The sequence below is a fragment of the Salmo salar genome, chromosome ssa09 (genome assembly GCF_905237065.1).
Source record: "Salmo salar chromosome ssa09, Ssal_v3.1, whole genome shotgun sequence".
Lineage (NCBI taxonomy): Eukaryota > Metazoa > Chordata > Actinopteri > Salmoniformes > Salmonidae > Salmo > Salmo salar.
Window position 1 is genome coordinate 11366615 of NC_059450.1, and position 60948 is coordinate 11427562.

The 60948-nt window shown below is 43.0% G+C and overlaps 1 protein-coding gene across 8 annotated transcripts; it reads left to right on the forward strand.

Annotated features, from left to right (window-relative positions):
* The first annotated feature begins 32397 nt into the window (after positions 1-32397).
* Positions 32398-58206, forward strand: grhl1 (grainyhead-like transcription factor 1). Of its 8 annotated transcripts, none has more exons than XM_045723384.1 (15): positions 32398-32755; positions 34813-34999; positions 35413-35492; positions 35729-36098; positions 36638-36720; positions 37096-37252; positions 37506-37617; positions 39112-39206; positions 43956-44166; positions 45854-45981; positions 51836-51864; positions 52076-52164; positions 54566-54651; positions 56172-56236; positions 56417-58206. In XM_045723384.1, exons 1-15 carry the CDS (start codon positions 32736-32738, stop codon positions 56529-56531), a joined length of 1827 nt encoding a protein of 608 aa, XP_045579340.1. In that variant the 5' UTR covers positions 32398-32735; the 3' UTR covers positions 56532-58206. The 8 variants fall into 8 exon arrangements, with proteins under 8 accessions (XP_045579340.1, XP_014065711.1, XP_014065709.1 ...); XM_014210236.2 differs by having other exon boundaries at positions 32401-32755; positions 35413-35486; XM_014210234.2 differs by having other exon boundaries at positions 32402-32755; positions 52073-52164.
* The last annotated feature ends 2742 nt before the right edge of the window (positions 58207-60948 follow it).

Below are 60948 nucleotides of genomic sequence, written 5' to 3' on the forward strand. Positions count from 1 at the left end.
AACCTGCCAACAATAGGTGTGGCTGAAATAGCCAAATCCACTAATTTGAAGGGGTGTCCACATACTTTGTATATATGGTGTATCTATCTCAGCTACCTCGTTCCCCTGCACATCGACTCGGTACTTGTACCCTGTGTATATAGCCAAACTAATGTTACTCATTGTGTAGTTATTCCTCGTGTCTTACTTTTCTAAACTGTTTCTATTTTACTGTCTGCATTGTTGGAAAAGGGCCCGTAAGTAAGCATTTCACTGTTAGTCTACACCTGTTGTTTACGAAGCATGTGACAAATCCAATTTTATTCTATTTTTAATTTTATATTAATGTGTGTGTGGGTGGGTGTATGTATTTTGTATGTGTGCGCATGTGAATGTCTGCATGTTTGTGTGTATTCACACATGCTTGACATTCGTAATGAGCCCTCCACACCATCCCTTAGACAAAAACACCAGGAAGTCTGTCTCAATGCAGCTGCCCAACCCTTACCAGCTGGGCTCAGGCACTGCTCCAGAGAGAGGGGAAAAAAAGAAAGAGAGAGCTGTGTCTCAGCAGCCCAATGTCTGACAGCTAGCCGCTGCCACCTCTCTCTCCCTGGCCACAAGCCACAGTATGGCGCTTCAGCTGCACCCTGCCACACCCTTTCTCTTCCCTTCTATTCTCTCCTCCTCTCACTTACAGGAATTTAGGATTGTAAAGGAGAGGATCCATTATAAATCAAGATAGAGCCCCATACTGGACCGCGGACTAGATCCGGGCCCATAACAGGGTCAATATGGACCGCGGGTCCTGAATAAAAGAAATAAATAGAAAATCATAATTTTACTCGGTCTGGCTTCGACCCCTGGTATCATATAAGCACACAGGAAATTTGCTTTAAAACCCCATGCAAAATGTGTGACCGGACCTTCTGAAATAGTACTTGAGTACCCCTGGGATAGAGGGTTGTTCTAACTAACCAAGCAGATGCAAATAAAAGAGGCTCATATGTAATGTAATAGCATATTTCTATATGGGTGAGCCATAATGTAACTTAGCTTTGCTATGTATGAGCACTTCCTCTGTAGTGCCCTTCTAACACCCAGATGAGTCATACTGCGCTGGGTGTTACCATTGCCAATTAGCATCCTAGCAGGGCCTCTGCTCTGTTTGTGGATCTAAGTGCGACGAATGCAGCTTTATCCTGTGATCCGACCTGTGGAGAGTAAATAGATCGATATCCTCCTCCTCTAAAAATATGAAAGAGTGTGGAAGAGGGGAATGAAGCTTGAAGAGCGGTAGCCCAGTCCGACTCAGCAGCACATTAGCATCGAGAAGGAGGCTGGCTGTAACGGGGGATGAAAATAACAAATCAATGTGTGTGTGATGAGTGAGGGTGTGTCTGTGTGTGCACCTGCGTGTGCGCCTGTGTGCCTTTGTATTTCTTTGTGAGCGTGTTCCTGTGCATGACATGCCAGTGTGTGTGCGTCGGTATCTATATGTGGCCCTTCCAGATAGATTTGAATGAATTGACAATACCAGAGAAGCCGGTGTTTGGAGGATAAATTGGCAACGGTGCTGTTAGCAAACCATGCATTTGTTTAATCTGTTTTCTAGTGATTTTCTGGGGGATACAGCCATAACAATGAGCTAATGATGCGCGATTTCGCCAGGACACTGTTCAGAGGAGCTAGCCAACTACACAGCTAACAGTCACTTCAAACTGAAGCTGGAATGACCAAAAACTAGCTGTGCTTTGTTTTTCTATTGGTATTTCTTTGTATATATCCATAAATATTATGCTGATTCATGATTTCGACTGGCTGAGAAAAGCTGCCTGTCTGTCTTGTCCAGACTCCAACACGTTCATTACTATGGGACAGCTGGAGATGGAATTTCATTTTTGAAACAATGTTACAAATGTCGGAGAGAAGGACATCAAGGTTTATACAAATCTCCGCCGTTGAAAACCAATTGCTAGTCTAAAAGAAATGTGAGATAATGTCTAGATGTTTTTTACAGTGGAGATTAAGTTTATAAATCGCTTCGCTGATGAGAAAGTGGATTGTGCAGTGCGATGGAATAGAGTAAGCGTCATAGATTTATCCGGTGTAATTTGTGGAATAGACACCGGCTGGAATGCGGTTTTAACCAATCAGCATCCAGGATTAGACCCATCCGTTGTATAAACTCATATTATAAACCGGGTGGTTCGAGCCCTGAATGCAGATTGTCTGAAAGATGTAGTATCAGACCATATACCATGGGTATGACAAAAATATATTGTTAACTTGTAGCCTCTTAAATGTGAAGTCCCCATATTTGGGGACCCTATTCAATTTTTTTTATTCAATTCAATCTGTTATGAGAACGGTAGCCCCTATCTGCAAAAGCAGGGTGTCTGCGGAAAGCTGAGTATCTTGGCTATTGATCGGTACCTTAAAATCTTCAGTGCGATTTACTACCATATATGGGCATACGGATTTATAAGGGCAGTCCGAGCTGAATACCTCATTTCAAGATGGCTGCTACCTACATTCCGGTTAGCGTTGTGAAGCATAGACAAAATATACACGAAATACACTGATATACACCGAAAGCCGGGACTCCACAGATCATGAGGACATATACCATTTTGGACGCTTGGAAACGTCCCGTAACCACACCTGACACCACTTACTAAAACATCTGCCCATTTCAGGTCTATCAATCCCATTTTTTTTCTGATACTGTTCAGATGTGTTTCCAGCTCTAGTCATCAATAATTCACTTATAGCTTGTCAATGAAAGATGACAACAACAAAACAAGTTATTTTGTTTGTGCTTGATCTTGTGTATTCTGAACTATGTAACTCCTATCTTCTGGTCACTTCCTCAAAATCTCCCAGATGTCTTCTTTCCAAATATACCAAGTTTTGGCATGTCTGAATCATGTAATAGTTTTGGGTAGGTCTATTTTGGTGGAAATCTACATTTTCGTCATTACATTTACAAATGACATTGGTAACCAGTAATAATAGCAATGGGGGGGGGGTTGTGGTATATGTCCAGTATACCACGGCTAAGGGCTGTATCCAAGCACACTGAGTTGCGTTATGCATACAAACAGCCCTTAGCCTTGGCATATTGGCCATATACCACACCCCCTCGAGCCTTATTGCTTAAATAACCCTCCTCTTCTTAACACCCCTGGTCCAACAAGGGACCTGATAATGGATCGTCAGTTACAGCATGACATTGATTTCCATTGACATGAGGTCTTACAGAACGACATTTGCATGACATTACTGTTAGCAAAGGGATGTCGCGTTATTATGTAGCTCCTTCTCCTGGTCATTCACGTGCACTGCCATCTTATATTTAAAGTAGTTATTTGAACAGGAGGGTGTGTTAGAAATTGTCTGTAGGCAGTGGCATTTTGGAAATAATATGCTGCTGAATGTACTGTTGTTGTTTAAAGTAAATTCAAACTAGCATCCTGAAAAGGCCTTCAGTCATAAGCATGCTCACTACTTCCTATTTCCTCCTGTTTTGTAGAGGCCCCAAATCTTTTTCATTAACGGGGTGGTGTACCTAATAAACAGGGTGTATATCGTAGTGAATTCGGGGGGTAGCCCCAACTGTGACTCAAACCTGGGTCCAGCGACTGTCAAGCCAACACCTTAACCGTTAAGCCTTGAGGCCTGAACCGCTTGACAGGCTTGCTTGGTGTTGGCTTAAGGTCGCCACACCTCACCCATCCTTCGGAAGAGTCTGTCCCCACGCTTTTCTATGTAACAGGGTTGGTTATGTTTCCACTTGCCACTTCGATGTTTATGTATTCCTATTGGTTAGTTGAATTTACATATCAATAAGGTGTTATGCCATTGGTTAAGCTTGCAGATAGGGGGAGATCGCGAATGTAAATTCTCCCTAATCTGATATTGACATCCAAGCGGTAGGTCACGTTCTGAAATACTGTATTCTATTTTCATATTTACAATGTGTACGAGTTCACTATGTACATGGCCTGCTATATTCTGAGTGTACAAAACATTAAGGACACCTGCTCTTTCCATGACAGACTGACCAGGTGAATCCAGGTGAAAACTATGATCCCTTATTGATGTCACTTGTTAAATCTACTTCAATCAGTGTAGATGAAGGGGAGGAGACAGGTTAAAGAAGGATTTTTAAGCCTTGAGACAATTGAGACATGGATTGTGTATGTGTGCCATTCAGAGGATGAATGGGCAAGACTAAATATTTAAGTGCCTTTGAACAGGGTATGGAAGTAGGTGTAAGAACTGCAACGCTGCTGGGTTTTTCACGCCCAACAGTTTCCCGTGTGTATCAAGAATTGTCCACCATCCAAAGAACATCCAGTCAACAATAACTGTGGTAAGCATTTCAGTCAACATGGCCCTGCGTCCCTGTGTAATGCAAATTGAGGCTGTTCTGAGGGCAACTCAGTATTAGGAAGGTGTCTTTAATGTTTTGTATACTCAGTGTATAAATCAAATCGTATCAAATTTTATTGGTCACATACATGTGTTTAGCAGATGTTATTGCGGGTGTAGCGAAATGCTTGTGTATGTGTACGGTACCTATTAGATATTGAGGGCATCCTGAGATGTGCTTATTGTTGTAAGAGTGAATTAGCTAGCATGCTCTTATACAATGGTTAGCATTAGCCCCTGCTAACTCAGTTATCTCCAATGCTAACAGACGTATCACAAATCTACAGCCATCAACATACTGTTGTCCTGCATCTAATGCACTTCCTTGTGTCTATCATCAGAATAAACACCAATCAATTGGGATCGCTGGCTGTACAGGCCTTTCTTTAAAAAAAACAACGAAGACCGTTACGAAGTACGATCACATCTGTTACACCGGGGCCGAGACCAGTCTTCTTGTCTTCGCTGGACAGCTGTTACATCTATGTTACATCTATTAGTCCCTAACGTGTACACACCTGTCAAATGGCCTCACTGGGGCTATTCCACTTCTGACTCCTATGTAGCGAATTCGGGGGTAGCCCTGACTGGGACTCAAACCTGGATCCAGTGACTGGCAAGCCAACCTCTTTATTGTTACTCCAGTAGGTTCGGACCTCTTGATGTAACGGTTAAGGTGTTGGATTGACAGTTGCTGAACCTGGGTTCCAGTTCCGGTCGGGGCTATCTCCTACAATATACTTTGTCCAATCGTTTTGTTCTGAACAGAACAACTTTTTTTTGCGTTCTGTTCCACTATTTTGACCAGAAACATAAAGTTCTGTACTGGTTTGAACACAAAAAAAGAACCAGTTTATATCGTTCCTTTCTGTTCCTTTTTTAACCTGTGAAATTTTTGCTCGTTAAATTACTTCACCAATCAGTGTGGATAGAGCCGGCAAGCTCGTTGTTTACATGTGTGATGGACAGACAAGTGCAGCCTGTGGCACAATATTTTGCTGGTGGGGAGCGGGCGAGAGAGGGTTGAGGAGGCTTGAAGCGCTGGGCATCTTGTTAAGAAAACAATGCCTGGAAAGTAAAAGATCGTTAGTAACCGGTTCCCATGCTTTTAGAATGCTTTTCTACATTTTACATTTTAGTCATTTAACAGACGCTCTTATCCAGAGCGACTTACAGTAGTGAATACATTTCATACATTTCATTTCATGCATTTTTTTTAATATATTTTTTTTGTACTGGCCCCCCGTGGGAATCGAACTGTTTCTGTTCCAGAACTGTATGGATCACTTTCGTTCCATTTCTGTTCCTTAAAAAAACATATATTTGTTTCTTTTTTTGGTTCTGAACCATGTATTGTACTTCTTTTAACTGCCCCTAATTGACCTATTTTTAGCCATAAAGTTAAATCAATCAAATTATAAAGCCCTTTTTACATCAGCCGATCTCACTAAGTGCTGTACAGAAACCCAGCCTAAAACCCCAAACAGCAAGCAATGCAGATGTAGAAGCACGGTGGCTAGGAAAAACTCCCTAGAAAGTCCAGAACCTAGGAAGAAACCTAGAGGAACCAGGCTGTGAAAGGTGGCCAGTCCTCTTCTGGCTGTGCCGGGTGGAGATTATAACAGAACATGGCCAAGATGTTCAAATGTTCATAGATGACCAGCAGGGTTAGATAATAATAATGTGCAACAGGTCAGCACCTCAGGAGTAAATGTCAGTTGGCTTTTCATAGCCGATCATTCAGAGTTAGAGACAGCAGGTGCGGTAGAGGGGGTCCAAAACAGCAGGTCCGGGACAAGGTAGCACATCCAGTGAACAGGTCAGGGTTCTATAGCCGCAGGCAGAACAGTTGAAACTGGAGTAGCAGCATGACCAAGTGGACTGGGGACAGCAAGGAGTCATCAGGCCAGGTAGTCCTGAGGCATGGTCCTAGGGCTTAGGTCCTCCGAGAGAAGAGAGAGAGAGAGAAAGAAAGAGAGAATTAGAGGGAGCATTCTTAAATTCACACAGGACACTGGATAAGACATGAGAAGTACTCCAGATATAACAGACTGACCCTAGCCCCCCGACACAAACTATTACAGCATAAATACTGGAGGCTGAGACAGGAGGGGTCGGGAGACACTGTGGCCCTGTCCGACGATACCCCCGGACAGGGCCAAACAGGTAGGATATAACCCCACCCACTTTGCCAAGGCATAGCCCCCACACCACTAGAGGGATATCTTCCACCACCAACCTACTACCCTGAGAGAAGGAAATAATAAATCAAACACCCTACTACAAAAATCACCACCCGAACCACATAAACAAAATACCCTCTGCCACGTCCTGACCAAACTACAATAACAAATAACCCTTATGCTGGTCAGGACGTGACAATAAGATCTAAACCAGGCCAGTACTTGTCCGTGTAGACCAATTTGGGTTTCCAATCTCTCCAAAAGAATGTGGTGACCGATGGTATCAAAAGCAGCACTAAGGTCTAGGAGCACGAGGACAGATGCAGAGCCTTGGTCTGACGCCATTAAAAGGTAATTTACCACCTTCACAAGTGCAGTCTCAGTGCTATGATGGGGTCTAAAACTAGACTGAAGCGTTTCGTATACATTGTTTGTCTTCAGGAAGGCAGTGAGATGCTGCGCAACAGCTTTTTCAAAACAAATTTGAGAGGAATGGGAGATCCGATATATATATATATATGGGTCAAGGTTTGGCTTTTTCAAGAAAGGTTTTATTACTGCCACTTTTAGTGAGTTTGGTACACATCCGGTGGATAGGGAGCTGTTTATTATGTTCAACATAGGAGGACCAAGCACAGGAAGCAGCTCTTTCAGTAGTTTAGTTGGAATAGGGTCCAGCATGCAGCTTGAAGGTTTAGAGGCCAAGATTATTTTCATCAATGTGTCAAGAGATATAGTATTAAAACACTTGAGTGTCTCCCTTGATCCTAGGTCCTGGCAGTGTTGTACAGACTCACTACAACTGAGCTTTGGAGAAATACGCAGATTTAAAGAGGAGTCCGTAATTTGCTTTCTTATGATCATGATCTTTTCCTCAACGAAGTTCATGAATTTATTACTGCTGAAGTGAGAGCCATCCTCTCTTGGGGAATGATGCTTTTTACTTAGCTTTGCGACAGTATCAAAAATACATTTTTGATTGATCCTATTCTCCTCAATTAAGTTGGAAAATAAGATGATCGCGCAGCAGTCAGGGCTCTTCGATACTGCACGGCACTGTCTTTCCAAGCTAGTCGGAAGACTTCCAGTTTGGTGTAGCGCCATTTCCGTTCCAATTTTCTGGAAGCTTGCTTCAGGGCTCGGGTATTTTCTGTATATTAGGGAGCTAGTTTCTTATGACAAATGTTTTTAGGGGTGCGACTGCATCTAGGGTATTACGCACGGTTAAATTTAGTTCCTCAGTTAGGTGGTTAACCTATTTTTGTACTTTGATGGAGTACTCAAATGGAAGTGATACTCAAATAGAGATGATCAGCTTGGGCAAATTGAGGTGTAGAATCACTGATCTACAAATAGTATTCCCTGCCAAATATGTTTTGTGCGATTTAAGATTCAGAGAGCTATGCCAAAAACACGCGCACAACCAGACATTGGCAGCTTGTGTCAATTACAGAACATTTCCTACCAGCAGCAACACTAGTGGATAATGCTAGAAATACTGGTAAAAGCCTAGTGCCTCAAAGTGCCCCAAAACTCCTTGCCTAGTCAGAGGAAGATACGATGAGAGAGGGTCCACTCCCGTGAAAATCTGTCCACACGGGAATACAGCGATAGGCAGACTGCCTGCCTACCCGCCTTTGGCATAACGACTCATATTGTTAGTGTGGAGACAAGACCATCACATCATTATATGCAGTATCTCTGCCCTTGTTATGAACGTCAGTGGGAAAAGCGAATGGATGTTGCGAGGATATACATTTTGATCATGTAGTGCCCTCCCCTGGTCATTCACATGCCCTGACATCTGATATTTCAAATTGCTCTCTGAAGACAGGAAGGTGTATTAGAAATTGCCTTTATCACACTATACTTGTTAAGGCAGTGGAATTTCTGAGATAATCCGCTGTTGAATGCATTATGAAGTGAAAGTAGAGGATGGATTCTAACCTGCGACCTTGTGTCCTTTTGATGGCCCTCGGGGTCTTCAAAAGGCCCTCTAAACCAAAGAGATATAAGAGAGACCATCCTACACAAACACGAAGGACGCACAAGCTATTGTTTTTTTTTCTCCGCTCTCAAATATTTGTAATAAACTTTGACATGGCTTAGGAGATAGCGACTGCAGGAAGGTAAAGGCCGATTTCACCAAATTAAAGTCTGATTGTATCAGCGATTACATGATGAGTCAGTCACTGGTTGTTTGCTTGAGTCGTTTGAGACTGGAGTTCCATGTAACCATGGCTCTATATACTGCTGTGCTGTGCATTTCCTTGAATTTGTTTTAGATTTGGGGACAAGGAGCACAATCAATGTTGACACATTGACGAGAAGTAGAGCATACCACAGTAAGCATTGTAGCTAAGCATGGACTAATTACTATTAATAAATAGCAGCATGAAAGTAAAATGCATCTCTCTCTGTTTTTTACTTAACTGTACATTTCTTCCCAACCTTAAACTTAGATGGAGATAGGTGACATGATTGAGATAAAGATGGATTCATACAAACACTGGGCCTTGTACATTGGAAATGGCCATGTCATCCAGTTTATTAAAAAAAATTATTTAACCTTTATTTAACTAGGTAGGCCAGTTGAGAACAAGTTCTCATTTACAACTGCGACCTGGCCAAGATAAAGCAAAGCAGTGTGACAAAAACAACAACACAGAGTTACACATGGAATAAACAAACGTACAGTCAATAACACAATAGAAAAATCTATATACAGTGTGTGCATATGTAGATAGGCAATAAATAGGCGAAATAATTACAATTTAGCATTAACACTGGAGTGACAGATGTGCAGATGATGATGTGCAAGTAGAGATACTGGGGTGCAAAAAAATAACAATATGGGGTACAGGTGCACAGGTGCAGTGATAGGTAAGCTGCTCTGACAGTTGATGCTTATAGTTAGTGGGAGATATATATACATATATATACACATATATACACACACATATATATATATATATATATATATATATATGTATATGTATATGTATATGTATATATATATATATATATATATATATATATATATATATATATATATATATATATACACATACATATACATATACACATATACACATATATATATATATGTGTGTGTGTGTGTGTGTGTGTGTGTGTGTGTGTATATATATATATATATATATATATATGTATGTATATGTGTTGGTGAGGGAGATATATGTTGGCTTTGGGGATGACCAGAGAAATATACCTGCGTGCTACGGGTGGGTGTTGCTATGTTGACCAGTGAACTGAGATTAGGCGGGGCTTTACCTAGCAAAGACTTATAGATGACCTGGAGCCAGTGGGTTTGGCGACGGATATATAGCGAGGGCCAGCCAACGAGAGCATACAGGTTGCAGTGGTGGGTAGTATATGGGGCTTTGGTGACAAAACGGATGGCACTGTGATAGACTACATCCAGTTTGCTGAGTAGAGTGTTGGAGGCTATTTTGTAAACTACATCGCCAAAGTCAAGGATCGGTAGCATAGTCAGTTTTACGAGGTTATGTTTGGCAGTGTGAGTGAAGGAGGCTTTGTTGCAAAATAGGAAGCCGATTCTAGATTTAATTTTGTATTGGAGATGCTTAATGTGAGTCTGGAAGGAGAGTTTACAGTCTAACCAGACACCTAGGTATTTGTAGTTGTCCACGTATTCTAAGTCAGAACTGTCCAGAGTAGTGATGCTAGACGAGCGGGCAGCGATCGGTTGAAGAGCATGCATTTAGTTTTACTAGCAGTTGGAGGCCACGGAAGGAGTGTTGTATGGTATTGAAGCTCGTCTGGAGGTTTGTTAACACAGTGTCCAAAGAAGGGCCAGAAGTATACAGAATGGTGCCGTCTGCGTAGAGGTGGATCAGAGAATCACCAGCAGCAAGAGCGACATCATAGATATATATATATATATATATACATACAGTGGGGGAAAAAAGTATTTAGTCAGCCACCAAATGTGCAAGTTGTCCCACTTAAAAAGATGAGAGAGGCCTGTAATTTTCATCATAGGTACACCTTCAACAATGACAGACAAAATGAGAAAAGAAATTCCAGAAAATCACATTGTAGGATTTTTAATGAATTTATTTGCAAATTATGGTGGAAAATAAGTATTTGGTCAATAACAAAAGTTTATCTCAATACTTTGTTATATACCCTTTGTTGGCAATGACACAGGTCAAAGGTTTTCTGTAAGTCTTCACAAGGTTTTCACACACTGTTGCTGGTATTTTGGCCCATTCCTCCATGCAGATCTCCTCTAGAGCAGTGATGTTTTGGGGCTGTCGCTGGACAACACGGACTTTCAACTCCCTCCAAAGATTTTCTATGGGGTTGAGATCTGGAGACTGGCTAGGCCACTCCAGGACCTTGAAATGCTTCTTACGAAGCCACTCCTTCGTTGCCCGGGCGGTGTGTTTGGGATCATTGTCATGCTGAAAGACCCAGCCACGTTTCATCTTCAATGCCCTTGCTGATGGAAGAAGGTTTTCACTCAAAATCTCACGATACATGGCCCCATTCATTCTTTCCTTTATACGGATCAGTCGTCCTGGTCCCTTTGCAGAAAAACAGCCCCAAAGCATGATGTTTCCACCCCCATGCTTCACAGTAGGTATGGTGTTCTTTGGATGCAACTCAGCATTCTTTGTCCTCCAAACACGACGAGTTGAGTTTTTACCAAAAAGTTCTATTTTGGTTTCATCTGACCATATGACATTCTCCCAATCCTCTTCTGGATCATCCAAATGCTCTCTAGCAAACTTCAGCCGGGCCTGGACATGTACTGGCTTAAGCAGGGGGACACGTCTGGCACTGCAGGATTTGAGTCCCTGGCGGCGTAGTGTGTTACTGATGGTAGGCTTTGTTACTTTGGTCCCAGCTCTCTGCAGGTCATTCACTAGGTCCCCCCGTGTGGTTCTGGGATTTTTGCTCACCGTTCTTGTGATCATTTTGACCCCACGGGGTGAGATCTTGCGTGGAGCCCCAGATCGAGGGAGATTATCAGTGGTCTTGTATGTCTTCCATTTCCTAATAATTGCTCCCACAGTTGATTTCTTCAAACCAAGCTGCTTACCTATTGCAGATTCAGTCTTCCCAGCCTGGTGCAGGTCTACAATTTTGTTTCTGGTGTCCTTTGACAGCTCTTTGGTCTTGGCCATAGGGGAGTTTGGAGTGTGACTGTTTGAGGTTGTGGACAGGTGTCTTTTATACTGATAACAAGTTCAAACAGGTGCCATTAATACAGGTAACGAGTGGAGGACAGAGGAGCCTCTTAAAGAAGAAGTTACAGGTCTGTGAGAGACAGAAATCTTGCTTGTTTGTAGGTGACCAAATACTTATTTTCCACCATAATTTGCAAATAAATTCATTACAAATCCTACAATGTGATTTTCTGGATTTTTTTTCTCATTTTTGTCTGTAATTGTTGACGTGTACCTATGATGAAAATTACAGGCCTCTCTCATCTTTTTAAGTGGGACAACTTGCACAATTGGTGGCTGACTAAATACTTTTTTCCCCCACTGTATATATATATATATATATATACAGAGAAAAGAGTCAGCCCGAGAATTGAACCCTGTGGCACCCACATAGAGACAGTCAGAGGTTCGGACAACAGGCCCGCCGATTTGACACACTGAACTCTGTCTGAGAAGTAGTTGGTGAACCAGGCGAGGCAGTCATTTGAGAAACCAAGGCTATTGAGTGCCGATAAGAATGCAGTGATTGACAGAGTCGAAAGCCTTGGCCAGGTCGAGGATCTGTACACAATTCCTGGAAGCTGAACATTTCCCAGTTCTTCCATGACCTGCATACTCACCAGACCAGATTGAGCATGTTTGGGATGCTCTGGATTGACACGTATGACAGCATGTTCCAGTTTCCACCAATATCCAGCAACTTCGCACAGCCATTGAAGAGGAGTGGGACAATATTCCACAGGCCACAATCAACAGCCTGATCAACTCTATGTGAAGGAGACTTGTCTATTTGGTCACACCAAATACTGACTGGTTTTCAGATCCATGCCCCTACCTTTTTTTAAGGTATCTGTGACCAACCGATGCATATCTGTTTTCACAATCATGTGAATTCCATAGAGTAGGGCCTAATGAATTTATTTAAATTGACTGATATCCTTATATGAACTGTAACTGAACTGTTGCATGTTGCATTTATATTTTTGTTCATTATACTTGCAACTTTTAAATGACTTAGCATGCTAGCTAACACTTCCCCAAACCCTAACCTTAACCCCTTTTTAGCTAACCCTTCAATATCATATGAAATCGAGTTTATTGGATTTACGTACAGAATAATATGAAATGCTTTGAGACCCGGTTGTTACCTCAGAATCCAACATGCGTCAGTGAATGATGAAGCCTTCAGGTGAGGAATTGAGTTCATCCAACTCTGGGTAAGTAGAAGGGCTGCCTTCCTTGCCAAAATCTTGTAATGTGGTTGTTTTCAGCTGGGGTGTGCTGTGCAGGGCAGGTAACTGTCTGGTGAATGCGAGCAGCAGCCAGATGGAGCAGTTGCTACAGATACTCACTTTCAGAGCTGATGTTTGCATCAAAAACGGTGATAGTTTGGTCAGTTTTCCCTCATAGTCTTTCAATTATAGAGTTTAATATGTTTTAATAATATAAAGTAATAAACTTTCTGCATACATTAGTCTAGATTAAAACATGTATTTTCCGACTGGGGACACACTGGTTGAATCAACATTGTTTCAACGTAATTTGTCAACGTATTGTGACGTGGAATCTAAGGGGAAACGCATTGGATTTGCAAAAACTCATCAACTTAAACTGTTGTGTTGAGGGTAACATTTTAACCACAGGATCATGTTTACCAATTTTCAACATATTTTATACAAGGTTTGTCTGTTGAATTTGTATATTTTAACAATAAGCTGGGCAGCACTTTCTACTGGAGATTTGCTCTGTCTACAGCTATCAATTTGGTCTCCTAACCAGGATTTTATCTAAGGCCATCCCTGCTTAGCTTTGATATTTGTCACTGACTACTATGAATGTACTATCATGAGAATGACTTTTGACACATCTCTTAAAATGATACTAGGCTTATATAATATTTGTAAAGTTATCAACAGCTATTGTTTCAATTCAACCCAGGGTTCAACTGAAAATAGACAATACAAATAGGCCTAGGGTTTCAAGCTTTGGTTGATTTCAAATGTAATCTTCAGGTGAATAATTAATTAATATGTTGATTTCATGTCTCCAGCTCAACCAAAAATCTAAGTTAAAGAGTAGGACTAAATCAAATCAAACTTTATTTAAAGTGCATTTAAAGTTTGATTTAGTTATATTCTTTAACTTAGCCTTTTTGGTTGAGATGGAGATGTGAATCCAACATATCAATTATTAATTTGTAGACAAACTGGATATTGAATTGTTTGGTTGTCAACAGAACCAAATATCCACATTTGAAGGAGATGTATCTTCTGCTTGGATAGTGCAATCTTTAATTCCAGTTTGTCTACAAATTAATAATTGATATGTTGGATTCACATCTCCATCTCAACCAAAGAGTTAAAGAATAGGACTAAATGAAATCAAACTTTAAAAGCACTTTCAATAAAGTTTGATTTGATTTAGACCTACTCTTTAAATGTTAATATTTGGTTGTGTTGTAATCCAAACACTATCCATTATTACTTTTGTAATACAGCAAATGGCCTAAATTGAGTAACATCCATGGCCACATTTTGAGGTTACTGTAACTATAAATGTCTTATGTAACCATAGAAAGCGTGTATGTTCAAGATGGCATGCAAAGGTTGCAGGTCTGTGGAGATCTTCACAATTGCTATAATAATCTGTGCAGAATCTCGAACAGCATTGATCACTTGCGCCATGTACTTTTAAGGTAATCTCAACTGTAATCCAGGTCATTTGGTTGTGCTATTCGATGAAGCACAGTGATAACACATTAAGTTGTTGTATACTGTTCATACCAAATACCTGCCATTGTATTCCCATTTTAACTTTGTTTTGCTTTTAAACAGTTAAAAGCGCAGTGATGACACGTTTAGATGTCAGATTTTTGGTTTAGTTGTCATTATTTTTCTATTGGAATTTGGTTGTGCTAACTTTGAGAATTAAACAAACTTCTGGATGTCTTTTTGAGTGGGTGAATAAAGGTTGAAATATCATTGATCACCGTCTCGACCAATGTTCCCTCTATGCCGTGAATGCACAGGCGCAGCTCCCTGGGACTGCTGTGCAGAAGAAATATCCGCCCACTGAGAGAATCACGAGATTGACCTTCACTCAACTTTCTAGTGTTAACAGGGAAAACTCTATCAACATTTCCCTTTACTGTGGCAATTGTGATCAAATATTAGCCACTTTCAATGCAACGTACCGAGAAAAAAAAGAATTTTGCAAGACTTTGTATGCAAAACTAACTATGCAAGAGATTTTGTTGTAGGAAGAACGCTTCGGAGTAGGATACTATTCTCATTGACATGCAAGCCTGTACTCTACAAAGACCGGTGTGGCATAACCAATTAGAGCTGCAGTAGGCCTATATACTGTACAAATAGACCATTGCCATATATGGATCTGTACAATTTACTTTGAACTGGACTGTGTTTACATCATGAGCGGTCATGAATACATGCGCCGGAGGTGATGGCTGCCGTTTTATGGGCTCTTAACCAACTGTGATATTTTGTTTGTTTTTTTGCATTGTTGGTAACTAATTTTGTACATCATTTTGCTGCTACTGTCTCTTATGACTGAAAAGAGCTTCTGGACATCAGAACAGCGAATACTCACCACAAAATGGACAAAGATTTTTCTTTAATGAGTCCGATGCGAAGGACATACCGCTTTGTCGAGACCAGGCCCAAATCCCCGTCATCCACGTGAAGAAAAGACGGAGAAAAAAGGGGAGGAGGGCGGGGTGCCTACCCTCCGTATTATTGGCCAACAATAATCATTGGGAAATAAACTAGACGATCTACGATTTAAGACAATCCTACCAACGGGACGTTAAAAACTGTAATATCTTATGTTTCACCGAGACGTGGCTGAACGACTACATGGATAATATAGAGCTGGCTGGGTTTTCCGTGCATCGGCAGGACAGAGCAGCTACTTCTGGTAAGATGAGGTGCGGGGTTGTGTGTCTATTTGTCACTAATTGCTGGTGCGCGATTTCTAATATTAAATAAGTCTCGAGGTATTGCTCGTGTCATGACGTTGGCCTCTTTTGGTACAGGGAGGACAGTTGACCCCCTCCCTTTTGCACCACCACCCAACCTACCACACCCAACCCAGGCCCTGTGTGTAAAGGGTTGTAAAAACTCCAAAATTCCAGGAGAGTCTCTGGCCACATGGCCCATAGAGAGACAAAGGAAATTCTTCCAACTCATAGAATTGGAGAACCGAGCGACATGTGTGTGCTGGAGAAGGTATGGAAGATTGGTGAAGAATCCAGCTACGAACTGATCCGCTTGGTACAATTTTGTGATACTCAGAAGAGACAATATAGCCATATTACCATAAAACTGTTTATATAATAGACTCAGCTTGAGACTTGCATCATAATGGGTGTATAGAATGTATTAATAAGGATGAAGCTGTTATAATACACATGAGATGCTATTGTACTGATGTTAATGTGATAGAATTGTATTTCTGTAACCAAGTCTAGCTCAGTCATAGGCACGCCCCAGGGACACATACAGGACCAGGCGTCATTTGACAAGCCTGTTCGATGGGCACTATAAAACACCCCCTGATTTACATTTCTTCAGACCAGGCCTCCACTCGATGGCCAATAGGTTTTACCATCCAATTCCTCTACTGAAAGTGAACCATACCACGTGGTTAACTTTTAGACTATTGATACCGACAGAATAAGAACAAGTCTTTGATATTAATTATTAGTCTGCAGCTAAGTAAATTATATCATCGAACGCGAAGACCAACGAAACAACCATTCTATAACGACATTAATGAATGTCGCTTTGAAAGATCCATTCTAACCAAGAGAGAGACTCTCCATCAGAACGACGCTCGAACAAGGATCTCGACGACGCATGAGCGTAAATATATATTGATTGCAATTGTTCCCGAATGAGCGAGCCTTCAATTGTCAATTGTTAATATTAATGAACTCTGTGTGCCACAGCTGACCTTTTATGATCCATTGTTCAACAGGCCGACCTGCCTGTTTAGCCCACAAGGGCACATTCCTCTACCAATCCTTTGTGACGATAATTACTGTTTGTATGTTTTCTGTTAATTACTTAGTGTAGTAAATAAATGATTTTAAGACAATTGATGTATGGATGATTTTAGTAAAGACTGGGTTCGTGCAGATACAACAATTTACGACGTTTGGAATGAGACTGGACTCGAGGTAAAATACACCATTTAAACCAGAAGATAATCGGCCTTTTCTATAATAGGATATAATATTATAGTACAGGAAAGTTATATTAGGAAAATTATAGCTTTGTAATCTGAATATTCTCCTTGGTGCCCCAATCTCCTAGTTAATTACAATTAAACGATTAATCAGTTTAATCGCGTGATAATAATTACAGGGAGCTAATTGATAAACATATCTTCAGTTTAATGGTACCACCCCCAAAGACACGACACTCGCCTGAGGTAGAATACCTCATGATAAGCTGTAGACCACACTATCTACCAAGAGAGTTCTCATCTATATTATTTGTAGCCATCTATTTACCACAAACCGATGCTGGCCGTAAGACCACACTCAACGAGCTGTATAAGGCCATAAGCAAACAAGAAAAATGTTCATTCAGAAGCGACACTCCTCGTGGCTGGGGACTTTAATGCAGGCAAACTTAAATCTGTTTTACCTAATTTCTACCAGAATGTCACATGTGCAACCAGAGGAAAAAAACTCTAGAACATCTTTACTCCACACACAGAGACACATACAAAGCTCTCCCTCGCCCTCCATTTGGCAAATCTGACCATAATTCTATCCTCCTGATTCCTGCTTACAAGCAAAAACTAAAGCAGGAAGTAGCAGTAACTCGCTCAATACAGAAGTGGTTAGATGACGTGGATGCTACGCTACAGGACTGTTTTGCTAGCACAGACTGGAATATGTTCCGGGATTCATCCAATGGCATTGAAGAGTATACCACCTCAGTCACCGGCTTCATCAACAAGTGCATCAACGTTGTCGTCCCCACAATGACCGTACGTACATATCCCAACCAGAAGCCTTGGATTTACATGCAACATCTGCACCGAGCTAAAGGATAGAGCTGCCACTTTCAATGAGCGGGAAACTAATCCGGACGATTATAAGAAATCCTGCTACGCCCTCAGACAAACCATCAAACATGCAAAGCATCAATGCAGGACTAAGATTGAATCTTACTACACCGGCTCTGAGGCTCGTCAGATGTGGCAGGGCTTGCAAACTATTAGGGACTACAAAGGGAAACCCAGCCGAGAGCTGCCCAGTGAGGTGAGCCTACCAGATGAGCTAAATGCCTTTTATGCTCGCTTCGAGGCAAGCAACACTGAAGCATACGAGAGCACCAACTGTTCTGAACGGCTGTGTGATTAGGCTCTCCGTAGCCAATGTGAGCAAAACCTTTAAACAGGTCAACATTCACAAAGCCCCCGGGCCAGACGGATTACCAGGACGTGTACTCAAAGCATGCGCGGACCAACTGGTAAGTGTCTTCACTGACATTTTCATTCTCTCCCTGACCGCGTCTGTAATACAAACATGTTTCAAACAGACCACCATAGTCTCTGTGCCCAAGAAAGCGAAGGTAACCTGCGTAAATGATTACCACCCCGTAGCACTCACGTCGGTAGCCATGAAGTGCTTTGAAAGGCTGGTCATGGCTCACATCAACACCATCATGCTGTAAATCCTAGACCCACTCCAATTCGCATACCGCCCCAACAGATCCACAGATGACGCAATCTCAATCGCACTCCACACTGCCCTTTCCCACCTGGACAAAAGGAACACCTATGTGAGAATGCTGTTCATTGACTACAGCTCAGCGTTAGACACCATAGTGCCCACAAAGCTCATCACTAAGCTTACCCAGGTGGTAAGGGTAAGCAACAACACATCTGCCACGTTGATCCTCAACACAGGGGCCCCTCAGGGGTACATGCTTAGTCCCCTCCTGTATTCCCTGTTCACCCACAACTGCGTGGCCAAGCAATGACTCCAACACCATCATTAACTGTGCTGACGACACAACAGTGGTAGGCCTGATCACCGACACCGTTGAGACAGCCTATAAGGAGGAGGTCAGAGACTGCCAGGACAACAACCTCTCCCTCAACGTGAGCAAGACAAAGGAGCTGATCGTAGATAATAGGAAAAAGAGGGCCGAACAGGCCCCCATTAACCTCAACGGTTAATGGCATGGGTCCCCAAATCCTCAAAAAGTTCTACAGATGCATCCTGAGCGGTTGCATCACTGCCTGGTATGGCAACTGCTCAGCATCTGACCGTAAGGCGCTACAAAGGGTAGTGCGTAGGCGGTGTCAGAGGAAGGCCCAAAAAATTGTAAAAAATTCCAGTAACCCAAGTCATAGACTGTTTTCTCTGCTACCGCATGGCAAGCGGTACCAGAGTGCCAAGTCTAGGTCCAAAAGGCTGCTTAACAGCTTCTACCCCCAAGCCATAAGACTGATGAACAATTAATGAAATGGCCACCCGGACTATTTACATTGACCCCCCCCCCCCCCTTTTTGTTTTAACACTGCTGCTACTCGCTGTTTATTATCTATGCATAGTCACTTTACCCCTACCTACACGTAGAAATTACTAGGGATGCACGATATATCGGTGAACATATCGGAATCTGACTATATTAGCTAAAAATGCCAACATCGGTATCGGCCCGATGTCTAGTTTAACGCCGATGTCAAAGCTGACATGCATACCTATATAACGTGGGTAATTGACGCAAAAAAGTCTGCAAACAAGCAAACGCCAGCCACGAATGATGTGTTTACAATACCACGTTGGTAATAAAGCATTATTTGTTTGACCGAAACTTCTGGGGTAGCTAGCTAGCTTTAGCTTTAGCACCAATACAACCAGCCTGAAAACAATGACCAGTAGAAACTGCAGTCATTTTCACTATTCTTAGCAATGATTTAGGAATCCTTGTGAGTAAATATTAGCTAGGTAGCCACTTGTTGTTCGCCTATTGAAATTGAACTTCAATTCATAAAAATAAATAGCTAGCCAGCAACTTAACCCTATTGCCCAAATCTAACGTTAAAAGCAGCCAGCTAGCTTCATCTGGCTAGTGAAGCTCGACCTGACCGGGTTATGTGTTGTGAAGCTAGCCACAATAAGGATTAGGCACAATAGTGGAATTTGCGGTTTGCCTTCAAATAAAAGCACCTCTTTGAAAGTGATGCAGAAGGTTACAATTGGTGGAATCATGCCATATTTAAACTTGATAAAGTTAAACAAGGTTGGAATGTGAAGTAATGAAATGGGGTATCATTCTACTCGGTGACACCCACAGAACACAACTGTGAAGAGTTTACGCAAATGTTAGCGTTGTAGCTCTTATGACTGTGACTATGTGAAATCACCTCCCCAGTCAGCCTATTGTGTGTATTGACATTCATATTGCACTTTACAGCTTCACCTAAGGATTGGGGATCAATGAAATGGGGTATCAGTCTACTCAATACCCAAGTCCAAAACATCCACGCAGTATGTTTTTCCTCGGTCACAGTGTTCAATACATTTAGGTTGACAATACATGTGGCTCAATTCATAGTTGTTTCAGAGTCCCACAATAAGAGCTATGGCTTTAATGTTCTCTGGGTGTCACTGAGTAGACTGATAACCCATGTCATTGATCCACAATCCACAGGTAAGGCTGTACAGTGAAATAAGTATGTAAATGACTATTGTGGCTGGAAACGGCAGATTTTTGTATATTTTTTTTTAATGGAATATCTACGTAGGCGTACAGAGGCCCATTATCAGCTACCATCACTCCTGTGTTCCAATGGCACGTTGTATTAGCTTATCGAAGTTTATAATTTTAAAAGGCTAATTGATCATTAGAAAACCCTCTTGCAATTATGTTAGCACAGCTGAAAACTGTTGTACTGATTTTAAAGAAGCAATAAAATTGGCCTTCTTTAGACTAGTTGAGTTCCTGGAGCATCAGCATTTGTGGGTTTGATTACAGGCTCAAAATGGCCAGAAACAAAGCACTTTCTTCTGAAACTCATCAGTATATTCTTGTTCTGAGAAATTAAGGCTATTCCATGTGAGAAATTTGCAAGAAACTGAAGATCTCGTACAACTCTGTGTACTACTTCCTTCACAGAACAGCGCAAACTGTCTCTAACCAGAATAGAAAGAGGAGTGGGAGGCCCCGGTGCACAACTGAGCAAGAGGACAAGTACATTAGAGTGTCTAGTTTGAGAAACAGACGCCTCACAAGGCCTCAACTGGCAGCTTCAACAGGGAAGAGGCGACTCCGGGATGCTGGCCTTCTAAATTGGCATACACTAACCATCTGACCATTGGTCCCTAGTGACCCAGGGACCAATACCAGGGGGATTGAGCACAACTAAATAAAGTAATCATATGGATACTATTGCTCCTGTCCTCTCTGATGTGACTTCCTTAGTAGCAGTTGGACTAACCTCTGCCTTTTGTGAAGTGCAGTGATTTCTATCCGCTCCACCCAGGGATGGGCCTACTTGTCTGTCAGGGTTGAACTACTACAGGTCTGACAGGTGTAGCTCTGTTAACAATAGACTAACCCAAAGATGTTTCAGATTTAATATAGACACTCCTTAAAGACAGTACTTTGATTTATGGGAATGCCATAGTTTAATGAAATAATTACAGCATTCTAACAATGACAGGTTTGTTTAGACCATTAGTTAAGTGTTTACTCACACACACAGAAACACACACAGACACCAGTTCATTGGAAACATCAATAACACACACACACACACACACACACACACACACACACACACACACACACACACACACACACACACACACCAATCCACTGCCCTGCAGGGTTAGAGGCTTGGCTTAGGTTCAAGTGAAACTCTGTTTTTCCCCTGGCTGTTGTCTCGCCTTAAGTGTATGGGTTGTCCTGACATTTTCCTCCGAACTTTTTCACTTCAAATTAGCACAGACATGGCAGTGGCATTAGATCTAATCCCTTATGAAGATCCTTCCTACCAGAGGGATTTTAGACAAGTTTAACAAGGGGTTAATTAGATGACATTGCAGTAAAATGGTGTCTCACACAGGAAGACTATAAGTATCTTGAGAGGGGAGGAGAAAGAAAGAAGTTGAACTGGATGGGTCATCGAAAGGTCTCATACGGTTTTTTTTCTTTCACAATCAACATGAAAGGTCAATGGTCATCCACCTGGCTCATTATTATGGCCTGTAGTTTTTTTTTTACTAATGAGGACACAAGGTCAAGAATGTATTTTTTTTAAATAATTTTATTTTACCCTTATTTTACCAGGTACGTTTACTTCAAAAATATTTTCAATTACAGCAACAACCTGTGGAATAGTTACATGGGAGAGGAGTGGGATGAATGAGCCAATTGGAAGCTGGGGATGATTAGGTGGACATGATGGTATGCGGGCCAGATTGGGAGATTAGCCAGGACACCAGGGGTTAACATCCCTACTCTTACGATAAGTGCCATGGGATCTTTAGTGACCACAGAGAGCCTGGACTCAAGTGCTTAGCTTTTCCCAGAATAGGATTAATGATGATGCAATATAGACAGGGCTCTCTCTCATCATGGGTATTTTTCCTATAGAGAATTCCACCTCATTCAAGAATTCCCAGGGATCGTGGGAAAAATTCCCAAGCTCACATAATGGCATGAGACATGGGCTGTTGATAACTACAGTATGTATGGAATAACACTTGAGTTCACTGAAATGTTTAGTCTGTTGAGAAACAAGTGACACCTCTGTTTAAACCACACTATTATGTTAAGGAATGAGTAGTAAAGGCCTCTATAAAAGCCCTTTATGAGTATGTGGTTTAGCTGTCTGCCCTTTTGACAGTTGCTTTCTTCACTGTGCTACACCCACATGGGAAGCAATAGACTGAGAGTAAAGGATAAATGGCTTTCGGAGCACCGTTGTGGTTCCTTTCTCTCCACGTGAAGATGACAGTAATCAACAACCTGCTGAGTTTGGCTGTGGTACAACAGAAACTCAGCTCGGCTTGTTCCTACCTGCCCTGAGATCCTTTACGAACTGGATCCAGTCTGTTCTCTCTCTCTCACCTGCCTCCCAAACCCTGTCCTGACACACACACACACACACACACACACACACACACACACACACACACACACACACGCAAACGAACAAGCAAGCACAAACACATGTTGCGCACACACGTCACGCAAACACACACACATACAGTGTGTGTGTGTCTGTGGTTAATGGGATTAGGGGGGATATTGTGGGACAGGGAACAACCAAAGCGCCCCTCTTTCACACCCTCTCAGTGAAATGAATATAAGGACTGCTGGTAGCGAAACTGATATTTTTGTTGTTGGCTTCTGCTGTTACCTTTCATTCACCTTAGCCTAGAATCTGGTGTTGACTGACTGACCAAAGTGTGACTCCCTTTTGAGACTCGTGGAATGGTTATTTTCTTGATTTTTGATTGGCACGTGAGAGTCCCTCAATGAAAGTGGATGTAAAGCAGAGATGAAGTCTGTAAAGCTGCTTTGTAAGCAGGAAACGTGTTGATTTGTAGACCAATTCAACGTCATCCGTTAGTTCAGTCTTGTTCAACCATCATTTGTTTCAGCAGTAAAGTAAAACGGTAAAGGGTTCTTAAAATGGATTCTGAAAAAAACGAATAAAAGTGGGCCTGTATGGGAACTCTCTCAAAGCAACAGAGAAATGTTGCAACATCTCCACCAACAGGTAGAGTGTGGGATCTTAGGCCAAGGCACAATGGAACCGAGTGTTTTTGCCATACAACAAAAATGAGTTCCAACTTCCTCTAAGATTATTTCAGGTTTGATAACAAATCTGTGTACTACACACACACACACACACACACACACACACACACACACACACACACACACACACACACACACACACACACACACACACACACACACACACAAATGTATTTCATAAATCTAATCGGACGAGACAAGGTGAGCGTGTTTGGTGGCCTCCCACGCACACCTAACACAAACCTACTCTGACACAAACCTGATTGTGACCCAGCCTGATGAAATGATAAATTCTCCAATAGTTATGAATATTCATTGTCTGTAGGATGTCATGTTTTGCTCTCCTAAGTAGCCTGTGAGATAAAACAGTTTTGTAGTACATACTGTATGCTATGGCACACACATGCACACAGATGGAGTGTGTCAGTATTCCACACAGAGAAAATAAAGAAAGGGTTAAAAAATGGCCTTGAGTGTCTTTCCGCCTCTTTTCTGCCGTCGAAGCTGGTGTTTGGAGGACATATTGGCATGGGTGTTGTTAGGCCCGAGACAAAGTCGAGGGTCGGCAAACATATTCAAATAATGATTGACATGTTTTCATTAAAAACATTATTGTTATGAATTTACAGTGCATTTGGAAAGCATTCAGACCTCTTGACTTTTTCCACATTTAGTTATTTTACAGCCGAATTCTAAAATGGATTAAATAAAGCATTTTCCTCCTCAATCTACACACAATACCCCATGATGACAAAGCGAAAACAGATTTTTTTGCAAAGTTATATATATATAAAAATGTACCTTATGTACCGTAAGTATTCAGACCCTTTGCTATGAGACTCGAAATTGGATAATCCGGTTTCAATCGATCATCCTTGATGTTTCTACAACTTGATTGGAGTCCACCTGTGGTAAATGCAATTGATTGGACATGATTTGGAAAGGCACACACCTGTCTATATAAGATCCCACAGTTGACAGTGCATGTCAGAGCAAAAACCAAGCCATGAGGACGAAGGAATTGTCCGTAGAGCTCTGAGACAGGATTGTGTCGAGGCACAGGTCTGAGGAAGGGTGACAAAACATTTCTGCAGCATTGAAGGTCCCCAAGAACACAGTGGCCTCCATCATTCTTAAATGGAAGAAGTTTGGAACCACCAAGACTCTTCCTAGAGCTGGCCACCCGGCCAAACTGAGCAATTGGGGGAGAAGGGCCTTGGTCAGGGAGGTGACCAAGGAAGCGATGGTCACTCTGACAGAGCTCCAGAGTTCCTCTGTGGAGATGGAAGAACCTTCCAGAAGGACAACCATCTCTGCAGCACTCCACCAATCAGGCTTTTATGGTAGAGTGGCCAGACGGAAGCCACATTATACCTTTTCATCTTCCAATGAACATAATACAAAATGTACCAAACCTAAATGGGTGTGAGTTTTCAAAAGAACATGTTAAAATCCTGTGATCAAACTGGAATGGACTAAGTTCTGTTTGCTGGCTTTCCGAAAGAAGGCATCCGTCTCTAAACATTAGCGAACCAGTTCCCTTACAAATGACATGACTGTCACCTCATCTACAGGACATTGTCACTGGTAGTGTCACCATTGGTCCTAAACTATGATCACAGATAGTGTGTCAACAATTCCTGGTCATATTTTCGGATAAGTTCCTCACAAAGGTAGCCTAGTTAACACCGCAGAGCGACAGAGAGAGAAATACCATTTGCGTAGCAAGACATCCCAAACCGTGTAAATGTTATAACCTGAATGAGATCTGATAGAATGTTCCACCATGATGACGTTTCAGTAATAGGCCAGAGGGTGCAGTGTTGGTCACGGCGATAATGATAGGTCAGTTGCAGTGGTTAGTACAGACACATACAGTTTGTAAGGACACTGGTGTTTACAAGGACCAAGACAATCTCAAGTATCTTCCTAGTATTTTGACCTGAACTATTTGCCTTAGCAGCTGGGCCCATCAAACCGAAACTGATAACAATGGATTGCTTCTTATAGAGGTCTTTTCAGGTCTCCTTACACCGTAAGAAAGCTTCAATGTATAGCAACCTGTCTAAAGTCCTAAACACTTGACATGACTTATGAACTAGTTTTATTTTCTGTCAGTGTTCGAGTGAGATCAGGGGGCAGAGGCTGATTTGGATAAGTATGTCAGTTGCAGCAGCGCCACATTTATCCACGGAAATGTCTGGGCCTGTAGCACTCCACTGCTCAGGTTACTCTGCTGTTGTCATGTTATGTCCTATCTCACCCTCTGACGGTTGGGGTGCTTGCCTTTTGTCTTTCAAAGTTCGTCTCACATGCTGAAAGTTGTATATATTTTGGGCCGCCATGTTTTTTTAATAGGGCCATGAACAGACAAAAACAAGAAAAAACTAAAACAAGAACTCCTGAAATAGTATAGCAAACATACTTGTGTATATACTGTACCGACAATAGTTACCTGTAGCTAACTTAAATGAGCTACTGTTGTACCTTAAGGTTCTGTATATAACTGACTTTCACAGACACTCTGTTTTGATTATACTGTGTAAAATACATGCATGCGTCAATATTAGAGAAATACATGCATTCATAGTACAGCAAAACCTAGGGCCTGAACAAACAATGTAATCCAAGTGTGGCATGGACCAGCACTCTTTGAATGATAATGTGTAATAACGTTATAAAGTTGTTTACTTGGTAAACTCCCTTTCCTACAGGATTCTGATTAACATAACCACTACAATAGCATCCTGGTCCTATGGGATCTGTGCCAGGTTTAAGATACAGTGCTTTCGGAAAGTATTCAGACCCCTTGACTTTTTCCACATTTTGTTACGTTACAGCGTTATTCTAAAATTGATTAAATAAACAAAAATCCTCATCAATCTACACACAATACCCCATTATGAAAAAGCAAAAACAGGTTTTTAGAAATGTTTGCGAATTTATTACAAATAAAAAACTGAAATACCTTATTTTGTCACACCTGCTCCCCCTCTCTGGCGCTCAAGGGCGCCAGGCTGCCCATCATTACGCACACCTGTCACCATCATTACGCGCATCATCGCTCATTGGACTCACCTGGACTCCTTCACTTAGTTGATTGCCCCTTCTATCTGTCTGTTCCTTAGTTTGTTCCCGTGTCAGCATTATTGTCGTTTATGTTTCCCCTCTTTAGACGCTGTCCTTGTTTGTTCCTTGTCAGTTATTTATTAAATGTTCACTCCCTGTACTTGCTTCTCAACTCCCAGCGTCTGTCCTTACAGAATGCTGACACCAATATTTGAAGCATCAGGGATTCTTTTGTTTTGTTGGTGACGTCGGGACCGGGTGCCACTGCTGAAGGAACCGGGGGTGCCTCAGCTGGCTCGTCGGGCTTCCACGCCTTAGCTGGCGCGAGAGGTTTCTTTGCCTCGGTTGGCTCGGCAGGCTCCCATCCCACATCATGCCTCAGCCGGCTCGTCAGCCTCCCACGCCTCAGCCGGCTTATCAGGCTCACATCCCACGTCATGCCTCAGCCGGCTTGTCAGGCTCCCGCATCTCAGCCGACTCGTCAGGCTCCCACGCCTCAGCGGGATTGTCAGGCTTTCACGCCTCAGCCGGCTCGTCAGCCTCCCACACCTCAGCCGGTTCGTCAGCCTCCCACACCTCAGCCGGTTCGTCAGCCTCCCACACCTCAGCCGGCTCGTCAGCCTCCCACACCGCAGCCGGCTCGTCGGGCTCCCACACCTCAGCCGGCTCCTCGGGCTTCCATGCCTTAGCCGGCACGTCCGACTCCCATGTCTCGGCTGGCCTGTCAGGCTCGCCCAGGTGGCGCTCCTGGGGGGGTGGTACTGTCACGCCTGCTCCCACTCCCCCTCTCTGGCGCTCGAGGACGCCAGGCTGCCCATCATTATGCACACCTGCTCTTCCTAGAGCTGGCCACCCAGACATACTGAGCAATCGTGTGAGAAGGGTCAGGGAGGTGACCAAGAAGCCGATGGTCACTCTGACAGAGCTCTAGATGGAGATGGTTGTCCTTCTGGAAGGTTCTCCCATCTCTGCAGCACTCCACCAATCAGGCCTTTATGGTAGAGTGGCCAGACGGAAGTCACTCCTCGGTAAAAGGCACATGACAGCCCGCTTGGAGATGGCAAAAAAGGCACCTAAAGGACTCTCAAACCATGAGAAACAAGATTCTCTGGTCTGATGAAACCAAGATTGAACTCTTTGGCCTGAATGCCAAGCCTCACATCTGGAGGAAACCTGGCACCATCCCTACGGTGAAGTATGGTGGTGGCAGCATCATGCTGTGGGGTTGTTTTTCAGCGGCAGGGACTGGGAGACCTGACAGAGCTTGAGAGGATCTGTAGAGAAGAATGGGTGAAACTCCCCATATACATCTGTGCCAATCTTGTAGCGTCATACCCAAGAAGACTCGAAGTTGAAATCGCTGCCAAAGGTGATTCAACAAAGTACTGAGTAAAGGGTCTGAATACTTATGTAAATGTAATATGTCTGTTTATTTTTTTCTAATACATTAGCAAAAATGCAAACACATTTTTGCTGCGTCATTATGGGGTATTGTCTGTAGATTGATGAAGGGGGAAAACAATTTAATCCATTTTACAATACGGCTGTAACGTAACAAAATGTGGAAAAAGTCAAGCGGTCTGAATACTTTCCGAATGCACTGTAGCTTCGTTTTGGTTGGTAACGGTCCTTTCTTTTAGTCCGTTAAGAGCCCCATTAACTTCCACACAGCTGAGGGTAATAACATCTCTGTTGTGTGAAGCAACAACACACTCCATTAAGGATCTCAGGGTCTCTGACACACACACACACACACACACACACACACACACACACACACACACACACACACACACACACACACACACACACACAGGTTATTGTGAAGAGGGCTAGGGTGGAGGAGGGTGGTGGTGGGGTTAGTATACAGGTCTATGGTACCCTCACTGTCTCCGTGTTTGCACTGTAAGCATAGAGAGCAGTGTGATAACATCTAAGCTGAGCCTCAGCAAAATACCTCTTCAACTCATCATATCCGTATGCTCTGCCTTAGTCATCATGTTTGTGTGTACCAACTCTCTGTGTTATTTCTCCTTGGCCAAACGTGGAATATTGTGCATAGATGATTGCTATGGTTTACTTCTACAGCTTTTCCTACTTGTGTTTTCCATAGGTGATTGTGTCTGTTGTGACTATATGGGTTTAATTCCTATTACCTGCTCCCCTCTTGAGGCTATTGGATGTGTGCCATGTGCCATTCAGGCATATTTGGAAAAGGTGTATTAATTTGTCATTTGGCTTGTTTGAGGGCAGAGCATTTGGCTTGTTTGGGGGCAGAGCTCATTAAAATAAAAGCCATATTTCTACATTTGTGTACCTATTTAGGATACATCACCATGAAGAGAATAACATTCATATGCATAATTATGCATTACCGTATAGTACAGATCAGGGACCCATGATGAAATTCCGTTACTGGGTGTTAATCCACTTCACTTACTGTAGTTCAATAACCACTATCATTTTTCAATGTGTCATGTCGAATCGTAATTCGGAACAGATATTTAACAGAGTTTTGGGAAAATGTGGACATTAAAAACGGAGGGAGGTTTTACAGGAATTCTATTACCGATATTTGTGTCTGTTCTAAATGTGCTTTTGTAAAATATTCAGTGTAAATTGTTCAGTGTAAATTGTTCAGTGTAAATTGTTAAAAGGGTTTAGAGTTGTACGGTTTGTTCAACTTTTGAAATCAATGGTTTTTGTTTGGCACACCATTTTAAGTGAAGAATCTGAGTCTCGGTGTAATTCTGTTACCGTGGAATTAGCCTAAGAGGAATACTGTCTGATGGAGCTCTTCAAATAAGCATACCGTTGCTTTGTTCAAATAGGAAACTCTATTAAATAAATATTCATACTCGGGTTTACTTAGTTTCAGCGATAATACAGGAGAAGTGACATCAACCCTCATGTGCCAGGGACAACGTAACATAATTCACTCACCACGGTATAAGGCTCAGCTAAGACAAGCGCTAACAAACCTGGATAAGAGGATTCATTTGCATGTCATTTCCATGAGATCCTGGTTAGTTGTCGAGTGCCAGGAGTGTAGAGCAGGCTGTTAGTGCCAACGGTCAGGGATTCCAGGATGAACCAATGGGAAAGGGGGTGTGAGAATGAACGGGATATGAGGCTTTTCCCGAACAAAACAGATATATCATCCCAAACTCACTCAATAAATAGACAGTTTAACAGATAAGGATCAGGCAACCACGGTGAGCTGTTAACTGTTGGAAACCTCAGACAAACTCATGGTGAGATGATGTTATTTCTGATTTCACAAAGATAACATGATGACACTATTCACTGATTGTGCTTTGTTCCTTAGATAGATAGACTCAAGCCCAGACAATTCCCAATAAGACACTGAAAGCTTATAATCTATGTCAATACTTGGTGAGGAAAACGAAACTATCAGATGTTGTTAGTTAGCTTTAAATGGGCTCCCCAGGATTCAGAGCTGTCTTTTAGTAGGTTTTGGTATTGTACTAGCAAAATAACTATATGATAATAATTCATATCAGAGATGCTGGTTTGGTGATTGATATAATGCAAGCGATCTGCCTCAGATCACTTGATCTGCTGTAGTACTGTATTTGGTCCGTATTTTCCACATACAGTATGTACGGTCCCGTGTGGCTCAGTTGGTAGAGCATGGTGTTTGCAACGCCAGGGTTGTGGGTTCGATTCCCACAGGGGACCAGTACGGGAAAAAAATAAAAATAAATGTATGAAATGTATGTCGCTCTGGATAAGAGCGTCTGCTAAATGACTAAAATGTAAATGTAAAAATGTACAGTAGTCATATGAAACAGCAAAAAGCATTTTGTAGCGCATCACTCGTCTCTCTCCACCAATCAAGATGACATCACTCATCCCATTGTTGGGTCAGTTGTTTAGCTCAGAGCATTCTCTATGAAAGCTTGCCAAGACTTATTCCTTGGAACAATTTGAAAGTCTTCAAAAGGAAGAAACAGTTAGCTTCTCTCTCTGTCAATTCCTGGTTATACTCTAGTGGCTAGTCGTAGTCAGGGGGCCTTGAGTTTCTCCTCACCGCAGTCATATCATATGCTAAGGAAAAACCCAGGGCCTAAGTTCTAATGAAAGCAATGTGTCTGTTACTCAACTGAATTTAGACGTTGATGTTTCATATAAATTGTTCTACATTCGCGTTGGAAACGGCAATAGTTTGATTCTATTTTTCTGAAAACAATGTCTCAAGGTAGGATCACCTTATCTGTAACCTATGCTCTCCTCATGAGTCCTATAGGTTGATCCCATGGGTTTTTCCTGCCTATTTCCGCCCATGCTTTCACTCTAGTCTACATGCTCTGCTACTTAGTGTATTACCCAGTGTATCTACGGCCAATCTCCAGACCTGGCTGGATATTCCTAGCTCTCTCCCTGCCTGTATCCCTACCCTCTGGTTCTATCCCATGCTCCGAGTGCAAACAAAAACAAACACGGCTGTCGGGAAAAGCAGGTGTCTTTCCAACGGGATAGATAAACAATTAAACAGGACGTGGGTGTGTGCGTTTGGGGGGGGGGGGTGTGTGTTGATTCCAACAGTGCGTTGGAATCAATTTTGCTATGCTGATAGCATCTCTAAATCCCCCTCCGACTAAGAAGAACTGCTGTTTATTTTCTCTCTGTGTGTTTCTTTTTAACTCTGATCTGCGTAAAAGCTGTGTATTGAAGATTAGGGGAGAAATATGTTCTCAGTGTGGAATTCCATGAGAATGACGTACTGTATGGAGCCAACAGTGTAAATAGTTGTCACGTTATAAAGGCAAACTACAATTCATTCATTTATTATTCACAAATGGATTGGTGGCAACATGTTACATTTCATTGCTCTGTGTAATAATAATATAATAACGACCAAAGTAACGTCCTTTTATTATTATGACAGTGGTAAATGCAAGAGTTGTTTTGTTGTTTTATAAATTACAATTTTGGCCTTTTCTCTCAAACAAATTCCATTTCCAATTGGGTGTCATGTAATTGCTAATATCCAGTGCTTGGGCAAGAGCTCACTGGAACTGAGTATCCGACCACACCTCTACTACCTGAGTTCCTGCACCTCCAATAGAATATTAGCTCAAAAGTATTGTGGAATTCCTGCACCTAAATATAAACAATACCAGCACCCAAAATGAGTACTTACACCTATTTCAGTCCAAGTCAAGCGTTACTAATATCCCATCAGGTAGCCTTGAGGTTAGAGCGTTGGGCCAGTAACCTGAAAGGTTGCAGGTTTGTATACCAGAGCCGACAAGGTAAAAAAAAAAAAAAAATCTGTCTCTGTGCACCTTGAGCAAGGCATTTAACCGTAACCCCATTGGTGTCTCTGGGAGAGTTGGGATATGTAAAAAAAAACGTGTGTGTAACAGGACAAATATAAGCACCCCCAAAATTATTATAGTATTATCACCCTAGAAGCCTTTGGTGAGCTTGACCACAGGCACTCTGATATGCCTTTTAAGTTGCCTGCTGTTAGCTAAAGCAATCAACCACTTTACACAAGTGAGATCTAATTAAGTGCTGACACTGGTTGCGTCGTGTCGTTGTTCTATAGCTTGATGGTTATCTAAAGTCAACATGTATGCAAACTAGAATTGAGCATTTTCTTATCCTAAAATAGTACAAATTGTGATAGATAGTATAGGCTACAATAAAAGCACTGCATTGTGGGTCACCTTTAATTCTGTCACTTTCTGTGTCCCTCTCCTCCTCATGGTCTTCCTCTCTTAATGAACCAAGCCCACAGGTAGAGCAACACAAAGTACCAACACGTTATTGAGTATTGGGCTCCACCCCTTACCGCGTTGTAATCCAATCCGATGCCCTGTCACAGGTAAAACCGGGCTCATATTCTCACACTATACCCCAAAAGCGAGAAAAGCCGACAAAACCCGTTCGAGACACTTTTACTGTGGCCCTCATCCCAAGTCGCAATTTAGTTTTTCCTGCGGAAAGAAGACGGATCGGATTTACAGTACTAACTAGAAAGTCCAGTTCTACCAACCGAGATGTCACAGGAGCATGACAAGTAAGTGTTTTTCAATCACGACTGGAAGTCCGGCAGAACCAACGTGTTGAACTCATACAGCGTTCTCTGCTTTGGTGCAATAATGACCCGTCGATATTTGACTGGTTTTTTTTAGGGGGTTTTACCTGGTGCAGGTGGATTCTAATAGAGTTCCCTGGAGTGTGGGAAAGTTAACTTTTTGCCTGTCTGCCAAAACGAGTATGATTCAGTATCTGTATTTATCGTGCTTGGGATCCGTGAGAGCGCCATTGAGAGCTTACAAGCAGTTTCACTTGTCGTGTTCCAGCCTGTACGGCACAGGTGTACTGTATCTCTCCACCTGTCGTGCTCGTTCAGGCGCCTGTTCCCGAGCAACCTTCTGCGGTTCCGTGTGTGTTATTGATGTGCGGTTCATTATTTGATTATGTGGTTCGACTTTAAATGTTAAGAAATGTGTCTTAATAATACCCCTGGAGGTGTTTGATTTGGCTTTACCATAGCGAGCCATACGTTTTACCTATTGTTTTAGGCTACTTTGTTGAAGTTGAGGCATTATGCATATGTTTTCCTATTTTATTTTAGGTTTGAAATGCATTGTGATTCCTAATCCATGCTTGTAATGGCATTTCTAATCGGAAATGACATTTGAATTTAAAAAAAAAATATGAATAATTATTTGTATAATATATATTTTTTAAAATCTTTGCTCAAATGTGGATGTATTTTGTCTGAGGGCAATGACAATGAGACTGTTGACTCCAGTGAAATCGTACACCTATTAGGCGTTGGCCACTATAGTCAAAGGAACAATGTAAGCAAGCTTTCTCCCCGCTGTATTGCAGACAGACATACAGTCACTGGACGAATCATTTATTTTGACAATTATTTAGTTGATTGAGATAGTGAATGTGTGTGTGTATATATATACACACACACACACACACATTCACTATCTCAATCAACTAAATAATTGTCAAAATAAATGATTCGTCCAGTGACTGTATATATATATATATATATATATATATATATATATAAAAAAGAAGGGATTTTGATATTCACAAACAGGCCATTGTTGAAAAGTAGAAGGGGAGGGGGGGTAGGCCTATAAATATGTTTATAATGTAATTCGAAATTTAAAATGTGTAATTTAGGCCAGTTTATTTCATGGGACATCCAAATGCAGTGTGTGAGGCAATTGGGGTTCCTCTTCAACCTTTCTGGAAAAGCAATGTAGACAACGCTATTTATCCAGTGTCCAATTCAATTATTTTTTCCCAAGTATAAAAACGCTCATGCTGCTTTGTTTTAACAATGTAACGTTATTGCGTATCCTATCAATTATATTGCAAGTTAATAGCGAATCTATCGGGTTGCATATCACTAACGCCTCAATTTTACCAGGGAAACAGTTCGTGAATGAAGCAATTAGATATTGGATTATTAATAATACATTGACCTTGACCAGCCAGAATAAAATGATGATGATGATGATGGCGGCGATAAATGTTCTCAAACAGGTTCTCTAAAAAATGAAACAACAACTCAGTCTGGTAAACCCTGGAATGTTGCACTGGATCCTTCTGTGTAGATAACAGACAGGTAACCAATAGGAAACACTTAACGGCAGACGGATAACGAACAGGAAACTGTTGATCATCATGAGCTGTCACACTGGAAGAGCCAGTAGAGAGGCTTTTCTCCGAGACGCCATCATCTCACAAGTTGCTGAGATTTGTTGCACAATCGTCTTGCTTGTACAACAGGTCTGGAAGATAAAGTGTGACATTGTTGATCTCTCCAACCAGTTAGTCGGTTGTGAACAAGGCATTGATTGTTGCTCTGACTGCCTGTTGATTTACGTGCCGTCAGTCTGGCGTATGTCTGATATCTGAAAGGACCAGGTGGAGAAACGGGGCCCTGTTAACTACACATTTCTAACTCAGTCCATCTTTAATGTGCAGCTTGTTATTCTGATTATCATGCAGCTCCTGGTTTTGACATGTACTGTATGTAGCACGTGAGTTGCTTTCTCCCGTTTACATTGTGACGGCACTCCTCCTAACCTCCCCCTCCAGTAAGAGGGCAGTCCTGGTGCTGCAGAATGAGCCCAGCTACAGTCAGCGGCGGCCATTCACCAACGAGGACGAGGCGTGGAAGTCGTTCCTGGAGAACCCCCTGACGGCCGCCACCAAGGCCATGATGAGCATCAACGGGGACGAAGACAGCGCCGCAGCCCTGGGCCTGCTCTACGACTACTACAAGGTAACATAGAAGTGACAGAACCAATGCTGGTTATTACCGGTACAGGTACTGTGTTCCCTCACAGGTGTCGTGACACTCCGGTAAGGTTTATGGCTGCACTGTAATTGATTATTATCAATTGATTATTAAAAGCAGCACAGCCACAAATAAGCCCCCTACTTGGCAAGCATCAAAATGACGATCACACAATTCGAACCAATGTGTTTTTATTAATGATTTATAAATCCACATCCACTAGTACGGTCTATAAACTAAACCACTGAAGTAGCTTCACTTAAGACCTGTGTCTTCCAGACTTCATTTGTGAAGCGGCCACAGCACAGACTGGTTGTCGTTTAGTTTTCCATGTAGACAGAGTTGGTTCTTTTGGATGTGGTCAAACTCACAGTGGCTGTGTTTACCTTCCCATGCAGGTTCCCCGGGATAAGAGAACAATATCTCAGACCAAGACAGACTCACTGGGCTCTGATGTAGATCCCAACAAAAGGTACATGTAGGTATAACATCCTTTTTACAAACCAGAATTTGCCATGGTGATGCATTGTTTTGATTCTGTGTGTGTGTGTGTGTGTGTGTGTGTGGGGGGGGTGTATTTGGATGGATGGAAGTGAGCGCGTTACCTACACCCCACCTTGCCACCACACTGTCTATGGTCCTTATTTCATATTAAACCACTGACATTTTACCTGCCCTGTTTTTTAATTGTTATTATTAATTGTTCTTGCTCAGGCACTTGATGGCCCCCCTGCAAGAGGCTTCAATGGCATCAGCGGAGAGCAGGATCCAGGTTTTGAAAGGGCCCTTTAATATTCTCCTGCCCAACCAGCTGCATGGCCAGGACAACAAGAGGGGAGTCCCTTTCCCCTCCCCGGACACCACTGTCACCGTCTCCATCGCCACCGTCCCCAACTACCCCAACATCAAGATGGAGGGGTCCTCCAATGGCTTCTCTGTCACAGTCCCCAACCACTGCTCCGAGTCCGACAGCCACACGGTGGAGTTCGCCCGGCAGCTCACCCACAGCCAGTTCAGCCCCAGCACCCAGACACGCACCCCCGACTCCACCTTCCCAGAGAACTATAAGGACAGTTCCCAAGAGGTGTGTGTACACATACACAACAACAAGAAACCAATAGGCTCTTCTCTAATCTAAAACTCCCCCACCCCTCCCCCACTTTCAGATCTCTCTCTCTCTCTCTCTCCCCCTTTTACCTGAGCCTCTAGAGCCTACAACGGTGGGTCTCAGCCCTCCCTGTTTTATTTGAACATGCCAAAATAGCGAACCAGCGTGTTATTATGCCATTGTCTCGCCCACACAATAAAGTGCTGTACTATTTCCCCCCTACAATAGCCCAAGCCCTTTCTGTCTCCTCTCCTCTCTCTCTTTCTCTATTTAACCTGGAGGGGGATTACCTTGGAAAGGGATAACCCAACACAAACCCCTTCACACAGGGGAGGGAGGGATTGGAAGGGAAGTGGTTTGTTTCCCCTTCACTAAAAAAGAGAGAAAGAGGGCAAGAGAGAGAGAGCGAGAGCTCCCTAGACTCCCTTTAACCCCTGAAAGCACTAGCTACAGCCTCGTCATGGATGCTTGTCTAAATCCAGCCCCTCTCCTTCTCTCCTCTTTGTGTTCTGCAGGTGTTCTCCTTCCCAGGGGATCTCCAGTTACGCCTGGCCTCCATCGCGCCGGAGGAATACAGCACTTTTGACACCGTGCCGGGGTAAGCCCGCTGGCCGCCCGCCGTCGCCATTTAGGCCCTGATAGAAGACTCCCGGGAATAGCCTCATTCACTACAGTTACCTGGGAGTCACCAGATTCCCTCAGTGTAAAAGGCACAATGCCAAACCCAATGTTAACAGGGCCTCTGTGACACTATGAGGATTTGGTCAACGGGAAGGGCTTGATGAGTGTGGCCTTAATGTGTAGGCCTACCCTTTCCCTAGCCTGAAATCCAGACCTGTTTTGTGCCAAACATATGACACAGAGTACAAGTAGTGGAATGTCGGCAAAAAAAACGTGTCTGGATTTCAGGCTACTCTTTCCCTCAAGGAAAATACAAATGTACTATTGGAACCAATACTGATTTTTCTATTAGGAATAATTTTGAGTACACCGTGGATGCTTCCAAGTCGCTGCGTCAGAAGACGGGTGACGGCACCATGACGTACCTGAACAAGGGTCAGTTCTACCCCATCAGCCTCAGGGAGATGGACAACAGCAAGGTGCTCCACCACCCCATCAGCAAAGTCAGGGTAAGACCACACCACCAAGCTAGCTAGTCTAGCCTCATTGTTCAAGTACCAATACACGACACGAGTAGGTCTCTCATGTAAAAGATACCTCTGGCGAAAAGTTAGACAGAATAAACAGAGAAATCTTGGGCTTAGTCGGGAGCTCTTATGCTAATAGTAGCGTTTGGCTACTAACCGGTCTGATCTCGTTAAATTGAACGTGTCAGTTGGGCGAAGATGTTTGATGGCTCTGCGATTGTGTGCTCCGTTTTAGAGTGTGGTGATGGTGGTGTTCGGGGAAGAGAAGTGCAGAGACGACCAGCTGAAGCACTGGAAGTACTGGCACTCCAGACAGCACACGGCCAAGCAGAGGTGTCTTGATATTGGTAAGAGCCCATGCTACTGTAGTCTACATCACACAAATCTCCACAAGAACTCTTAAAGGGAAGTTTAAAGGCCTAGCGAATACATTAAAGGCCAGATTTACGGTGCGAAGCACAAGTTGCTACAAGTTTTCAAAGAAAAGCAAAAAAAACTGGCTAAACCATGAATTGCTTTACCCTTAAAGATTGTTCATGAACCTGTTTTTATTACCACTGGGAAATAACAGATGCAAAATTCGCATTACAAATGCTTATTAAATCAGGCCGTAGTTTCTTATGTTACATAAAGTCTCCAGAAGTACTGCCTGAATGGTAATGTAGGCATTCGATCATATCTACCTGACACTCTTACCATACCAACCTGCACTGCCACTGGTGTGATTCACTGTTGTTCCCTGACTTGTTGTGCAACCATCACCCTCCATTTCCTCCCTCCTGTCACATGCTGTCTCTGTCTCAGCTCAAGGAGAGGCAGCCAGCTCGCCAAGGAGCGAGACAGACAGATCCACCCAATGTGGATAAACTGGGCCTGTATTGAAAGTGTCTCAGAGTAGGAGTTCTCCCTAGTCCATATAATCGTAATCTTATTCATGAATACGATTCTGAGACTCTTTATGAATACAGGCCATGTTCTCATTGGTTGAATCTTAACAAACCTCTTTAGAACAATACACCTGATTGGATGAGGGCGGGTGAGAGTGTGGGTGGAAATGGGACAAGGCAAGTTGCCCTGGGACCCATGGTAGCTCCCTGTCAGGACAATACAGCAACTTAATTCTCTGGAGGTAGACTGATCAATCTTACTCTGCACGCACACACTGTGAAAAGAAAGGTTTGTTCTGCTTGACAGAGGAAAGTGCATTGTCTCACATGCAGTCTGACTTTGATGGAAGGACTATGGGCGAAAGGTTACTGTTGATACTCTGCTTGCTTTGGATTAAAGTAGTCAGTCAGTCAGAAATGTAGAGGCGCCCTACTTAAACAGTGTGGTTTGTACTATAGGCCAAGGTGTGAGTGTATTGGTGATTCCTATTAAGGAAGTTGGTTGGGATTTGTCAGAACGTAATGTTGGAGAACCAAGCACCTTGATTTCCTGTTTTCTTGTGTTATTTTGAAAACAATTCCGAATGACTTAGAAGTACGATATTTTTTTTTTATCCACACCTTTGAGGACAAAAAGCTTGTTTGTTTATCAAACAGCTAAGTTGTGGGTTGGGACTTCACCAGGCTGGGAGCACATTTTTACTAGTTGTATCTGAAACAAGCTACTGACCTGTGCTTCATTCTTATGCAATGCTCCTAAGACAATGAAATCAACCATATCCTTAAAATACTGCCATCCTTCCTCCAATAAAATATCAAAGTCTCCTTCCACCTCTCCATACATCAACTTAGCCAACTTAGTTTCATAACTTAGCCACAACTGCAGCCCTTTTTCATTAAAAGTCTAATGTCAATGCTAACAGTACAGTCCATGATGTGTCCTGTGCTTCCTAGCTGACTACAAGGAGAGCTTCAACACCATCAGCAACATTGAGGAGATCTCATACAATGCCATATCCTTCACCTGGGACATCAACGAGGAGGCTAAGGTGAGATACAGGAAATGCGAGGAAAAAGGGTAAAGGGAGTTGGAGAGAAAGTTGTAGGTCAACTTGTTTTACCTTAGAAACACATCAAATCAAATGAAATTAGTATTGGTTGCATACACATATTTAGCAGATGTTATTGCGGGTGTAGCAAAATGCTTCTGTCCCTAGCTCCAACAGTGCAGTAATATCTAATAATACACACATCTAAAAGTAAAATAATCGAATTGAGAAATATAGAAATATTAGGACGATCAATGTCGGAGTCCGGATTATAAATATATATATACACACACACACACACACACACACACACACACACACACACACACACACACACACACACACACACACACACACACACACACACACGTGTGTGTGTACAGTTGTAGTCGGTAGTTTACATACACCTTAGCCAAATACATTTAAACTCAGTTTTTCACAATTCCTACATTTAATCCTAGTAAAAATTCCCTGTTTTAGGTCGGTTAGGATCACCACTTTATTTTAAGAATGATTAAATGTCAGAATAATAGTAGAGCATTATTTCAGCTTTAATTTCTTTCATGACATTCCCAGTGGGTCAGAAGTTTACATACACTCAATTAGTATTTGGTAGCATTGCCTTTAAATTGTTTAACTTGGGTCAAACATTTTGGGTAGCCTTCCACAAGCTTCCCACAATAAGTTGGGTAAATATTGGCCCATTCCTCATGACAGAGCTGGTGTAACTGAGTCAGGTTTGTAGGCCTCCTTGCTCGCACACGCTTTTTCAGTTTTGCCCACACATTTTTTATGGGATTGAGGTCAGGGCTTTATGATGGGCACTCCAATACCTTGACTTTGTTGTCCTTAAGCCATTTTTCCACAACTTTGGAAGTATGCTTGGGGTCATTGTTCATTTGGAAGACCCATTTGCGACCAAGCTTTAACTTCCTGACTGATGTCTTGAGATGTTGCTTCAATATATCCACATAGTTTTCCTCCCTCATGATGCCATCTATTTTGTGAAGTGCACCAGTCCCTCCTGCAGCAAAGCACCCCCACAATATGATGCTGCCACCCCTGTGCTTCACGGTTGGGATGGTGTTCTTCGGCTTGCAAGCCTCCCCCTTTTTCCTCCAAACATAACAATGGTCATTATGGCCAAACAGTTCTATTTTTGTTTCATCAGACCAGAGGACATTTCTCCAAAAAGTACGATCTTTGTCCCCATGTGCAGTTGCAAACCGTAGTCTGGCTTTTTTATGGCGGTTTTTGAGCAGTGGCTTCTTCCTTGCTGAGTGGCCTTTCAGGTTATGTTGATATAGGACTTGTTTTACTGTGGCTATAGATACTTTTGTACCTGTTTCCTCCAGCATCTTCACAAGGTCCTTTGCTGTTGTTCTGGGATTGATTTGCACTTTTTGCACCAAAGTACGTTCACCTGTACTGACCTCACCTTCTGGATGATAGCAGGGTGAACAGGCTGTGGCTCGGGTGGTTGAGGTCCTTAATGATCTTCTTGGCCTTCCTGTACCACCGGGTGCTATAGATGTCCTGGAGGGCAGGCAGTGTGCCCCCGGTGATGTGCTGGGCAGACCGCACCACCCTCTGGAGAGCCCTGCGGACGGTGCAGTTGCCTTACCGTTGCGGTGATACAGCCCAACAGGATGCTCTCAATGGTGTATCTGTAAATGTTTGTGAGGGTCTTAGGGGCCAAGCCTAATTTTTTCAGCCTCCTGAGGTTGAAGACGCGCTGTTGCGCCTTCTTCACCACACTGTGTGGGTGGACCATTTCAGATTGTCAGTGATGTGTACGCTGAGGAACCTGAAGCGTTCCATCTTCTCCACGGCGGCCCTGTCAATGTGGGGCGTGCTCCCTTTGCAGTCTCCTGAAGTCCACGAACAGATCCTTCATTTTGTTGACATTGAGGGAGAGGTTATTTATCTGGCACCACTCCACCAGGGCGCTCTTCTCCCTGTAGGCTATATCGTCATCGTAGGTAATCAGGCCTACCACTGTTGTGTAGTCTGCAAACTTGATGATCGAGTTGGAGGTGTGTCATAGGTGAAGAGGGAGTGCAGGAGGGAGTTGCGCACGCACCCTTGTGGGACCCCTGTAGTGGAGGTGTTGTTGCCTACCTTCACCACCTGGGCTCGGCCCGTCAGGAAGTCCAGAACCCAGTTGCACAGGGTGAGGTTCAAATCCAGGGCCTCGAGTTTAATGATGAGCTTGGTGGGTACTATGGTGTTGAAGGCTGAGCTGTAGTCAATGAACAGCATTCTTACATAGGTATTCCCCTTGTCCAGATGGGATAGGGCAGTGCGATGGAAATTGCATAATCTGTGGATCTATTGGGGCATTATGACAAATTGCAGTGGGTCTAAGGTGTCGGGTAATGTGAAGGTGATATGATCCTTAACTTGCCTCTCAAAGCACTTCATGATGACGGAAGTGAGTGCTACAGGGCGATAGTCATTTAGTTCAGTTACCTTTGCTTTCTTGGGTACAGGAGCAATGGTGGACATCTTGAAGTAAGTAGGGACAGCAGACTGGGATAGGGAGAGATTGAATATGTTCGTAAACACTCCAGCCAGCTGTTCTACGCATGCTCTGAGGACGCGGCTAGGGATTATGGGGAATGTGAGGACAGATCTTTGTCCTAGACAATGATGAGAAGTGTTTTTAAAGGATTAGGTGTAAACCTGATCACTACTTCCTTAATAAACCATAAACATTCTTTGTGACAGCGGCAGAAGACTCTTCCAAAAATAGACTGCATTTCCTTGATCTAAAGGTTAGGATGTGTCTTGGCCATCAAAGGTGTCAGGTGATTCGGACCAATTTGTCAAAAAGATATCGTCACATGCTTTGTCCTTTATTTTCTTCTAAATGCCCATTATGGAAGTGGTCCCTCGAGTTTTGATAGAAGAAAAAATATGTTTATTGTTCCTAAGGGAGTTGAGGGAGTTTTTCCTGTATGCTGGGTGCTTCAGTTGCATAGAGACCGTAGACACAGGTCGGAGGTAGTCTACAGCTACATCGGTAGGTGTTTGTCTGCCGTTGAGGCCACATTCTTGACTCGTTTTACCTGTCATCCCCATTGTTGAGCTGATGTGATGCGCATACAAGGGAGGCCTTAGGGGCTAAGCCGAGCCTAACAATGGGAGTTGGAATGAGGAAACACGGCAGGGGGGCAGAAAACTGGATTTGACAGCTAGCGATGGAATCCTGTCCGACCGGGTTCGAGGCAAGAGCAGTATTTCACTGTTCCTGACCAGTTTGTTTGGTTGTGAGGGATGGTGTCAACTGCCAACCTCCCGGAGGTTTTAGCTGGTGCTTTGTCTTCGTGTAGTGCTCGGACACTGCTACTGTTGATCGTTCGACCGTTAGACTGGGATGCTAACAGAATTAGGCCAACAAATAGACGGGCAGACACGACAGTTCATCTATCCCTTCGATCCCCTGACGGAGACACACAGACAAACACACGCATAACCAGGATGTGGGTCTTCTCGTCTCGTGACCCGAGGCCTGTGTCCATAGGATAGAGGATGTTCATCCTTGTGTGTGTACTGTGTATAATCACCTGTTTGTACTGTGTACAATCACCTTTGTGTATGCACCACACTGCCTGTTGGTAAGAGCCACAGATGAGCCAGGTGTAAGGTTTCGCACTAAGGATGATGTGTAAGACTGATAGGACACGTTTGATAGGATGCATGTGTGTGTGTGTGCACGTGCGCGAAAGACGCTTTACCTTCTCTCGCTGTGCCCTCTGGTGATTTGAAACGTAGGCACACACAGTTTACTTGGGGAGACGGAAGTGAAACAGAAGTAGGAGCAGCCTTTCCCAAATGTTCACACCCTTTGAGTTTCTTGATAGAACATACTCCTAGGATCGTGAGAATGGCTCATTATACGATGAGATCATCTTTACTGAAGATGTGTAATAGCAAAAACGTTGAAATGGAACATGTAGCTCATGAGACTATGTTGCGACAGACATGACTTTACATGAAGTCAAATAATGACTTACTACTTTGGTTAACCAGTCGGCTATTTGATTAAAGCAAGCATCATATATAGAAAACAAGTCAAAATCAGCTTTAGATGAACTACAAAATGTAGTTAATATATAGTTACTATGTGATTATAGAAATTAACAGTTGTAACTACATGATATCTGTGCAAACTTGAAGTTAAAATCTCTCAGTATAGTGGTTAGAATATTAAGTAAGCATATTGAAATAGTACTTTCTAAAGAAAGCGATGTATTGAAATTGCTTTCAGCAAACCTTGTTTTAGTAGTTGTCAGTAGAACTGAGTCAACGTGTAATTACCACGGTCTGCCAACAGAGGGAGACACACACTAGTTCAGTGAAGACTGCACGTACATAAACAACGAACCAGACAAAGAGATACTATGCTCCTTAGAATTCAACGGGAGTGGAACCAGTGGGAATGCTCTCGAATAAATATGACCTAATTTACTGTGCATGGAACATCAATCATTAACAAAGAATACAATCCAATTTTCCCATTTGCGTTTTATCGATTATTTTTTTCTTCCGAAAACAATAAAAATCTGATTTTACACAGAATGAGCAGGGTCTAAAAGTGTAAGATACTGTACCATGCATTGTGCACAATCACTATGGTGTTTAAAATAGTGAGGCAATGGTAACCCCCCCTGAATTACCTGAATTACCCAACAACTAAAATGACCACTTAAAAACAACATCCTAAATCCTCCTCCTCTTCCTCAGATCTTCATCTCGGTCAACTGCCTCAGCACAGACTTCTCCTCCCAGAAGGGGGTGAAGGGCCTTCCCCTGAACCTGCAGATAGACACCTATAGCTACAACAACCGCAGTAACAAGCCCATCCACCGAGCCTTCTGCCAGATCAAGGTGTTCTGTGACAAGGGAGCTGAGAGGAAGATCAGAGACGAGGAGAGGAAGCAGTCTCGTAGGAAGGGCAAGTGCACTGACCTCAGCGCCAGTATGGGAGCATGTGAGTGCCCACTGAGCATAGACTCACGTAGGCGCAAGCACACACACACACACACACACACACACACACACACACACACACACACACACACACACACACACACACACACACACATCAGCTTTTTGTGCATATGGAAAATTATACATGTGACCAACACTTTACATGTTACATTTATATTTTTGTTCAGTGTTATAAACTCAGCAAAAAAAGAAATGTCCCTTTTTCAGGACCCTGTCTTTCAAAGATAATTTGTAAAAATCCCCAAAACTTCACAGATCTTCATTGTAAAGGGTTTAAACACTGTTTCCCATGCTTGTTCAATGAACCATAAACAATGAATGAAAATGCACCTGTGGAACAGTCGTTAAGACACTAACAGCTTACAGACGGTAGGCAATTAAGGTCACAGTTATGAAAACTTAGGACACTAAAGAGGCCTTTCTACTGACTCTGAAAAACACCAAAAGAAAGATGCCCAGGATCCCTGCTCATCTGCGTGAAAGTGCCTTAGGCATGCTGCAAGGAGGCATGAGGACTGCAGATGTGGCCAGGGCAATAAATTGCAATGTCCGTACTGAGACGCCTAAGACAGCGCTACAGGGAGACAGGATGGACAGACCACGTGTAGCAACACCTGCACAGGATCGGTACATCCGAACATCACACCTGCGGGACAGGTACAGGACGGCAACAACAACTGCCCGAGTTACACCAGGACCGCACAATCCCTCCATCAGTGCTCAGACTGTCCGCAATCGGCTGAGAGAACCTGGACTGAGGGCTTGTAGGCCTGTTGTAAGGACTGGCAAAAAGTGCTCTTCACTGACGAGTCGCGGTTTTGTCTCACCAGGGGTGATGGTCGGATTCGCGTTTATCGTCGAAGGAATGAGCGTTACACCAAGGCCTGTACTCTGGAGCGGGATCGATTTGGAGGTGGAGGATCCGTCATGGTCTGGGGTGGTGTGTCACAGCATCAACGGACTGAGCTTGTTGCCATTGCAGGCAATCTCAGCGCTGTGCGTTACAGGGAAGACATCCTCCTCCCTCATGTGGTACCCTTCCTGCAGGCTCATCCTGACATGACCCTCCAGCATGACAATGCCACCAGCCATACTGCAAGTTCTGTGCGTGATTTCGTGCAAGACAGGAATGTCAGTGTTCTGCCCTGGCCAGCGAAGACCCCGGATCTTAATCCTATTGAGCACGTCTGGGACCTGTTGGATCGGAGGGTGAGGGATAGGGCCATTCCCCCCCAGAAATGTCCAGGAACTTGCAGGTGCCTTGGTGGAAGAGTGGGGTAACATCTCACAGCAAGAACTGGCAAATCTGGTGCAGTCCATGGGGAGGAGATGCACTGAAGTACTTAATGCAGCTGGTGGCCACACCAGATACTGACTGTTATTTTTGATTTAGACCCCCCCTTTGTTCAGGGAAAACAATATTCCATTTCTGTTAGTCACATGTCTGTGGAACTTGTTCAGATATTGTCTCAGTTGTTGAATCTTGTTATGTTCATACGAATATTTACACATGTTAAGTTTGCTGAAAATAAACGCAGTTGACAGTGAGAGGACGTTTCTTTTTTTGTTTATGACCTATTCTTGCAACAAGTCTCAACATTTGTCATTTTCGATTCCCCCCCCACCCACAGATGGTGATGTCAAAGTCCCTATCCTTCAGAAGCGTAATGATGTCACATCTTTCAAGATGATGACTGACTTTGAGACTCAGCCGGTTCTCTTCATCCCTGACATCCACTTCTCCAATGTTCAGCGCCATGTGAGTACCCCTATACACTGATCTATGGTCCGTCTTGCATTTGACCTTCTGTTGGTTAAGGTTAGGATTTGGGCAGGGTAAGCTGACCCTAGATATGTATCAAAAGGCAGCATCCTGGGCCAGGTCACGAATTGAAGGGGTTATGCAAAGTATGCATACCACATAAATCATATTATGTAGGCTGCATAAGTGGACCACACCAGCCATGCAATTAGAATACATCGTAGTTATAGAGTTGAAGTCAGAAGTTTACATACACTAAGGTTGGAGTCATTAAAACTTGTTTTTCAACCACTCCACAAATTTCTTGTTAACAAACTATAGTTTTGGCAAGTCGGTTAGGACATCTACTTTGTGCTTGACACAAGTCATTTTTCTAACAATTGTTTACAGACAGATTATTTCACTTATAGTTCACTATCACAATTCCAGTGGGTCAGAAGTTTACATACACTAAGTTGACTCTGCCATTAAACAGCTTGGAAAATTCCAGAAAATTATGTCATGGCTTTAGAAGCTTCTGATAGGCTAGTTGACATCATTTGAGTCAATTGGAGGTGGACCTGTGGATGTATTTCAAGGCCTACCTTCAAACTCAGTGCCTCTTTTGCTTGACATCATGGGAAAATCAAAAGAAATCAGCCACTACAAAAATATTGTAGAACTCCACAAGTCTGATTCATCCTTGGGAGCAATTTCCAAATGCCTGAAGGTACCACGTTCATCTGTACAGCCAATAGTACACATGTATAAACACCATGGGACCACGCAACTGTCATACCGCTCAGGAAGGAGACGCATTCTGTCTCCTAGAGATGAACATACTTTGGTGCGAAAAGTGCAAATCAATCCCAGAACAACAGCAAAGGACCTTGTGAAGATGCTGGAGGAAACGGGTACAAAAGTATCTATATCCACAGTAAAACGAGTCCTATATCAACATAACCTGAAAAGCCGCTCAGCAAGGAAGAAGCCACTGCTCCAAAACCGCCATAAAAAGCAAGACTAAGGTTTGCAACTGCACATGGGGACAAAGATCATACTTTTTGGAGAAATGCCCTCCGGTCTGATGAAACAAAAATAGAACTGTTTGGCCATAATGACCATTGTTATGTTTGGAGGAAAAGGGGGACGCTTGCAAGCCGAAGAACACCATCCCAACCGTGAAGCACGGGGGTGGCAGCATCATGTTGTGGGGGTGCTTTGCTGCAGGAGGGACTGGTGCACTTCACAAAATAGATGGCATCATGAGGGAGGAAAATTACGTGGATATATTGCAGCAACATCTCAAGACATCAGTCAGGAAGTTAAAGCTTAGTCGCAAATGGGTCTTCCAAATGGACAATGACCCCAAGCATACTTCCAAAGTTGTGGCAAAATGGCTTAAGGACAACAAAGTCAAGGTATTGGAGTGGCTTTCACAAAGCCCTGACCTCAATCCTATAGAAAAGTTGTGGGCAGAACTGAAAAAGCGTGTGTGAGCAAGGAGGCCTACAAACCTGACTAAGTTACACCAGCTCTGTTAGGAGGAATGGGCCTAAATTCACCCAACTTATTGTGGGAAGCACGTTTGACCCAAGTTAAACAATTTAAAGGCAATGCTACTAAATACTAATTGAGTGTATGTAAACTTCTGACCCACTGGAAATGTGATGAAAGAAATGAAAGCTGAAATAAATCATTCTCTCTACTATTATTCTGACATTTCACATTCTTAAAATAAAGTGGTGATCCTAACTGACCTAAAACAGGGAATTTTTACTAGGATTAAATGTCAGGAATTGTGAAAAACTGAGTTTACATGCACCTTAGCCAAATACATTTAAACTTCCGACTTTAACTACCTACTTAATTGCCATGCAAGTGCAAGGTAGAATTTACTATAGAGTACTGGTAAAATGGGGGCTCCTGAGTGGTGCAGCTGTCTTAGGCACTGCATCTCAGTGCTAGAGGTGTCACTACAGACACCCTGGTTCGAATCCAGGCTGTATCACAACCGGCCGTGATTGGGAGTCGCATAGGGCGGCACACAATTGGCCCAGCGTCATCCGGGTTTGGCCGGTGTAGGCCGTCATTGTAAATAAGAATTTGTTCTTAACCAACTGGTCTAGTTAATTTAAGGTTAAATAAATTATACTGTAATTGGTGCAGATTCAATGATACTTAATCTTATCAATTGGCATTTAAATGCTACTCCCACCAGCCCCTGTCTACCAAAGAGTCCAAACCACCTCCTCAATGTTTCCTTCAGACTTCTAAGAGCCCCTCATTCTGACATTCCTTCACTAAATACCAGGTGTTCTTTAGTGGCTGGATATCCCCCTAAGGCTATCTTACTTTAGAGTGTAGAGGCTCTGCCTATGCATTGTTAAAAGTCCAAGCCCTGAATACCATTGATGTCCCAGGGGATCTGCTGTGCATTATGGGGGGATCAGGGTTGCGTTATTCCAGAAACTTTCACAAAATTCCCAGGTTTTCCAGAAATACTAGTTGAAGTTCCAGACGACTTGAACATTTTGGGAAAGTTTATGGACTTTTGTAACCCTGTAGGGGAATGTGTTATGTCTGTGCTGTTTTGTGACCCTGCATACCCAGCGCTCCTCCTATCGGTCACTCCTCCCCAGCTGATTGGGTCAGGGTGGCAGTCTGAAGACATATTCCAGACACCACACTGGATCGTTGCGCTAGAGCTCGCTGCTCAGAGAGTGGTACTTAGCAGGGTTTAAAACCCCATTTAAAAAAAAAAAAACGTTCCACTGTTCCGACCAGCAAAATAAAGTTCTGAACCGGTTCATAAACCCCAAAATAGTAGCTGTTCCTTTTTAAACCCCTGAAATCAAATAATTTTTACATTTAGCTCGACAATAAATGACTTCACCAATCAGTGTGGATAGAGCAGCTTGCTATGGAGTGGGTAAGCTATTTACATGCATTGGACAGACAAGTGTAGATCGCAAGATGCAACTGAAATTTTGTAGGTTGGGAGAGAGTGAGAGAGGATAGAGGAGGCGGCTTGGCTTGAAGCGCTGGGCATCTTGTTGTTATGACATGCGTTATCTGAATTAGGCCCACAGAATTATACCTTATACCGCTTATATGAAGGAACTTTGAATGTCTTTGAACTTCAGAGAGTTGACTTAACGTTGGACCAGCTAGCTAGTTAACAAGCTTGTGTGTGCAGAGCAGCACTAGAATTCAAATAAAAACACGTCTTACCTTTTTGTAGTTAATAAATCCAATGTGAAACTTGATAACTATAGTATCCTTAGCTAGTATTGAAAAGGTTAATACATTTTTCTCTAATAAAAAATCTCTCTCCCTAATTTCTGAATTACGCTTGTAAAGTCAGTAGGCTACTAGACACACACTGGCAAAGATTTTCAGCTGGCAGGCAGGCAGACACTGGAATACATTTCTGAGTGACAGAGTGAGGGCTTTGCATAGGCGATTTGTTGCGTTTTTTTGTGGGACTGGAAAAAAATTCCCAGAACCTAAAATAATGTTATTAACCGGTTCCCATGCTTTTAAAATAACGGTTCTGTTCCAGCACAGCATAGATCATTTTCATTTGCAGTTCTGATTCTGTTCCCCAAATGTTTATTATTTTCCTGTTTTTGGTTCTGTTCCCTGAACCAGTTCCAACCCCTGGTAGTTAGTGAGACTTGTTTCTCTCTAGGGGCTGTAGATGAGATCACCATGGACAAGTAGCTGTTCCTGCTTAAGAGCCTATTAGAGAGAAGAGAGTATTTGAATCTGGTGCCTGGCCAATGTCATTGTCACTTTGCCAGGCCACTCCTGCCATGTTAACACAGTATGAGATCCCTATTCCCTATGAGGTGCACTACTTTTGACCAGAGCCCTATGGGCCTTAGTAGAAAGAAGTGCATCTATTCCCTATATAGTACACTACATTTGGTCAACAGAAGTGCACTATATAGGCTTTAGGGTGCCGTTTCAGATGCTGCCATAGTTTTGTTTTGGTTGATTTAAGGTAAGATGTGGGTCACATCACATAGTTCCTGGTGGGTAAACAGTTTCACAACTCCGGACAAGGTGACCTCAAGGCAATCAAAACTCACAGGATAGCCTTGCCAATTGGCCAGGACTTTGTAATCCTGTAATATAATGGGATCAGGGGTTATACAGACTGGGACTTTCCAGTGTGTTCTGATAGGGGCGAGTTAGCCTTGGGATTGGCTGATGTGTGTGTTTATGTGCTAAAGATCTTACATGGTGCTTCAACGAACCAACACATGTTTGGAATCACTCTTATGCATCTGTAGCTGATTTAGAAAAATATATATATATACTTTCAACATCATTTATTATTTTAAGCCCAGTGCTCTTTGAATAAATAATGCAACCCTTATCCCCCATAATGCACAGCAGATCCCCGGGACATCAATGGTATTTATATGTCTACAGTAGACTGCACCTGTGACTTGGTTTGACGCCAAGGTGAGAAGAGACAGAGGGTAGTGTAGCTCTGTCTGTATGCGTGTGGTATGTCAGGTCTCTCATCATTACCCAACAGCACACCTCTAGCAGTGCTCCCTGCAGCGTGACATCACATGGCCCTCAGGTTGGATGCAGGAAGCCTAGAGTGAAGCATATTGCCTCTATTTTTAGAGAAAAGAAGTCCATCTAACATGTTTTCAGGTGTGTTGAGACCAAACGTTCCAGGGCCCTGTTTGAACACTATGAATGGGTTCTTCCTTCCTTCCTGCTGTGAGGTCATCAGAAATCAGACCAAATTGGTCAAAGCCACATTTTTGATTTCACTTATTCAACCTCAATAGATCACTGATATCTCGAGGAAATTGGTAAGGAAGGATGCTTTAGTATATAACAGGGCCCAAGTCATTGCAAAGCTCTGAGAATGTTGTCTGTAAAGTGGGTCTGGTGCCAACATTGATGATCAGGATAGACAGTTGTTTTGCTGAACCCATATGGCTCTGTGGAATGTTAACTTTGACTACCCCCTGTTGGCTACAGTGGCACCAGGGTCTTGTTCATTAGGTTTAAATGTTTGGAAACATTATTGCAACAGAAAACTAAATCTGTGTTTTTCATTGGTAGTGTTCCCTCCCTGTTTCAGTCCGTTTGTTGCCTAATGAACATGACCCAGCTCAATGAGTTCGCTGGTTTCTGGGCCACATGGCGCTGCTGAGTGGACTGAGCTGAAAATAAACCTTTCCTGTTTACTTTTCTGATCCAGCCTGGAGGGAAAACATTTATTTTGGTGCACAATTGGCAGTTGGATCCAAATTAGCAACCCAGTAAACCTCCAGCACTTTTATCTGTTACTGATTAGCAGGGTGACTGGGTTTCCTCTGAGAATACCCTACCTTGATTTAGCTCTGGTCCGAGTCGTTAGTGTGCGTTGCTCCACACCATAGTAGAGGAGTGCACAATAACAACCTGGACCAGAACTAATATTGATTATAGCACAAGTTGCCGGGTTTATGTCGGGTTCAGAGAGATATCACTCCTCTTGTGCTGCAATAATGGCCTTCGTTGGGAACTGAACAAGAAAATCCTAAAAGTGTGACTAAAAATACTGTAAATATAGTATATCCAAAACAGTCATGAAATTTGATTGAAGAGTTCCCCAAGGATTGTTTTCACTGCCCACAAAATCCAATCAACCTATAGTCTTGCACTTATTTCCCAATGCGGTCCATATCAGATAAAATCCCCTCTTTGATATGTAGGAATGTGTGTTTTCACCCTTGATCCATATCACTCACTTCCCTTTCTTACTCTCTTCTCTCCCTCTTTCTTGCTCTCTTTTTTTCCTCTTTCTCCCTCTCTTCTCTTTCTCTCCCTTTCTTCTCTTTCTCTCTCCATGCAGCCCTTCTCACAAGAAGATGGAGAGGAAAGGTGAGTTCCTGGAAACACTAATTTGACACTCGTTTGTTTGTGATTTTGATTTAAGGAAAACGGCTGGAGAGAATAAAGACAGTATGGCTTAGGACCTTCCTGCTACTTCTCTGGGAGAGGGCCTCACAGGCTTAACGGGTGGGTGGGTGTGTGTGTGTGTGTGTGTGAACGCTCTAAGCCAACTTGTCGTGTGTGTGTGTGTCTGTAGCAGCTCGGGCATGAAGAAATTACCCTACGCCAACGAGGATGAGTTCGGTTCCCCTCCCAATAAGCTGGCCAGAATAGACGAGCCCAAGAAAGGTATGATGTGTGGTGTTTGTCTTCTATTTGAGTCGTGTGTGTGTGTGTGTGTGTGTGTGTGTGTGTGTGTGTGTGTGTGTGTGTGTGTGTGTGTGTGTGTGTCCACCAATACACTGTGTATGCACTACTGATAAGGTGTTTCACACTCACTTACCATCCTCCCTGGTATGAGACCAGAGAGAGGGGGAGGTATGCTGAGGGAGGGTTGTGTTATTGTGTGTGTGTTTTTGTGAATGTTATGGCTTGCTCCCTGAAGGCCACCTACCCTCCTTAAAAATCACTTCCCGTAGACAGATCACATGACTCATTAAGGCATCCGCATGCTTCCCAGCCCAAACAGTTCGGTAGAGTTCATGCATATATTAAGACAACATTTTGTGACATTTTTGTTCGTTTTGGACTTTTTCTATGCCTCTTTTTCGGTGATTGGTCAACAGTAGAGATTCTTCAGTAAAGTCTTTGTCATTCAACGAGACACGACTCGTTTTCATGCACATTTTTTAATTGGGGAAGTACTGCGCCAAACATCTTAGTTAGATGTAAAATTGCGTGACTAAGATCTCCTCTGTAAAAATGCACGACAGATTTCTTGAGTTATCTTTGATTAATTCAGACTATTTTGAGGAAGTGTATACTGACTACGGCATCTCAAAATGGACAAACGGTACTATTGACGCTTTTTTTCTCGCTTTTCAAGCGAAGGTCTTCTCGTTTGGCTAGGCACCAGCCCAACTGAAGCATGCTGACGCCTTTTCACCCAGTCTCTGAAACACACACATGCTGTATTCCCCAATCCTCCGACGACGACACAACCCAATATCACTGTTCATTCTCACCTCTCACTCACAATTCACACACACACAAGGACACACACTCTTCAACCTTTATCAGCATATGGACACGCATGCACGCACGCACACGCCTCTTTGCACACTGTTTGTAATGAGAAGCTATTATCGAAAAGTCTTTTTTTTTGTATGTAGTAGGGGAAGCTTACTATAGCGAATGATGTCATAGTCACCATTGCAGAAACTTGAAGTCAGAACACACACGGGCCAGGTCACCCCTGATACAAGTCAGTATTTGACGTCTATCCATGTCTGAGGACGTCGGGAGATGACGTGGAAACCGGCAATTAGGGGCAACACTAAGCGTTGTTACCTTGAAGTAGGTTTCGGTTTTGCTAATGTCTTGTGGACAGGGATGGTGGATGGGTGTAAGCATCTGCCTCTGATTCCAAAAGTTGCTTTTGAGATTTTTGTTTTAAGCTTATCCTGAACCTTAACCATTCAGAGTTAATGCCTAACCTTAAGAATTTGCTGTTAATGTCTAAACTTAACCTTAACCTTTAAAAATTCAGAGTTAATGCCTAAACTTAATCTTAAACGCTTCGAAATTTGACGTTTGGAACATGTTTGAAATGTGACGTTTGGAACATGTTTGAAATGTGACGTTTGAGAAACATGGATGAACGTCTAATTCTGACGTGAGACTGTGAGAACCGGTAGACACACACACCCTTGGTCAAAATCCCCTTTATAGTCACTTGTACTAGGGCTGCCAAATTCCCTTTATCTTAATTAGTGTCCGAAAATCAATAGATGTATTTAGAGCACATTTATTCTGAGTATCATGTTGGAGTGAATGTGGGTGGACGTGGGCAGCATGATGAGTGCCCAAGTGTCCTCCACGTGTGGGAAGTTACACTCCAGCCCTCCCTGAGCAGTGTGCTGCCTGGCTCAGGATGACAGACTGGGGCTGAGTTTGACTAGGCATCCTGCCAATGCTAACCCAGAGGTCTGGGAAGAGGCTGGGCAGAAGACAAAATCTCTGGTCTAATGACTCTGTCTTCCCGGTACCAGAGTAACAGAGGGACCAGAGCCTTGAGTTTGGCCACTTCCCAGACTGGAATGTCCTGTGCTTGGGCGACAGGGGCAGATGGTTGTTAGTTAATCATTGTGGTTTGTGGGTGAGACTGCTGTGTGTGTGTAACAGGAGGAAGCGGTGCTCGCTAGGAAACGGCGTGACGTCCGTGTGTGTGTGTGTGTGTGCGTGTGGCGTGTGTGCGTGTGTGCGTGCGTGCGTGCGTGCGTGCGTGCGTGCGTATGTCCCAGATCTGATAGAACACTGTGTGAGGTATGAGTCACTTGAGACAGGGACATAGTGAGAATCTCAGTCCATACTCACATAAAGGGCCTCACCACCAGTCAAGCCACTTATCTTCAGCAAAACCGATATCTGACTCTGCCAACAAGCTCATGTGCTGTGTGATTTGGGGATGTGTCCTGCTATGACTTTGGTTTTGTGAAACCTATCCCCATTTGAGTGTATCTGTGTGTATATATTTATGTGTATTGTGTGATCAACATGTCTCACTGTGCCCGTCCTCTCGCCTATGTAGTCCTGCTGTACGTGCGTAAGGATACCGATGAGGTGTTTGACGCTGTCATGCTGAAGAACCCCACACTGAAAGGCCTGGTGGAAGCTGTAAGTTTCTACGCAATACAACTAGAGCAGTCATAATATTATAGTAATAACACAGTAATATTGTCATTTAGCAGACAGTTTTACCCTAAGTGCCTTACAGTTAATCGTCATTGTATATGGCCCGTGCAGGAATCAAACCCAGAACCCTAGTGCAAAAACATGCTTTAAACAACTGCGGGTTCAGAACCACAATCCACTCAAGTTCATGAAACAGATCACTTTTACTCATAAAGTCAAACTTCACACCCACAGAACCACCATGATAGTGGCTTAGATATAGGGTTAGTCTGTCCCTAGTGGCATTTCATAGGGACAGTCAGGGAGGGACACACAGGGAGACAGCCAGCCATATGGTGTCCGTTATGAGAGGCTGGTCACATCGCATCACTCCAGTGACACTAGTGTGGGTGGCTCTGTTTGTGTCACGGCTCATTCTGCCACACAAACTCCTCTCCCGTTTACCCTGCAATTACCCATGGCCACTATCTATCTCTCTCAGCTTGATGATCCTAATTCAACCCAGCATCTCAGAGAGAGCGAGAGAGAAGACACAACTCAACCTAGATGAAATGGAGGGTCGGATGGAGAAAGAGAAAGGGTGCTCAAGGAGGACCAAGGCATTGCCACGTGTAGGGTCCTCTGATTGGCTGTATAATCATTAAGCCTTCCCTTCAGGTGGGAGGCCGTGGTGGCTAGGGGGTCTGTCTGGTTAGGGGGTCTGTCTGGTATAGTGCACTAAGACAAACGGTATAGGGGACATCCCTCAGCAGGGGCCACCAGGCTGTGGGGAACTCAATATGGGTCCACAACAGGCCAAATGAGTTGTGACAGAGCTGGGGGGCAAAGAGAGGCAAAGATACCATACATGTGTCTTTTCCCATGTCTCTTCTCTTTCCTGGTTGAATTTTGCTTCTGTTAAGTGTTTCTGTCATTCAACCTGATTCATTTGTTTAAATAGTCTATTTTCATAGGAGATGCAAAACAAAACATTATGGCATTGTAAAATGCCCCCCCCCACCCCAGTCATTGAGTTACATTATAAAGGAGTTGTCAAGGAGTCATAGAGTTGCGTTGTCAAGGAGTCATAGAGTTGCGTTGTCAAGGAGTCAGCGAGTTGCGTTGTCAAGGAGTCAGCGAGTTGCGTTGTCAAGGAGTCAGCGAGTTGCGTTGTCAAGGAGTCAGCGAGTTGCGTTGTCAAGGAGTCAGCGAGTTGCGTTGCCAAGGAGTCAGCGAGTTGCGTTGCCAAGGAGTCAGCGAGTTGCGTTGCCAAGGAGTCAGCGAGTTGCGTTGCCAAGGAGTCAGCGAGTTGCGTTGCCAAGGAGTCAGCGAGTTGCGTTTATAAATAATACAAATAAAGAAACAAGTATGCAACATAATGTTACTTCAATACAGCGCAAGCACCAGACCTGGGTTCAAATACTATTTCTAACATCTCAACCACCCTCACATACTGTACATTGTCTCTTCTTTCAAACAAGAGACTACTGGATAACAAGTCTTTGTTGCTCCGCTTCTTCTAGATATCAGAGAAATACAACGTGCCGCTCCAGAAAGTGGGGAAAGTCTACAAGAAATGCAAGAAAGGGTAAGTGGTTCACGTCCATGGTTAAGTCTATTTACCATGATTTTAAGATCCTTCTACAACAAGTCAAGGTAATATTTGTGGAGAATCAGGCTTTTTATGTATTACATAATAACCTTGGAAATAGACTGCCTAGATGCTCTCTTTCTGTGATACTGACATCCCGATCTGTCCCTCTGTTAGGATTCTAGTCAACATGGATGACAACATTATCAAGCACTACTCCAACGAAGACACCTTCCAGATCACCGTGGAGGAGCTAGGGGGCGTGTACAAACTCACCCTGACTGAAATCTGATTGGCCCAAAGGGGAGGGGTGGGGAGTGATTGACACTCTCACCGCCCAGTCCACAAAGAGTGTGGACATAGGGCAGCTTGTAAATGTAAAGACTTGTGGTTTACACATGGCCTTAGCCCAGTCACCGAACGGGAGCAGGATGTGTCTGACACTATTAGCAATATCTTAAGTCCACTAGCATCGTCCCAGATCTGTTGTTATCGGTCATGCCAATGATCATTGCAGTTGTTGAGACAGCAGAAATCGATCTGGGACAAGGCTTAACTGTCCACCTGGGAGACGGTGTTCTTTTGTTATCTGTAATGTCACTAAGCCAAGGTACAAAGCCACTGCTCTTATCTGATGACATTGTGTCGATGGCTTGATATAGACTTTTGATACATTTTTTTTGTACCTTTTGTATATAAGAATCGAGTTTTAACAAGAAGCCCTCTTTGTTTTGTAATATATATATATGTAAAGGCCATTTGAGAATCTTTGTTACACTATGAGCGGAGTATTTGTTGTGTGGCTGTAATACCTCACGCTATGCAGACAACTTTCTCTCTGTATCTTTGTATTGTACATGGAATACGTAAGAGAAACAGGCTAATAATGCACTGCTTTTTACATTCGCATTAGCATCATAGTAGTGGTTGGAGATGCATGCTATCCTTTAGCCTGGTCCCAGATCGGTTTGGGCTGTCTTGCCAATTCCTATGGTGATTGTCTTGCCAAACATAGCAAGACAGTACAAACACAACTGGGTCCAGGCTAGCTATCCTTATGCCTCAGACTGCATTGTCTCTGCCCCCAGTGGAACTCAATATAGCACTGAAGATAGATCTTAATCGATTAAAGAGGATATTTAGCACACAAAGTAAGGATTGCAAACACGAATTGTATTGTAAATAGAGGGGGATGGTTGGCTCACTGTTGATACTAAACATCCTGGCAGTATTTAGTATGTATGTACACTCATTCTGGCAGTTGATATGATCTGTGTGTGTTGCTACTGTATGTGTTGAGTAAGAGCATGTACTGCATGTGGTTTTCACATGGATTTCTGAATAGAATCGAGAGCAGGCATTTTTCCTTATACCGCTTTAGCATATGGCCTCTTCATAAGTATTACATGTTTTCTATTAAGTAGATGAAAAAGTATCAACCATTCACTCACTCAGCTATGGCCTGAATAGATTGCAGACTCACAACAAAATAGATTTGCGAATGTCTATTACGGCATAGAAAAGTCCAATAAGTCAGATAGTTAAGTTCAACCGCATTCAGATTGACAGATTCTCCCTATGTCTTTGTATCCACACATCAGATACAGTAATAATGCGATAACATTACATTTGAAAATGTTTGAAAAAATGTGTCCTTGTGTACTGTAGAAGCTCCTTTTTGTACCAGAGTACTTCATGTGTATATATTTATTAAGAGAATGGGAAATGGGTTCTTTTTTACCGTACATATCAAACAGAATGTTACTATTATTCCTAATATAATGTTTTATTATGGTTTTTTTTGTATGAAATTATTCTAACATAGTATTTACAGTACATGTCAAGGATAGGTTGAAATATTTGTATGTCTTTGTTTTTTAAATGTCTTTTCTCAGATGTTGGGAATATTCTCTCGTGTATATTATATAGTGTCCAACTGTCCAATAAAACTAGCTCCAGTAGCTATACTGGTGGTCTGTGTGTGGGTGTCACATGTCCCAAATTGAACCCGATTCCCTATATAGTGCACTACTTTTGATCAGAGGCTCTGGTCAAAAGTAGTGCACTATATAGGGAATCGGGTGCCATTTGGAATGTAAGCCTCGGTGTTGGGCCTTGGCTTCATTAACATTCCCCTTCAGCCCTAGAGCAAACTCAGCCGTGGCTGGAGCCCCAGTCTTCCACAGGTCCATATGTCTGGGCACCAACCCCAAAGCCCAACTGACAGGGAAACATTGCTCCGAAAACACGCCAATGTCTTCGCTAACGTAGTCTCTCCATCTGCCTGTCTCCACAAAAGATACAACGGTAGTGGTAAGGCATTTATGGTACAGTACATCCACACTATTCAGACTGAAGTATATTTGGGTACTACAGGACCATTTTCAAACATGTTTGGCTAGAGAAACAGGCGAATGCAGCAGAGACATAGGCACACACAGTAAGGCACAGTAGGCCTACTGCTAATGTGACAGTTGAAAGTATGTGTATTAGAAGTAAGGATCGGGGCTTTCCTTTTTCCAGCTCAAAGTGATGTAGAATCCTCAGACTTCAGAAGACTAGATACTTCCATGGCGCCTATGGCATAGAAAAATAATCTTGATTCTATTTCTGTGGCCTATGGTATTATCACAAACTGTACCTGGGCCTACACTCTAAAAAGTAGGGGTTCAACAAGGGTTCTTCTAAGACCCTCAAAGTTCTTCGAAGAACCTTAGAGTTCTTGGCACTGAAAATGGCCCCCAGAAATGTCTTCCTAGAACCCCAAAGGACGTATTTGGTATTTTGGGGGTATTTTATTAGGATCCCCATTAGCTGTTCCAAAAGCAACAGCTACTCTTCCTGGGGTCCACACAGAACCTGGAACATGATTTAATACAGAACATTAATAGACAACAGCTCAACGATAGAACTACATAGATAAAAAAATACAAAAGGCACACGTAATCTACATATCAATACATACACACAAACTATCTAGGTCAAATAGGGGAGAGGTGTTATGCTGTGAGGTGTTGCTTTATCTGTTTTTTTTTAAACCAGATTTGCTATTCACTTGAGCAATATGAGATGGAACGGAGTTCCATGCAATAATGGCTCTATATAATACTGTACGCTTTCTTGAATTTGTTCTGGATTTGGGGACTGTGAAAAGACCCCTGGTGGCATGTCTGGTGGGGTAAGTGTGTGTGTCAGAGCTGTGTGTAAGTTGACTATGCAAACAATTTGGGATTTTCAACACAATGTTTCTAATATAAAGAAGAAGTGATGCAGTCAGTCTCTCCTCAACTCTTAACCAAGAGAGAATGGCATACATAGTATTTATATCAGCCCTCTGATTACAATGAAGAGCAAGACGTGCCGATCTGTTCTGGGCCAGCTGCAGCTTAACTAGGTCTTTCCTTGAATTACTCAACCACACGACTGGATAATAATCAAGATAAGACAAAACTAGGGCCTGCAAGACTTGCTTGTTGGAGTGTGATGTCAAAAAAACAGAGCATCTCTTTATTACGGACAGACCTCTCCCAATCTTTACAACCATTGATTCTACAGTTGAAGTCGGAAGTTTACATACACCTTAGCCAAATACATTTAAACTCAGTTTTTCACAATTCCTGACATTTAATCCTAGCAAAAATTCCCTGTTTTAGGTCAGTTAGGATCACCACTTTATTTTAAGAATGTGAAATGTCAGAATAATAGTAGAGTGATTTATTTCAGCTTCATTTCTTTCATCACATTCCCAGTGGGTCAGAAGTTTACATACACTCAATTAGTATTTGGTAGCATTGCCTGTATAATGTTTAACTTGGGTCAAATGTGTTGGGTAGCCTTCCACAAGCTTCCCACAATAAGTTGGGTGAATTTTGGCCCATTTGTCCTGACAGAGCTGGTGTAACTGAGTCAGGTTTGTAGGCCTCCTTGCTCACACACGCTTTTTCAGTTCTGCCCACAACTTTTCTATAGGATTGAGGTCAGGGCTTTGTGATGGCCACTCCAATTACCTTGACTTTGTTGTCCTTAAGCCATTTTTCCACAACTTTGGAAGTATGCTTGGGGTCATTGTCCATTTGGATGACCCATTTGCGACCAAGCTTTAACTTCCTGACTGATGTCTTGAGATGTTGCTGCAATATATCCACATAATTTTCCTCCCTCATGATGCCATCTATTTTGTGAAGTGCACCAGTCCCTCCTGCAGCAAAGCACCCCCACAACATGATGCTGCCACCCCCGTGCTTCACGGTTGGGATGATGTTCTTCAGCTTGCAAGCCGCCCCCTTTTTCCTCCAAACATAACAATGGTCATTATGGCCAAACAGTTCTATTTTTGTTTCATCAGACCAGAGGACATTTCTCCAAAAAGTATGATCTTTGTCCCCATGTGCAGTTGCAAACCTTAGTCTGGCTTTTTTATGGCGGTTTTGGAGCAGTGACTTCTTCCATGCTGAGCGGCCTTTCAGGTTATGTTGATATAGGACTCGTTTTACTGTGGATATAGATACTTTTGTACCTATTTCCTCCAGCATCTTCACAAGGTCCTTCGCTGTTGTTCTGGGATTGATTTGCACCTTTCGCACCAAAGTACGTTAATCTCTAGGAGACAGAACGTGTCTCCTTCCTGAGCGGTATGATGTCTGCGTGGTATGATTATCTGTCTGTAAACAGTTGTTGGAAAAATTACTTGTCTCATGCACAAAGTAGAT

Excerpts from the sequence above, each read along its gene's own strand:
- grhl1 (XM_014210230.2), top strand. The coding sequence starts at position 32,736 with ATGTCACAGGAGCATGACAA. Across the intron at positions 32,756-34,812 it reads ATGTCACAGGAGCATGACAA|TAAGAGGGCAGTCCTGGTGC; the intron begins GTAAGTGTTTTT and ends CTCCCCCTCCAG. Across the intron at positions 36,099-36,637 it reads ATAAGGACAGTTCCCAAGAG|GTGTTCTCCTTCCCAGGGGA; the intron begins GTGTGTGTACAC and ends TGTGTTCTGCAG.